This window comes from Rhamphochromis sp. 'chilingali', assembly GCF_963969265.1.
Source record: "Rhamphochromis sp. 'chilingali' genome assembly, chromosome: 2".
NCBI lineage: Eukaryota > Metazoa > Chordata > Actinopteri > Cichliformes > Cichlidae > Rhamphochromis > Rhamphochromis sp. 'chilingali'.
In genome coordinates, this window is record NC_137930.1 from 50,057,041 (window position 1) to 50,129,129 (window position 72,089).

At 38.1% G+C, this 72,089-nt stretch overlaps 5 protein-coding genes across 5 annotated transcripts; all 5 read left to right on the forward strand.

Annotated features, from left to right (window-relative positions):
- Positions 1-2,459: 2,459 nt before the first annotated feature.
- On the forward strand, positions 2,460-15,430 carry LOC308384484 (uncharacterized protein; the record flags this gene model as incomplete). The annotated part of the gene is made up of 9 exons (XM_080863027.1): positions 2,460-2,589; positions 4,210-4,314; positions 5,728-5,793; positions 6,620-6,991; positions 7,117-7,160; positions 13,646-13,844; positions 13,981-14,037; positions 14,229-14,294; positions 14,746-15,430. 9 exons carry the CDS (start codon positions 2,460-2,462, stop codon positions 15,126-15,128), a joined length of 1,422 nt encoding a protein of 473 aa, XP_080719153.1. The 3' UTR covers positions 15,129-15,430.
- A 1,466-nt stretch (positions 15,431-16,896) lies between these two features.
- LOC308392303 (mannose-binding protein C-like) lies at positions 16,897-19,453 on the forward strand. The gene is made up of 5 exons (XM_080875275.1): positions 16,897-16,938; positions 17,190-17,379; positions 17,543-17,596; positions 18,369-18,434; positions 18,687-19,453. The coding sequence occupies exons 2-5, from the start codon at positions 17,205-17,207 to the stop codon at positions 19,067-19,069; spliced, it is 678 nt and encodes a 225-aa protein (XP_080731401.1). The 5' UTR covers positions 16,897-16,938; positions 17,190-17,204; the 3' UTR covers positions 19,070-19,453.
- Positions 19,454-20,942: 1,489 nt separating this feature from the next.
- On the forward strand, positions 20,943-23,177 carry LOC308392497 (mannose-binding protein C-like). The gene is made up of 5 exons (XM_080875567.1): positions 20,943-20,984; positions 21,236-21,425; positions 21,589-21,642; positions 22,415-22,480; positions 22,738-23,177. Exons 2-5 carry the CDS (start codon positions 21,251-21,253, stop codon positions 23,118-23,120), a joined length of 678 nt encoding a protein of 225 aa, XP_080731693.1. The 5' UTR covers positions 20,943-20,984; positions 21,236-21,250; the 3' UTR covers positions 23,121-23,177.
- A 9,727-nt stretch (positions 23,178-32,904) lies between these two features.
- LOC308392483 (interferon-induced transmembrane protein 5-like) lies at positions 32,905-37,626 on the forward strand. Its single transcript, XM_080875555.1, has 2 exons — positions 32,905-33,190; positions 34,872-37,626. The coding sequence occupies exons 1-2, from the start codon at positions 32,984-32,986 to the stop codon at positions 35,091-35,093; spliced, it is 429 nt and encodes a 142-aa protein (XP_080731681.1). The 5' UTR covers positions 32,905-32,983; the 3' UTR covers positions 35,094-37,626.
- Positions 37,627-40,780: 3,154 nt separating this feature from the next.
- LOC308392984 (putative oxidoreductase YjmC) lies at positions 40,781-48,128 on the forward strand. The gene is made up of 11 exons (XM_080876402.1): positions 40,781-40,877; positions 43,441-43,589; positions 43,775-43,963; positions 44,724-44,785; positions 45,025-45,078; positions 45,200-45,298; positions 45,451-45,586; positions 45,862-45,980; positions 46,471-46,566; positions 46,759-46,869; positions 47,990-48,128. Exons 1-11 carry the CDS (start codon positions 40,870-40,872, stop codon positions 48,053-48,055), a joined length of 1,089 nt encoding a protein of 362 aa, XP_080732528.1. The 5' UTR covers positions 40,781-40,869; the 3' UTR covers positions 48,056-48,128.
- The last annotated feature ends 23,961 nt before the right edge of the window (positions 48,129-72,089 follow it).

Below are 72,089 nucleotides of genomic sequence, written 5' to 3' on the forward strand. Positions count from 1 at the left end.
TCTGGGTGAAAAGTCATGATGATGTTGATCTGATCTATGTATAAAATGTACCGGTGACGCATGAAGGGGCGTCAGTAAACAAACCCTGATGCTATAAAATATCTGTTCATGCTTTGATTAAGTCGAGGACTACTGGCTGTCTGCGTATAGAGTGTCTTCCCACACGTGTGTTCATTAAAATCATTGTTTGACCAAAGACCTTCTGGACCATGGGTGGTGTGTACTCTCCTTCCTCAACTTTGAACCTTAACAGTAGCGACGCAGTTTCTGAGTTTTACCAGTATTCCACCCCGTTTCCCTCGCCTTCTGTAGGATTTCTTCCTGAGGGGAAGGCTAGGTGGATAACGGCAGAGAAACAGTGGTACGGTTTCTACCACAGGTGGGACTCGGTAATCCTCACCTCCTGGGGCCATATGATACTGCCCATCAACAGTGGCTCGGATGGTTAATAGCGATTGGAAATCATACACCAAAAGAGTAAAGACATTGTTGAGAAAAACAGATATAAGCAGGGTTAGTAGAATCAAAACAGGTAACAGCTGATGGCAAGCCACACACACAGACACCATCTTGAATCCCCACTGGGATCTACTTAATCACCCAGTGGTATCTCGCTCTCCAGTCTTTTCATTTCAAGGTGGTCATGGCTGATTTCCTCTCCCTCTCGTGGGTGGTAGGGTCGCCCGGATGGCTCTCTGGCCTTAGTTGGGTGCTGGAGGTATGTGGCAGGGGTGTGGTCTGCAGCTCTGCTGCAAAGGACTGGTAGGGCAGTGTGTCCGGTGAGCAGTGCCAGAAGGGTGGCAGACCAGCTGGGACTGGTTGGTGTGATCAGTCGTGCTATTTCAGTTACCAGCTGCGACAGGAGAGAAAAAGGCTGCACCATGAACATGTCAGCTGAAAGCTGATCAGAATTATTTAAAAAGTTGCAAATAAAATGTAACCAGCCTGTTAACAGTGTGTACTTCCGGGTCCTTTGTGTCACAGACACCAACTGTCTATCATCTATAATCCAGTTTTGAGATCCCTTCTCAGGTGCCTTAATGCCCACTCACATCTTGTGTCAGTTGATCTCAGTAAGTCACATGATAGGGTGAGGCAAGGTTTCACAGTGGTTTCAACTGAAAACTCTGGTAATAATGACCCACACTCTTTTTCAAACCTTGGCACACGTGATGAGGAACATGATCAATAATGGCTCAACAACCTTCTTGAAGGAAAACTCCCACTAGTGCTTAAAATCCTGGGAGTCTCCACCATTTGGTCTCAGACTTAATGAAGCTTCTTGGATGAGAGACAAAATGTCTTCAAGAAATTTAAAACAGTCGTATGGTTTTTCTTTCCAAGCTCCTCAGATTACCATGACCTGAACCTATACAGTTATGTAAAATACATGTTTCATCAAAGATAAGTCTGTGTTCTTTGTGGTTTAATATAATAAAATAGTAAAGTTTGAACTACAATTTGTTTTATGATACACATATTTGTCTTTCTCAGAGTGTTTTAGCTAAAAAGAGGCAGGCTTTGGGCCTCATGCTCCCCCTCTTTTCTGTGTCCAACACAGAATACACACAAAATACTCACCTGGTTTTTATTTCCTCTCCAAAGAGTGTCAGATATTTTTGACTTTGGGTTCTGAAATTGTTTTAAAGCTGTACATGAAGCAGCACAACTAGACAATAACTACTTACGTATAATGGTGAGTTTCTATTTTATTTTCATTTTAATACAATTTGACACTAACATAACTGAATAACTTTGCAATTTACATTTATAAAAATTCAGTTTAAAAAAATTACATCATCTGCATCTGGCTATCCTTTCTAATAACTGTGAAATTACTGCTTGATCATATTTACTAAATGTCAATTGGAATTATGATCAGAACACTAACATAAACTGTAAATAAGAAAATCTTTCACCAATACCGAACCAACATTACTGATCAGATTCTATTTATCTTTAATCTAAACCCTGCTATATTTCAGCTCTAGGAATGCAGGCCTTTTGATTATTCATGTTTGACTGATCACAGTGGTTTGCCTTTTGTGAGTGGAAGGAAAAGCTTTTAAAAGGCATCGGTTGTAAGTGAACTCTCGATTATGACACCAGAGGCAGACTCTGTTTTTTTTCACCTGTCTCTCATTATAGCTGGGCTGGATGTCTTATATATCTGACTTTGACTTTTTTCTTTGCCACTTCTGTTTGGAAGCTGCAAAGAAGGATCACATCCATATCATTCGTCATTTAAACTGTGAGTATTTGTCTCTAAAAAGTACAGTTTTTTCTATTCAGCTGACAACCTGCAACCAAACAAACTGTTATTTTTCTTTGATTTCATTTATTTAAATTATCATAAAAATTGAAGAAGATTTTCATTAGAAAATAATTTCCAATATGTCACATTTCAGAGTTGCATAAAGAAGATGAAGCCATTTGTTTTTGTCATAACCTTCTGCCTCATGGCTCCTGTGGGCTACAGTCAGCTTTTTGGTCCTCCTGGTCCTAAAGGCCCACCTGGGTCACCTGGAGAACCCGGGGCATATGGAGAACCTGGAAAACAAGGACAGAAAGGCTTGAAAGGAGAACCTGGTGAGTGTGATAAACATCCCCCCAAATACACTCTCAGGGAGGGTTATTTTTAACCCCATAATGCCAAGTGTATTGTACAGGACTTTTTATAGGTTTTTAAAAATTTTACATTATCAGTATGATTCTTTTCCACCAAAAAACCTAAATAAACTGCACAATACATTTTCAAGCAATGATCTGGGTTTTTTTTTTTGTTTTTTTTTTTAAATTCCAAATGCAGTAAGTTGCGGTAAGCAGTAGTTCAACAAATACTTCAATTAAAAAACAAACAGATTTTCCTGGAAATTACTTCATGGTCTAACATATTTGTGCCTCACATGGTTCTGGGTATTTGACCCAGTGCTTTTTTGATTTTGGACTGTTGAATGTTGTTTTGAGGTTTATGTGATTTCTTTATAGTTCTACATTGTTTAGTCTTTTGTGTCTAGTATTTCCCAGTGCTTCCTATTTTAATTATTTATGCGTTTAGTTCTTAGTTCTTTGTTCGCTTTTGAGCCCAGGTTTTCTTAGTCTAGCATCTGTGTGTCTTCCCTAGTGTCCCGTGTATGTTGTCGGTCTTGCTTCCATGTTTATTCACCTTCTTTCTCCACAGTTGAGTGCCCGTGTCTCTTTGGTCCCTCTGTGCCCTGTCTCTGTAGTTTGCCTTGTTTACCCTGTCAGTCATGTCTCCATGTAATTTTCCCTTGTCTACGTCAAGTTTGTGTGTCTCAGTCTCCATGTCAGTGTTAGTTTCCTAGTTTATTGCTATAGTCACTTGTGTTGTGTATGTTATGTATGTAGGTTTCTTTCAGTTAGATTCTGTTGTCATGTGTGCCCCAGGTGTGTTCGAACTGGAGATAAGATAATGTGGACTCAAACGCAGACACAGATGCAAGAGAACTTTTAAACTGAAAGCCAGCCTTTATTAGAGGCTCTACAAAAGACTGCAAAACAACTAATGAAGGGAAGAACTAAAAATGCTATAAAAACCTAAACTGGGTGAAGCTAAATATAATAACATGGGAAGCCTCAAAAACATTACAAAAAACAGACTTCTAATAATAAACAACACAAAACACTGGGTCACCGAGCCAGGACCGTGACAGTAAGTGGTGATGTGTTCGGATTTGAATTTGGCCCACGTTCTGGATCAATATATCTACAATATATTTGGGAAAAAGTAAGCCCTCATAACTTCCTTAGCGTAAGAGCTACACTGGTTTGAAAAAGTGTTTGCCGCGTTCCTGATTTCATATTTTTTTTGTATGTTTGTCACACTTAAATGTTCCTGATCATCAAACAAATTTGAATATTAGACAAAGATAAAACAAGTAAATACAAAATGCAGTTTCTTAATAAAGGGGTTTATTATTAAGGGGGAAAAAATCCTTGTAACGTTTGATCACATAGTTTGAATCAAGACTTACAAATTTAAGTACAATATTGGCAACATTTAACAATTTGACTCCAACATGGATTTTTTCACATTGTTGTGTTGTGTACATGATCATTTTCCCCACCTTATATGGACGACATTTATAAACAACAACAGGGTAAAGTTTTTTTCTCTGGAAAACCAGAAACTGGAAACATTGGTATGAACTTCACATCTTATTTGATGTGTTTATATCTTCACTTTAGGGGCTAGAGGGCCTCTAGGACCACGTGGATTTCCAGGATCTAATGGACCAAGGGGAAAACCTGGACTGCCTGGCCTACCTGGAACTATTATAATGTGTGGACGAGGTTAGAACATAAGAATAACTTTATTGATCCCAGAGGGAACTTCACAGACACACACTTTAATAGTGGCTCTATGGTGTTGTGGTTTATACATTTACCTAACAAGTCATATCTGAATTCAATCCTGTGAAACTTAAAACCCTTTGGGGTTGTGTCAGGGAGGGTATCTAAGGCAAAAACATGCAGGGCTACCTACTGTGTTGACAACTTGTGAATAAGGGAACAACTAATAGCAGTTTAACCATAAATATACAACACACGAAAACTACATTCCCATAAAATATGCTCTTTTAAGTTTCTAGTGAAAACCAAAAATCTTAAAAACAAAGAAGGTTGGTGGTGTTTGTCTTGACTCCATTTTGAGACCATTTTTTCTCCTTATATTTGATCTTTCTTTTGTTTTAGTTTTAATTTTACTTTCTCAGTTTTTCTCTAGGTTTGGTCTCTAAACTTAATTGGTTAGGTTTCTGAAAGGATAATGGTTTTGGGAGTTGAATCACAATTCACTATGGTTTAGCTTATTAGGGAAGTCAAGGTCCCATCTAATACAAAGTATGTCTGGTAAACCTGTCAGGGCTGCAGCTCCCACACATCCCACAAAGAGGACTCAAAATGCAGGCACTTACTGAGTTGTGAGGGAGGTTTATTGCAAAAGGCAAACACAAAGACGGCATTACAAAAACAGAACTAAGGGTAATCTAAGTGTGAAGTGCCAGTGTGTGAATGTGTGGATGAATGACTGAATGTAGTGTGAAGCGCTTTGGGGTCCTTAGGGACTAGAAAAGCACTATACAAATGCAGGCCATTTACCATAAACTGGGAGAAACGTAATTTAACAGCAATCCTGAACACGAAGGGGGACAGCAGGGAGAGGACACAGTGGATTCACAGACAGTTTTCCAGGAGACGAACACAGACGGACCAGTCATGAGTACATGAGTTTACACAACATAAAAACACACAGAGGGACACTGGGAAATCACACATACACAGGTGGGAGACACAGCTGGACCTGATTAACCTGACGAGACAGAGGAAAGACTAACACCAGGGACCAACAGAGGGAGCACCAACCCAGAATCCCAGCACCAGAACACAAATAATCCCAAAGCTAGAACATCACTAATAATAATAATAATAATAATAATAATAATAATAATAATAATAATAATAATAATAATAATAATACACCAAACCCAAAATCACTGAGTCCCGGGACTCCATGACAAAACCTTTATGCAGACAAAACTTTTAGTATATACTGAACCAGGTTTAGCACCAGATGCATTGTATTGTGAGATGTCCCTTATGTTTTCATAATTATTTTACAGTTTTGAGAGACGTGGAAAAAGACAGATAACTAAATATGCAAATGAATAAATACACACTTTGTTAACTCTAATGTGTTTTGTCCAGATCCTATTGGCTCTTTTCAAAGCGACACTGAAAAGCTAATGAAGAGAATTGCCAAGTTTAAACTTGGTAAGTATCTTATCCATATTCATTTGTTTCAAATACATAACTGCTATTTTATAGCATAACAGACAGCTGTTATTTCTTTCTGCTGTATTTTAAATTTGATGGTATATCTCTGTTCTGGGGAGTTTGGCATCACTATTACATACACAGGACTCTTCAATGGAGAAAACTGTATTAAGACCACCCCCACCTACAATTTAAAGCAAACCAGACATAAGTAACAATAGTCAAGATGTTGTTGTCAGCCACAGAAGGGACTGGTGTGGTAGTGGGTTGCAAAGTAGCTTGCAGATGACCAGCAGCTGTAGTCAGGACTCAAATTGATGCCTATTTGTATTATTTTGTTCAGATTAACGCAAAGATTTGCTGTCACTGAATGAAGCTAAGAGGTCACATCACTATTGTAATCAATAATAGTATAATAAACAGCATTCTTTAAATTGATAAAGAAAAGACTACATAGTCAGTTTTTAATTTTATTTTATTAAAATACCACCAGTTTGCAACAATAATAACCTGAAGTCAACACTGTAAAAACTATATTGATAAACAGTAACAAAATAATTTTCCAATGCCAATGCAGTAGCTGTAAAGAACATATTATTGATTAACATTAATAAAATTCTCATATTTAGAGGTTTTACTTCAAAATCCAAGTTTCTTTTTTGAGACAATTCATGGTATATTAGTAAAATAAAATTTTACTGAATAAGAATCTTTAGATAAGCTTTAGAAAAGGCAACAATTATTTTGCCAGAAAACATATCCTTAAGATTGCCTACAAGTAAATGTCTTTTTTCTAATTTTACTTTTCTGTGCTTTTTTTCAGCTGTAAACTATGATTTTGTCCAAATAGTTGATCAAAAATACTTTGTCTCCAACAAGCACAGAGGCAGTTTCTCAGAGGCTGTAGTGTTTTGCAGCCAACGTGGTTTAGAGCTGGCGTTGCCACAGAACGCGGAGGAGAACAACGCACTGACTCAAGTTCATGGCAAATTCAGAGCCAAAGCCTGGATCAATGTGAACAATAAAAAAGCTGAGGGGGAGTTTAAAACTGACATGAAAAATCAACCTTTGACCTTTAAAAATTGGGGAGAAGGGCAGCCAGACAAATCCATTGAGGATACAGGCTGCACAATGCTGTCAGAAAACGGTTCCTGGCAAGTGACACATGAATGTTCTCTCAATGTCCACATCATTTGTCAGTTATAGAAATGTCTCATGAGAAGAACTGCAAAAAACTCCCAAAACAAACAAACACAAATCCCACATTTATGTGTATATGTGTATTTTCAGCTTTGCATGCTTAATCTAACTCTGTTTCAGCCTTCTTGTGTGTGATGGCAACTAAAGATTATGTAATGCCAAAAGTGAGAAAGCAATGAAAAAAGATCAAAATGATCCTTATGTTCCTTATTCAGACATGATACCTTTTATGTTTAATTTACATCAGTTCATCTAAATCATCTGTTAATTACGGAAGAGGATTAGGGCCACTGGAAAAAAAAAAAATTCTGACTTTAATCTCAGAATTCTGAGATTAAAGTCAGAATTCTGAGAAAAAAGTCAGAATTCTGAGATTAAAGTCAGAATTCTGAGAAAAAAGTCAGAATTCTGAGATTAAAGTCAGAATTCTGACTTTTTTCTCAGAATTCTGACTTTAATCTCAGAATTCTGACTTTTTTTTTTTCTGAGATTAAAGTCAGAATTCTGACTTTAATCTCAGAATTCTGACTTTAATCTCAGAATTCTGACTTTTTTCTCAGAATTCTGAAAAAAGTCAGAATTCTGACTTTAATCTCAGAATTCTGACTTTTTTTTCAGAATTCTGACTTTAAAGTCAGAATTCTTTCCTTTTTTTTTTCCAGTGGCCCTAATCCTCTTCCGTAGTTAATGCAGGGTGTCTTTACATTAGAAAAACTACTTCATGGGCTAAATTTTTCAGCTTTTGTTTTACAAAATATTTCCTTTTGCCTAAGCATATTCATAAATACACTACATTGCTAAAAGTATTCCCTCACCCATCCAAATCACTGGATCAATCACTTCCATGGCAACAAGTGTATAAAGTCAGACAGCTAGGCTGTAGACTGCTTATACAAACAATTATGAAAGAATGGGTTGCTCTCAGGAGCTCAGTGACTTCCGGTGAGGTATCATGATAGAATATTACCTAACTAAATATTCCACAGTCAACTGTTAATGTTATTGTAACAATGAAGAAGTATTTGCAATGACAGCAACTCAGAGTCAATTGCTACAGACCTCCAAACTTCATGTGGCCTTCAGATTAGCTCAAGATCAGTATGTAGAGAGCTTCATGGAATGGGTTTCCATGGCTGAGCAGCGCATCCTTACATCACCAAGCACAATGCAAAGTGTCGGATGCTGTTGTGTAAAGCCTGCTGCTACTGGACTGTAGAGCAGTGGAGACATTTTCTCTAGAGTGACAAATCATGCTTCTCCATCTGATGGGTGGGAGAGTCTGGGTTTGGCAGATGCCAAGACAATGGCATTTGTCTGACTGCATTGTGCAAAGTGGAAATTTGGTGGAGGAGGGATTACAGTGCAAGGTCGTTTTTTAGGAGATGTACTCGGACCCATGGGTATGCCCAATGACAGAATGCAACTTTTACAGGGAGTGCAGAATTATTAGGCAAGTTGTATTTTTGAGGAATGATTTTATTATTGAACAACAACCATGTTCTCAATAAACCCAAAAAACTCATTAATATCAAAGCTGAATGTTTTTGGAAGTAGTTTTCAGTTTGTTTTTAGTTTGAACTATTTTAGGGGGATATCTGTGTGTGCAGGTGACTATTACTGTGCATAATTCTTAGGCAACTTAACAAAAAACAAATATATACCCATTTCAATTATTTATTTTTACCAGTGAAACCAATATAACATCTCCACATTCACAAATATACATTTCTGACATTCAAAAACAAAACAAAAACAAATCAGCGACCAATATAGCCACCTTTCTTTGCAAGGACACTCAAAAGCCTGCCATCCATGGATTCTGTCAGTGTTTTGATCTGTTCACCATCAACATTGCGTGCAGCAGCAACCACAGCCTCCCAGACACTGTTCAGAGAGGTGTACTGTTTTCCCTCCTTGTAAATCTCACATTTGATGATGGACCACAGGTTCTCAATGGGGTTCAGATCAGGTGAACAAGGTGGCCATGTCATTAGTTTTTCTTCTTTTATACCCTTTCTTGCCAGCCACACTGTGGAGTACTTGGACGCGTGTGATGGAGCATTGTCCTGCATGAAAATCATGTTTTTCTTGAAGGATGCAGACTTCTTCCTGTACCACTGCTTGAAGAAGGTGTCTTCCAGAAACTGGCAGTAGGACTGGGAGTTGAGCTTGACTCCATCCTCAACCCGAAAAGGCCCCACAAGCTCATCTTTGATAATACCAGCCCAAACCAGTACTCCACCTCCACCTTGCTGGCGTCTGAGTCGGACTGGAGCTCTCTGCCCTTTACCAATCCAGCCACGGGCCCATCCATCTGGCCCATCAAGACTCACTCTCATTTCATCAGTCCATAAAACCTTAGAAAAACCAGTCTTGAGATATTTCTTGGCCCAGTCTTGACGTTTCAGCTTGTGTGTCTTGTTCAGTGGTGGTCGTCTTTCAGCCTTTCTTACCTTGGCCATGTCTCTGAGTATTGCACACCTTGTGCTTTTGGGCACTCCAGTGATGTTGCAGCTCTGAAATATGGCCAAACTGGTGGCAAGTGGCATCTTGGCAGCTGCACGCTTGACTTTTCTCAGTTCATGGGCAGTTATTTTGCGCCTTGGTTTTTCCACACGCTTCTTGCGACCCTGTTGACTATTTTGAATGAAACGCTTGATTGTTCGATGATCACGCTTCAGAAGCTTTGCAGTTTTGAGACTGCTGCATCCCTCTGCAAGATATCTCACTATTTTTGACCTTTCTGAGCCTGTCAAGTCCTTCTTTTGACCCATTTTGCCAAAGGAAAAGAAGTTGCTTAATAATTATGCACACCTGATATAGGGTGTTGATGTCATTAGACCACACCCCTTCTCATTACAGAGATGCACATCACCTAATATGATTAATTGGTAGTAGGCTTTCAAGCCTATACAGCTTGGAGTAAGACAACATGCATGAAGAGGATGATGTGGACAAAATACTCATTTGCCTAATAATTCTGCACTCCCTGTATATATTTTTGTGTCATGCTGTTTTTTTCCTTCGACTTTACTATGTTTATGCCACCACTTTGAAATGGTCCATATTATTTTCACTTTTGACTCAAGAAACTTTACACAGAACTCAGAGGAACATATACAGTTTGTTTTTTGGTATATGGGAGCAAGTCACCAAGACCACTATTTAAGCTATGAAGTAGCCACATTCACATAAGTGAATGTGGCTGCTCCCTTGGTCACATAAAAGGGTAATTTCAGGCGCCATGTGACTTTTCTTCCGCACAATATGTTTTGTCCACTGTTAGGGATGAAAAAGATTAAATAAAGCAGTTTTTACAAACACGTCACAGAGCTGACTTTGCACAAGAATGAGGAAGAGAACACCATACTAAATCAAGTTTTTGGATATATTTACAAAAAGGCCTGGATCAACTTGAGAAACAAAAAAGTGTCTGTTCGTGTGTGTGAGTCTAAAAAATGACAAATGCACAGAAATGATAAATTTGCTTAATAAATTGTTCTTAAATTTGGTTCATTGTTTGATTTCTTTTTTCTTCAGCTACAAGCTACAAGTTTGTCCAAAGAGTTGGTCAGAAATACTCTTGCAAGGATAGAGTTTCCTTCGCCTTGTAGTCCAGAAATAAGAACTCTGCATGCATCAACACTTGAGCTGGCTGTGTCCCAGAGTGAGCAGGAGAACAGCGCATTGACCAAAGGGTGTGGGGGATGTTTGCACAGCAGCTTAAATCAATGTCAGAAATAACATTACAGAAGGGAATTTTGAGGTTAACATGAAAAACCAACCTCTGACCTTTGCCAAATGGGGAGATACAGGCTGCACCATGCTGTCAGAAAATAGCACCTGGCAAGTTACACTGAAATGCCTCCTTGAGTGCATTTGTCAGTTATAGCAGAGATATTATTATTATTGTTATTGCAGGGAAGCTAACTGTGAGACACCAATTAATTTCCTCTTTCATAAAGTGGAAAACACTTCTGCATCATATCTGCACCTTGCTCTTTAAAACACAAGCTGCAGAAAACTAATTAGTAGATGTTTATAGTTTTACAAATACTGACATCCCATTAGTTCGTTATTTTTTGCTTTTAACACAAACACTTAATCATTCAGTCATCAATATATAAAGATGGAGACAGTGATTACAATGGAGATTTATAATCCACTCAGAATAAAATCTATAGCCTCCATTTTTCTAACTGGAAATTAAGTTGTCAGACTGTCAGTCAGTCAGACTTTTCAGCACACTAATCAATAATCACCCATTTGTCCTGTTGTAATTTGTCACACTGATAGAAAAAATGTCTCCTAAAGTTGGATCTTGGAGATGATGTTAATAGTTGTTCACAGATTGACATTTAGTCACATAATAATGTCAAAGATTCTGTGAGGTACAATGTCTGAAGTTGAAATTCTAAACCCTAACATATTTGGAACCAAATACTCTTATGAATAGCCGTGTGAAGCAGGCAGGGATAGACCCAAATGGAGACTCATTTGGGTGAAAAGGAAGTCAAAAAAGGCAGCTGAACTAAACTAAACAATACAAAAACCAAACTGAGAAATGTGTGACCTAAGCAAGTGTGTGGAACACATGGTGGGGAATGAGGGCGATCACAAGAACGGACGGAGGTAAACAGAGGATTTAAATACACATTTATTATTAAAATAGACATAACATAAAAAAAAAATAAAATTCATGTCCGAAGCACCATATCATCCCGTTATCAGACAGAACTATCACATGATCAAACAGAAGCTGTCAGTTCAGCTGTAAAGTGGTCAATCATAATAAAGCTGTTCATTATAAATTGTAGATTCAAGCTGCTCTTTTGGCCACCAGATGTCACCAAAGATAACTGTGTTGAAAAGCTTTGAGTAATGAACCGTTTTGCAGTACTTCAATGCTTCAGAAAGCTTAATTTGCCCATCCCTAGGAAGTGATACTCTACCGCAGAGAGCACGGACACACATAGGAGTGCTTGTGTAAATCACCCTTTTGCCATTTTTATCCTGACTCAACAGGTCTGTTTAGCAAGTAGTCAGATCAGATTGATTTTAGCGAGCAGAATTCAGCTTTGAGATCAGAACTAACTGTGACAGCATGAATCAGCTGGAGCGCTGTTGGACACTTTCAAAGAATTTAATTGTGCAAGTGGGAATGAATGCCTGTGCCAGTGAAATTAAATTTTAGTGATGATGTTTTCTCTCATATGCCACTTTTAACCAATATATAATTCCGTACTCAAGTCATTATTAAAAGATTCCAATGGAATCGGAAGCAACCCTGCTTCCCAAGAGAATAGCCAGCTGTGACCATAAGTTAGCAGTAATTTAAAAGGTGTTGCAAACATGCAATGAGACAAAAGTGTAATTTTAAAGAATGTCAAAGAATAGTCTGGACACACAAAAAAAGGCTATAAGTAGAAGACTTTTGGACTCCAGAAGCAACAAAATTTTGACTCTAACGGGGTCTCAAAAACAGTTACTTAACCAAAGATATTTTCAAAACTTCAATAAAGCAATAATTATTACTAACAGTTAAATGGATGCATTAAGAGCTGCTTTTTTCTGCCTCTTGTGCCTGTCACAAATTTTGACACAAGTAAAGATTTTACTGTTTATCTGGATTCATAATGTCTCCCTGTGCATAATTACTATACATGGATTTGGATTTGCTGTCTGTGCAACAATTCTCAGGGACCACCTTGGAGATGCAATTCACTTTAGAAACATATTATCGTAGACATTTTTCATGCACTGATAAAGAAATTATGAAACAAATGAGCAATTAAAACACAACAATCCTATTTGTCTTAACAACGAGTTAAGTTAATTGTTCGCAACAAGTTGACGACTGTTGCATTGTTTCCAAAACTGGAAATCTGAAGCTCATTTAGTAATCTTTATCATCAACTTGGCCCCATATGTCTCTGTCAATGTCTTTGCTACACTAAGTTCAACATGTTTGAAGTTTTAAATGTTCAAAACAGACCCAAGCCAAGTATTTATACTTTTCAGAAACATACATTTTGTGAGTGTGGTATTTCTATTGCATGAAAACTATGCTCTGTGTCACCATACTTTGTTTCACACTGAAGTTCGTCTGTGCACAAATACCTGAAGACAGACTGTTTTTTGTCTTAAACCATGCTTTATTTGTGGTGGGGAAATAAAGAGTGCTGAAAAAATATCAATCTGGAAAGTAGGTTGTGCTTCAGCACAAGAGGGAGGATTCTACATTCTGACATTTTTTTCTATCCCAAATGGGATTTTGTAGCTGTTGTTTACTTTGGAGAGAACGATCCATCTTACATTAGTTCTACCTAATATCTCAGTTATTTTGTTGGGACATTAGCAGTGAGGCAGTACACCCAACAGACTGCTCTTCATTTATATTGTAAGTACTTTCCTGCTTACTGCTTTATTCTACTAAATTTAATGTTATCATGCGAGTTACATATTGTTTGAAGTATTGCTTGACATTCTAAACATATACCTAGAAAATCCCTCGGAGCTACAATCACAATATTTAATACAATCTCTGTTTTGAAAGATCAGATTTCATTTTTGTTACACATTGAATCAGTTAAACCAAGGTAAATCTGGGAAAAACGTACATTACATATATTTTTAATTATCATTTCAGTTCTTCACTGAGAAGATGAGCCCACTTCTTTTTTTGTGCATCTTGTGCCTGTCGGCCCGCATCACCTACACTCAGTTTCCAGGTCCTCCTGGTCTTAAAGGTGAGAAAGGAGATCCAGGAGTTTCTGGGACACAAGGAGTGCCTGGACTACGTGGGCGAACTGGAATTCCTGGACTGCCTGGACTGCGTGGACATCCTGGTGAAAAAAGTCAAAAATATTATGAGTTCACCACAAGAATGTTGTAAAGAATATAACTTCTTATCATCGTTTGATTTTGACACATATTTATGTACTTTGACTTTAGAAGGTTTTATGTCTGTTTCTTTGCTTTCAGGGGATGTAGGAATATATGGGCTTCCTGGGCACCCTGGAGAAACAGTGTGCACTGAAGGTAAAGATAAGATACAATAAGATGAGAAGATCCCATGTAGCATACTGATATTAGTCCAATCTGTGTCAGACAGCACAAGATCAGTTTGATGACAGATTGCACAGTGAATTAGTTGATGCTCTGTAATTTAAAAGAAAAATAGACCACACAGCTCCTTTCATTCCTGTTGTACGCTCACAATTTAATTTCAGCTACAGTTGAATCCAGTTGCCCAGATGTTGAAACCTTAAAAAGCAGACTTGCTGAGTTAGAACTGGGTAAGTATCATCATCAAGGCATTATTAATTATGTTTATTTAAAACTCTTTCAAAGACCATCCGTTAATAATTTGTTGTTGCAATTTACAATAAATCCAGTGTTTTTGCCTGATGTTACAACTTGATCAACATTAAAAAAGTTAGTTGATTAACAGTTAGCAGCAATAAAAAAACAGCTGATCAGAACATCAAAGCTAAAAACATTTGAAGATGACTGATGAATTGGCATATTCATTTAGAAGCCTCCAGAGATTTTGGGTATGGTGTGTGATCTTGTTCCTACAAGCTCTGTGTTTTTAAAATTTGATTTTACTTGCCTTTCTTGTATCTAACTATGACAAATGCACCATGTAGATGAAGCTTTTTTCATTGTTTCCTAATTGCTTATTTACCTTTGTTGATAATGATTTATGAGTCACAGTTTGTTCCCTGACATTTTTCTGTTCTCTAGCCATTAACTATCATTTTGTCCGGAGAGTTGGTCAGAAATACTTTGTGTCCAACAAGGAGAGAGGCTCTTTCTCCAGGGCTGTCGAATTCTGCTCCCAACAACACATAGAGTTGGCTCTGCCCCAGAACGAGGAGGAGAACAACGCACTGACTCAAGTGTTTGGCGATGTTTACAAGGCAGCTTGGATCAGTGTCAACAACAAAAAGGCAGAGGGAAATTTTGAGGTGGATATGAAAAACCAACGTCTGACATTTACCAAGTGGGGAGAAGGTCAGCCAGACAAATCCATCCAAGATACAGGCTGCACCATGCTGTCAGAAAACGGCATCTGGCAAGTTACACCAGAATGTTCCATGAACGCTTACATCATTTGTCAGTTATAGAAAAATCCCGGTTCCTTGCGAATCTTGCTTTTGGCAATTTCCCCCCACTATCATGTTTATCTCAACATTTTTATTGCATTTTTATTTCTTATATTACATGTAGAGAAATGTTCTCATTTACCCCAATGGAAGAAAAAATCTAAGCTTGCAGTTGTTTATGAATTATGGGTAAAGCATCGGGGCTGCATTTTGTAGAAGAAAGAAAACTTTGTAGTATTAAAAATGAGACCAACAATTCTCAGTTGACCAACTGAAGTGAAACTCCCAATGGCAATGAATTCATGAATGCATTGTAATAGGAATAACTATTATCTCACAGACCTAAGTTTAAGTCAGTTATTCTGATGCTTGACTGATGTATTGTCAATAAATCATTTAAGCTAACTCTTCATGGTTTCAAATAAATGCTTTTGCATCACTATTGTGCTTTCTGCTATATGTCAGTGTCTTTATGTTAGACAAAAGCCTTTTTCTGTCTCCATCTTCATAATTCTATAAATATAATAATAAATGTATAAAGAATTAAACATTGAACTGCAATAGAAACAAATTTTGTAAGTGTGGCATTCTAATCATGAACTAGTGAAAGTAGGTATTAAAGTATTATTCACATGGTTATAATGCAGTCCCAGACAATGCCATTTGAAGATATTGTTTAATTTTTTCCAAAGGGTGCTTTGAACACTTATGTAGTGTTTTCCTATAAAAACATCACATATTGTGCATTTCTACATAAAAGCCTTTTCAGCTGATTGGTGTTTGCTTTTTGCGAACGCAATACTGTACTTGTGGCTGAAAAACTGGAAAGAAATATTAGCACACACACACACACACACACACACACACACACACACACACACACACTAATCCAACTCCCAGTTCCCATATGAGAGTATGCAGCTGTTGTTTATATGGAGGTCTGTCTAATATCTCAGCGATTTTTCTGTGGAATGAGCAAAAAGGAGGTCCACCCAACATAGCAATGCTTATTTGTATTTTGACTTCTTCCCTAGAGTCTTTTAAGCACATCCCTAATGCTTCCATGGGAGTTGAGAGGACAAGTAGCAGCCATATGCTGCTAATCAAATGTACCAAAATTCCTCTACAATTATGAGAGAGCCTGATGAAATCATACAGAGGATGCTTTGTTCAAATTATTGCTGCTAAAGGTGATTCTGCAAAAGTCTGATTCACAGTGTTTGTAGTTTTTCACTAAGAAGTGAACGTAATGAAATATTTACATTGCACACAACCTCTGCAACATCTCAGTGTACTATTTTAAACATTAAACTACTGTTAAATTTCCTTTAAATATGTGTTTCAAACAATTCAGCGTCAACTGATTTATTAATCTTAAATGTTGAACTTCGTCTTTTTAAGTCTGTCAATTTTAAGAGAGCTTTAAAACAATAATGCACTCATGTTTTAATCTTATAGTGATGATTGTGTGGTCAAAATGTGCACAATTCTTTTTGAAATTGAGTTTTGTACAGGGAGTTGCCTTTTATGTTAAGTGGCAGAAACTGTTTGTGCCTCATAAAGTCAAACGTTATCATTTCTGCATTCACCCATAACTACGTCAAATCCGTATTCTCATGTTTAGATTCATAGAGTCTTTAAGGTATCACAACACAGTGGCCTTTTTTTGGTTTGAAAGGAGGGAGGTTAATGGACAATCCCTAATGAGATGTTCCAGCTGCTTACTGTGGACTGAATCCCTCCCACATTACTTCTAGCAAATATCTCAGTTCTTTTTCTGTGGAAGCAGCAAAGAAGCAGTATGCCCAGCACATCACTTCTCGTTGGTGGGGTGAGTTCTCTCCTGTTTATCTCTGTATTGTACTAAATTTTGTGCTACCAAATGGTTTTAACTCTTGAAAACACTTTAAAACAACAAAGATAAAGAAGTACAACACACTAGCTAGAAAAAATTAATTAAATTTAGCAATTTCTGCATAAAGAATGTCTATAATTGGAAAATTTATCATTCTTCCATTTGAGGGTTAGGGCTACATGGCTTTTATATGGAAAACTTAATACTATATTTAACCAAAATTTCAGTTCTGAACTACGAAGATGAGACTGCTTCTTTTATTCTCCGTCATCTGCTTGATGGCCACTGTCAGCTTCAGTCAGCCTCCTGGTCCTCCAGGTCAAAAAGGTGAAAAAGGAGATCCCGGATATCCTGGGTTTGCTGGGATGATAGGACCACCTGGACGAGATGGTGTTCCTGGATTACTGGGGATTAAAGGTCAAAATAACCGATGTTATTACTTCATTCCAGCAGTATTTTAAAGGATGTAATTTCGAACTAAATTTAGGTCATTTATTTTTTATTTGGACAGACAAATATATTTGATTTTGAAGCCACAAGCACCTTTAGCTGGCTCACTACCTGTTTATCTATTCTGCAGGGGACCGAGGATTTCCTGGGATACCTGGATATCCTGGCGTTCGTGGAACATGCTGTAAAGTTTACACTTAAACACCTTTTTTTTGCAATGATTGCTTTAGATCATGTACACCTCAGTTATCTGGCATGTTTTCTAAAGATAAAGGCTATGTGTCCCCTGATGTGCCTTGAAATCTATGCATATGGTGACACAATTAGGCAGGCGCAGGATTAGAAATAAGTCTACTGTATTTATAGTCTGTAAAGTCTAAAGGGAAGCTTGACTGTAGACTGTCGTTCTCTCTGTAACATTTGTAGTCACACAAATTTCTCACAAGGCCTCAGTTGTTTTGGTTGGTTACATTTACTCAAAGCTGGAGTATATAAAACAATTTATGCCTGCACGCATTTTGTATTTTCTCATGTTATCTTCTGATTTGTTGATCATAAGTGCCCACAACATAATTCACATGGGGGTAATTTGATCACTGTCTAAATTTACATGCTGGTTAGCAGCATGTCAACGATGATGGATGAGCTAGAAAAACAGTTTACAAATGGTAACCACTTGTTTTTTCCATATTTCTCTCATGACTGAACAAAACATCCTGAAACAGTTTAAAGAGCCCGTAAGCTTAACAGAGTGATTATCTAATCATTTCAGAAATCAGAAAAACAACAACAATTCCTTCCATGTCATAAATAAATAAAAGTTTGGAAAAGAAAATCTGTCAGTGGTTAAAAGTGAGGCATAAAACGAAGAAACTTTAAATGGCCATTTGTAGGTACAGCAGAGCTGTAAGTGTGGCCTCTGTGTAAAGTTCACTAACTTGATCTGTTTGATCCAGCTGCTACTGAGACGAGCTGCCCAGACCTCAGAGCTTTGAAGGACAGACTTGCCAAGCTAGAGCTCGGTAAGTGTCACAATCATGAGTTTTTAATTCAAATTCAAACACAACTCAGTTACAAAGAACTGTTTTTGTCAAATACACAGGACATCTAAAAAATGCAACTTTAAGTCTAATTTTCAGACATGATTGATAAGTCATCATATTCATCATCATATTTCTGTGTGACAGTTTTCCATGTCTCTACAACATTAGATTGATTTTAAATAAAAAGCCTAAGAGTAACAGTTTGCTTTATTACATTTTTCTGTTCTCTAGCCATTAACTATCATTTTGTCCGGAGAGTTGGTCAGAAATACTTTGTGTCCAACAAGGAGAGAGGCTCTTTCTCCAGGGCTGTCGAATTCTGCTCCCAACAACACATAGAGTTGGCTCTGCCCCAGAACGAGGAGGAGAACAACGCACTGACTCAAGTGTTTGGCGATGTTTACAAGGCAGCTTGGATCAGTGTCAACAACAAAAAGGCAGAGGGAAATTTTGAGGTGGATATGAAAAACCAACGTCTGACATTTACCAAGTGGGGAGAAGGTCAGCCAGACAAATCCATCCAAGATACAGGCTGCACCATGCTGTCAGAAAACGGCATCTGGCAAGTTACACCAGAATGTTCCATGAACGCTTACATCATTTGTCAGTTATAGAAAAATCCCGGTTCCTTGCGAATCTTGCTTTTGGCAATTTCCCCCCACTATCATGTTTATCTCAACATTTTTATTGCATTTTTATTTCTTATATTACATGTAGAGAAATGTTCTCATTTACCCCAATGGAAGAAAAAATCTAAGCTTGCAGTTGTTTATGAATTATGGGTAAAGCATCGGGGCTGCATTTTGTAGAAGAAAGAAAACTTTGTAGTATTAAAAATGAGACCAACGATTCTCAGTTGACCAACTGAAGTGAAACTCCCAATGGCAATGAATTCATGAATGCATTGTAATAGGAATAACTATTATCTCACAGACCTAAGTTTAAGTCAGTTATTCTGATGCTTGACTGATGTATTGTCAATAAATCATTTAAGCTAACTCTTCATGGTTTCAAATAAATGCTTTTGCATCACTATTGTGCTTTCTGCTATATGTCAGTGTCTTTATGTTAGACAAAAGCCTTTTTCTGTCTCCATCTTCATAATTCTATAAATATAATAATAAATGTATAAAGAATTAAACATTGAACTGCAATAGAAACAAATTTTGTAAGTGTGGCATTCTAATCATGAACTAGTGAAAGTAGGTATTAAAGTATTATTCACATGGTTATAATGCAGTCCCAGACAATGCCATTTGAAGATATTGTTTAATTTTTTCCAAAGGGTGCTTTGAACACTTATGTAGTGTTTTCCTATAAAAACATCACATATTGTGCATTTCTACATAAAAGCCTTTTCAGCTGATTGGTGTTTGCTTTTTGCGAACGCAATACTGTACTTGTGGCTGAAAAACTGGAAAGAAATATTAACATACTTAGGAATAAAATTGAGGTGTCATCATAACTTCATAATATCAGAGATCAAAAAAGAGGTTGTGAAATCTTTATATAAATAAAGGTATGTGCTGTTATATTTGTTGTTAAAAATCCCCCCCCCCACACACACACACACACACACACACTAATCCAACTCCCAGTTCCCATATGAGAGTATGCAGCTGTTGTTTATATGGAGGTCTGTCTAATATCTCAGCGATTTTTCTGTGGAATGAGCAAAAAGGAGGTCCACCCAACATAGCAATGCTTATTTGTATTTTGACTTCTTCCCTAGAGTCTTTTAAGCACATCCCTAATGCTTCCATGGGAGTTGAGAGGACAAGTAGCAGCCATATGCTGCTAATCAAATGTACCAAAATTCCTCTACAATTATGAGAGAGCCTGATGAAATCATACAGAGGATGCTTTGTTCAAATTATTGCTGCTAAAGGTGATTCTGCAAAAGTCTGATTCACAGTGTTTGTAGTTTTTCACTAAGAAGTGAACGTAATGAAATATTTACATTGCACACAACCTCTGCAACATCTCAGTGTACTATTTTAAACATTAAACTACTGTTAAATTTCCTTTAAATATGTGTTTCAAACAATTCAGCGTCAACTGATTTATTAATCTTAAATGTTGAACTTCGTCTTTTTAAGTCTGTCAATTTTAAGAGAGCTTTAAAACAATAATGCACTCATGTTTTAATCTTATAGTGATGATTGTGTGGTCAAAATGTGCACAATTCTTTTTGAAATTGAGTTTTGTACAGGGAGTTGCCTTTTATGTTAAGTGGCAGAAACTGTTTGTGCCTCATAAAGTCAAACGTTATCATTTCTGCATTCACCCATAACTACGTCAAATCCGTATTCTCATGTTTAGATTCATAGAGTCTTTAAGGTATCACAACACAGTGGCCTTTTTTTGGTTTGAAAGGAGGGAGGTTAATGGACAATCCCTAATGAGATGTTCCAGCTGCTTACTGTGGACTGAATCCCTCCCACATTACTTCTAGCAAATATCTCAGTTCTTTTTCTGTGGAAGCAGCAAAGAAGCAGTATGCCCAGCACATCACTTCTCGTTGGTGGGGTGAGTTCTCTCCTGTTTATCTCTGTATTGTACTAAATTTTGTGCTACCAAATGGTTTTAACTCTTGAAAACACTTTAAAACAACAAAGATAAAGAAGTACAACACACTAGCTAGAAAAAATTAATTAAATTTAGCAATTTCTGCATAAAGAATGTCTATAATTGGAAAATTTATCATTCTTCCATTTGAGGGTTAGGGCTACATGGCTTTTATATGGAAAACTTAATACTATATTTAACCAAAATTTCAGTTCTGAACTACGAAGATGAGACTGCTTCTTTTATTCTCCGTCATCTGCTTTATGGCCACTGTCAGCTTCAGTCAGCCTCCTGGTCCTCCAGGTCAAAAAGGTGAAAAAGGAGATCCCGGATATCCTGGGTTTGCTGGGATGATAGGACCACCTGGACGAGATGGTGTTCCTGGATTACCGGGGATTCAAGGTCAAAATAACCGATGTTATTACTTCATTCCAGCAGTATTTTAAAGGATGTAATTTCGAACTAAATTTAGGTCATTTATTTTTTATTTGGACAGACAAATATATTTGATTTTGAAGCCACAAGCACCTTTAGCTGGCTCACTACCTGTTTATCTATTCTGCAGGGGACCGAGGATTTCCTGGGATACCTGGATATCCTGGCGTTCGTGGAACATGCTGTAAAGTTTACACTTAAACACCTTTTTTTTGCAATGATTGCTTTAGATCATGTACACCTCAGTTATCTGGCATGTTTTCTAAAGATAAAGGCTATGTGTCCCCTGATGTGCCTTGAAATCTATGCATATGGTGACACAATTAGGCAGGCGCAGGATTAGAAATAAGTCTACTGTATTTATAGTCTGTAAAGTCTAAAGGGAAGCTTGACTGTAGACTGTCGTTCTCTCTGTAACATTTGTAGTCACACAAATTTCTCACAAGGCCTCAGTTGTTTTGGTTGGTTACATTTACTCAAAGCTGGAGTATATAAAACAATTTATGCCTGCACGCATTTTGTATTTTCTCATGTTATCTTCTGATTTGTTGATCATAAGTGCCCACAACATAATTCACATGGGGGTAATTTGATCACTGTCTAAATTTACATGCTGGTTAGCAGCATGTCAACGATGATGGGTGAGCTAGAAAAACAGTTTACAAATGGTAACCACTTGTTTTTTCCATATTTCTCTCATGACTGAACAAAACATCCTGAAACAGTTTAAAGAGCCCATAAGCTTAACAGAGTGATTATCTAATCATTTCAGAAATCAGAAAAACAACAACAATTCCTTCCATGTCATAAATAAATAAAAGTTTGGAAAAGAAAATCTATCAGTGGTTAAAAGTGAGGCATAAAACGAAGAAACTTTAAATGGCCATTTGTAGGTACAGCAGAGCTGTAAGTGTGGCCTCTGTGTAAAGTTCACTAACTTGATCTGTTTGATCCAGCTGCTACTGAGACGAGCTGCCCAGACCTCAGAGCTTTGAAGGACAGACTTGCCAAGCTAGAGCTCGGTAAGTGTCACAATCATGAGTTGTGTTTTTAATTCAAATTCAAACACAACTCAGTTACAAAGAACTGTTTTTGTCAAATACACAGGACATCTAAAAAATGCAACTTTAAGTCTAATTTTCAGACATGATTGATAAGTCATCATATTCATCATCATATTTCTGTGTGACAGTTTTCCATGTCTCTACAACATTAGATTGATTTTAAATAAAAAGCCTAAGAGTAACAGTTTGCTTTATTACATTTTTCTGTTCTCTAGCCATTAACTATCATTTTGTCCGGAGAGTTGGTCAGAAATACTTTGTGTCCAACAAGGAGAGAGGCTCTTTCTCCAGGGCTGTCGAATTCTGCTCCCAACAACACATAGAGTTGGCTTTGCCCCAGAACGAGGAGGAGAACAACGCACTGACTCAAGTGTTTGGCGATGTTTACAAGGCAGCTTGGATCAGTGTCAACAACAAAAAGGCAGAGGGAAATTTTGAGGTGGATATGAAAAACCAACGTCTGACATTTACCAAGTGGGGAGAAGGTCAGCCAGACAAATCCATCCAAGATACAGGCTGCACCATGCTGTCAGAAAACGGCATCTGGCAAGTTACACCAGAATGCTTCCTGAACGCTTACATCATTTGTCAGTTATAGAAAGTTCACAGTTCCTTGCAAATCTCACTTTGGGGGATTTTCTTTCCCCATGTCATGTTTATCTCAACTTTTCATGAAGGGAATTAACACATAACTTTCTTAAACAATGATAAATTACATTCTACCCCATGTGGGGTTTTTTAACAGTTTATTATTTTTCTTTTACCTGTATTATAATATCTGATTTTAAAAAAATTACTACTGCAAACGAAACATATTTAGAGTATTCATCTCTCTTTTATATAAATGCCAGATGGTATTCTTAATGTGTACATGCTTTAAATATAAAAATTATACAATAAAAACAACACTGCAGAAGTGTGGGATTTTACTTTTACTTTTTAATTTTTACCTTTTACTAAAGTGAAAAAACGCAACTTTAATTGCTGTTTTCATTAATTGGTTTGACTTTGTAAACTGATATTAATGAGGCACCATATAGTTTTCTGCTCTTTTTATTAAACGCAGACAGTAATTTTGTTTGTCTCTAAACATTTTAGAAAGTAATTACATAACAAAGAGAGTGAGAATTTCAGAACAAAGATAGTGTTGTAGATATAAACTGTATATAGGCATAAAGTTACTGTGGTTTGATTAGATGTTAATACTAAAATAAACATTTATTCCAAATGAATGTAATTACACGATTTAATGTAACATTATGTTACATATCTTGTAAGATTAGTTAATTTAAAAAAAAGAAAAGAAAAAACATACATAGCAGAGGATGGTTTCGATCCATCGACCTCTGGGTTATGGGCCCAGCACGCTTCCGCTGCGCCACTCTGCTGCGCTGAGTTAGCGGCACGGGACACTATCAATTGGAGCTCTGCATACGCCCCTCCCACTGTTGTCTTTCGCGGAAGTGACGACGATAACGCATTTTACACCACATTTTACACCACATTTTGAGACGAAATACTTCGTAGATAATACGCAGCTTAAACCTACCTATCACACTACTGCAACAGTCTATGAGAACAACAGCTACCTGCTCCACGGTCACATAAAACATCACGAGGGACTTTTTTTGGTTGTTCCGCCTTTGTTGTAAAGCACAGTTATAGGCGGCAGAGGGCGTTGTTGCTCATTTTGTTTCAACATTTGAAACAACAGCGTTCAAAAGCAAAGAGACACGTTTAAAAATCTAGATGATTCAATTCATTAAGTTTTATTTGTTTTTTTATTCAGCCATACTTTGAACTCACAGCTCACTATAGTGGTCATAAGATTTCACAGTACTCATTTCTCTACTTAGCGCATTATCATGTCCGAGTTTATCATCAAAGTCGGTTTTCATTGTGTCATTGGCTCAAAGTTGACTCATTTTTATCACGTTTAAATAGCATCAGAATCATTTTACTGGTGTTCGGAAATCAAACGAAGAAATTGTGCCTCTAACAATGTTTTTCATAAGCTCTACAATACAATGACAGTTATTGTTTTGCTGAAATAAATCTTTTGAAAAATTGGAAATAATTTATAAATTAAATAACCTGTGTGTACTGTAATATTTTGATTATGCATATTTGATTGATTGATTGAATCTTTATTTTGAACATGTTGAAAAAGTATAAAAAAAAATAGAATTAAAAGAGACAAATGAACAAAGCAAACAAAAGGAAAACGAGCAACCACAACTCCAAATAACGTCCATGTTCAAAAAGGAGCAGGAAGAAGCATAAGCTTATTTAATCCCACCCCTTTTCCACTATCTAGTATCAATAGACTACAGAAATACCTCCTTGTAATTACATTATATATTATGTGTAATTTTTTTTTTTTTTTTAATATATACACATATATGTTTCTATCTATCCATACCTACGTATATACACACATACGCACATATACACATTTTCAATAACCCCATTAACACCTGAAGGATACACAACCTACAATTTATATATATATATATATATATATATATATATATATATATATATATATATATATATATATATATATATATATATATATATTATATATATATATATATATACATATATATATTATATATATATACATACATACATATATACATATATACATATATACATATATATATATATATATATATATATATATATACATATATATATACATACACACATACATACACACACATATACACATATATATATACACATATACATATACACATATATACATATATACATATATACATATACATATACACATATATATACATACATACATACATATACACATACATATATACCCATACCAACAAACCAGTGCATGCGCACACACATGAAAATATTAGACAAGAACACCCTATCAAATCTCTACCTTTTCCCTGTACCCTGTAAAAACCATATCCTTAAACCGCTTTTTAATCTGCGCCATGCTTGGACATTGCTTCATATCTTTACTTAGTCTGTTCCACAGCTTCACTCCACACACAGAGATGCAAAAACTTTTTAATGTTGTACGGATACGAGGATGTTTTAAATTTAATTCCCCCCTCAAATTGTATCCCCGTTCCCTTTTAGAAAACATTTTTAGAATATTGTCAGGAAGCAGGTTATTTATTGCTTTATATATAATTTGTGCTGTGAGAAAATGAACCAGATCTGTGAATTTTAGAATTTTTGATTTTAAGAATAGTGGATTTGTATGATCTCTGTAACCAGTTTTATGGATTATCCTTATGGCCCTTTTTTGTAATATAAAGATTGATGATAGCGAACATTTGTAAGTATTGCCCCAAACCTCTGCACAGTAATTCAAATACGGTGCAATCAGGGAACAATAGAGAATGTGGAGTGATTTGTGGTCCAGAATGTGTTTTACTTTACTCAAGATTGAGACACTTCTTGAAATTTTGTTATGTATATGATTTATATGAGACTTCCAGTTTAATTTATCATCTATAATCACACCAAGAAACTTATGTTCAAGTACTCTTTCAATTTCCACACCATCTACATGAATCTGCACTTGTGCATTTCTAAGGGAATTCCCAAATAAGATAATTTTAGTTTTACTTAGATTTAGCGATAGTTTGTTCCTGTTAAACCATTTTTTAATTTTGCACATTTCTGAAGTAATTGTATCCAGCAGCTCCTTTAGATTCCCCCCAGAACAAAAAATATTTGTGTCATCTGCAAATAATACTAATTTTAATATATCAGATGCCTTACAAATATCATTTATATAAATAATAAATAATTTTGGACCCAGTACAGAGCCTTGTGGAACACCACAAGCAATGTCCAAGCATGATGAGGAATGGACACCCAGCTTCACAAATTGTTTCCGGTCACTTAAATAATTTTTCACCCATTGCAGTACAACCCCCCTAATCCCATACCGTTCCAGTTTATTAATTAATATGTCATGATTGATTGTGTCGAATGCTTTCTTGAGATCCAGAAATACTCCAGCTGCATACTGTTTCTGATCTATAGCATTCGTAATCTCCTCAATTGATTCGATTAATGCCAGAGATGTTGATCTTTTTGATCTGAATCCATATTGACTGTCAGAGAGTAATTTATATTTATCTAAGAATTTGTCTAATCGTTTATTAAACAGGTTTTCTAGGATTTTGGAGAATTGTGGTAGTAAAGAAACGGGCCTGTAATTTGTGAAGTGGCGTCTATCCCCGGTTTTATACAGCGGCACAACTTTAGCTATTTTCATTTTGTTTGGCACTTTTCCCGTCTGAAATGATAAGTTGCAAATATATGTTAGAGGTCCTACAATTCCTTCAATGACCTTCTTGACGATTTTCATGTCAATATCATTACAATCAGTGGATGTTTTATATTTACACATGTGTACAATGTCAATTATTTCTTTTTCCTCCACTGATGTGAGGAACATTGAGTTAGGGTTCCTATCAGTCAGGTTTTCACTACATTCTACTCATGGCAGTGACTCAGGAATTTGTTCTGCCAGTTTTGGTCCAATATTTACAAAATAATGATTAAAGCTGTTGACCTTATCAGCAGTGTTTTCCATAATATTGCCATTATCGATAAAGTATTGTGGATAACTTTGTTGTCCAGAATTATTTTTAATGATACCGTTTAAAACATCCCATATTCCTTTCATATTATGTTTATTGTTGTTCAATATTTTACTATAATACTCCTTTCTACATACACGTATAATATTGGTCAACTTATTTTTGTATTTTTTATATTTATTTTCAGCTTCTTTTGTTCTTTGTTTTAGGTATTCCCTATAGAGTGTATTTTTCTTTTTACATGCATTTTGTAAACCCTTAGTGAGCCATGGTCTATCTGAATATTTGTGCTTTCTGTTGTATTTTATTGTTGGACAGTTTTTATCGTACAACTCCATGAATATTCTTAAAAATATGCCATATGCAATATCGATATCAGCTTCTTTGTACACCTTGTCCCAGTCCTGATTTAATAGATCGTTCTTAAATGCAGTCATAGTTTCTTCTGTCCTTACACGTCTGTATCTCAGTTGTTCTTCATGCTGATTTTTCTTATAATTAGTGTCATAAACTGCAAAAACTGGTAGGTGATCACTGATGTCATTAATTAATATTCCGCTCACAATGTTGTTTTCCATATTGTTAGTGAAAATATTGTCAAGTAAGGTGGCACAATGTGGTGTAATTCTGCTAGGCCTGGTTATTTTAGGATGTAAACTCAAACTGTACATAGTGTTTAGGAATTCGTCGGTCATTTTATGCTTTTTTGGATTCAACAGGTCAATATTAAAATCACCACAGATAAACATAACTTTTTGATTTGTTTTAGAGAATATTTCCTCTATGAAGTCATTAAATACTTGAATACTAGAGCCAGGTGTTCTATATATACAGCTAATTATTACATTTTTTTCTTTTTCCTTATAAATTTCAATTGTTATACATTCTAGTAAATTATCAATTACAGTTGTCATACTTTCTACCACCTTGTAGTTTAGGTTTTTATCCACATACACAGCTACTCCCCCTCCACTCTTGTTCCTTCTATTTACAAAATTCACTTCATATCCCTCCAGTCCAAAGTCCATTCCTTTCTCCGCATTGATCCATGTTTCAGAAATGGCAATAATTCCAAATGGATTTGTCAACTCATTTAGATATTCCTTTATATTGTTGAAGTTGGCATACAGACTTCTGCTATTAAAATGGATTATTGATAATTTATTTGTTGATGGTGTGCTTAAACTGTTCATCAGTGAAGTAGCAGCAGTTACAGCTGATGTTGTAGAAGAAATTATTTTCCGGGTCTATATCCTTTTCTAAGTCTAGAACATTATGGTCTGTGTATCGAAATGTTCTCAGTTCCAGATTATCATAAAGAGAATTCCAATGAGTCATGTTGATATTGTTGCCGGATGCAGATGAAGTTCTTTTGGACTGTGCCATGTGTTGTGTTGTGTGTCACGTCACATGTGTATTCATACCTCCAGAGTAAGTTGACCTCAGTATTTGTCCAGCTCTTCCATATTTCTGATGACCAACACTTTGGCTTGTTCCGGTGTTCCATTGAGTTTAATGAATACTTTGCAGTTGGTGGTCCATGTATTTTGAATTTTTCCCTGTTTCTTCAAGTAACGTGCTTTCCTGGCAATGTCCGCATTTCTTTTTATCAGATGTTCATTCATGAAGACATCGGATCCTTTCAGTTTCCTTCCTATTTAATGGCACCATTTGATTTGAATTAATGCCACATGTCATTGACACAAAATTGACACAAAATATCACAATATTGTCATCTCTGATCACCCCCCTGTCACATTAACCTTAAACATCCAAATGCAACTAGACTGCAGCAACCCTCTACTGTTAGGTGCGAAGGATTTTCATGAATATTTGGAAACACTGATCTCTCTGTATTTTGTGGTAAATGAAAACTCAGAAACTAAGCCTGCTACACTTTGGGAGTATTTAAGGGGTACTATTATCTCTTTTAAATCAGCCAGAAGGAAGAGAAACCGGGCTAAGCTCCTTGACTTGGACAAACAAATTAAAGATCTGGATAAAGAGAATGCCCAAACGCCATCCACAATGCTACCTAAGAAAATACTGTCTTTAAAATATGAATATAATAATCTACTCTCAGCAAAAATCAGTAAAGCCTTTTTGTGCACCAAGCAGAAATACTCTGAGCTTGGTGACAAATCGCATAAAATACTAGCAAGAAAACTTAGGAAACAAGAACAAGACAGTACAATTCATAAAATTAAAAATAATGCAGTTAAGGCTTTAATGGACCCCGGAGACATTAACAATCACTATTTCCAATTTTATCAAAGTTTATATGCTAAACAAAATATAGATTGTGACTCTACGAAAAAGTTCTTGGATAGCTGCACTTTTCCAAACCTAGGGGAGGATGAACTCACATGCTTAAACTCAGAAATAACAGTAGAGGGGATCAAGAAGGCAATTAGTAAAACCAATAAGGCTCTTGGACCAGATGGCATCCCCAGCAAATTTTATAAGAAATTTAGTGAGATTTTGTGCCCATACCTGCATAAAACATTCACTCAAGCTCTAGCAGATAAAGTCCTCCCTCCCACCCTTACAGAGGCAATTATAACTGTTATTTATAAAAAAAAAAAAAAGGTAGGAATGCTGAGAATGCAGGTTCTTATCGTCCCATCACCTTGCTAAATCTGGATGGGAAACTATTGTCTAAAGTATTTGCCAGTAGATTAAGCCCCTTTTAACACAGTTAGTACACCCTGATAAAACTGGATTTATACCCCAGAGAAATTCTTTTTTTTAATCTCAGGTGACTATTCGACATTATTTACTCCACTGCCAGACCTAAAGAAGAGTTGGCAGTTTTGGCACTCGACGCTGAGAAGGCATTTGACCAGACTGAATGGCCCTATTTGTTCGAAATATTGGAAAGATTTAAATTGGGCAAGAAATTTATTTCAGTGGTAAGTTTTCTTTATGGCAATCCTCATGCACGCATTCTTACCAACCAGAATCTATCACTATCCTTTGGCTTATATAGAGCGACAAAACAGGGATCTATTTTTAAAAAAAATACTGATACAACTACTAATAAAATCTCACTCTATGCGAATGATGTGTTATTATATATCACCCAGCCAGGAAAGACTATTCCTGCCATATTAGACAAAATTAAGTTATTTGGGTCTTTCTCTGGATACAGGATAAATCTGAATAAAAGTGAACTAATACATGTGAGTAACCCATCATGGCTGCAAAACCTCCCATTCAGTATAGCTTATGAGAAGCTCACTTATCTGGGTATTCAGGTTACAAAATGCTATTCCTCTCTATTAAAATCTAACTTCTCTCCCTTAATATCTGAGCTTCAGTCAAGTGTACAATTCACTTCCTATATCACTCATTGGTAGAGTTAATCCTATAAAAATTATAATTTTGATTGTGGTTGTACTTATTTCAACATCTCTCTGTATTCCTTCCTAAAACATTTTTTAAAAACCTGAATTCACTCCTCTTACCTTTTTTATGGGGCAATAAAACACATAGAATTGCTAGGAAACAGCTTTGCAAGTCTAAAACGGAGGGAGGGTTAGCGCTTCTGAATTTCTTGTTCTATTACTGGGCTTTGCATATAAAATTTATGACATACTGGTTAGCAGACAACGGCAATCCCCTCACATGGTCGCAACTGGAGCAGGAAGCTTGTCAGCTTTACTATATAGCTATACTGCCCATTGATAAGTCTATGTATGATGGCAATGTGGTAATACATAGCACCCTATGTATTTTTAAGCAGATTAAACTATGTTTTAATTTGAAGTCTCTATCCCCTATTACACCCATTGTAGGCAATCCATCTTTTAAACCATCTATTCTAGACAATGCATTAAAACAGGTAGGACTTTTCTCAGTCAGTCATCTATATTGGGACAGTGTCTTTGCCTCTTTCAATCAGTTACAAGAGATATACAAGCTATCAGGAAGAGACTTTTTTAGATACCTGCCAGACTCTGTCAGGAAATATACAGGTCTTTGAGAGTCTCAACATTTCCGGTCTTGATAAGTGTCTCCAACTTTCACCTTGTAGTGAGAAATTTATCTCTTGCACCTTTCAGAATTTAATGTTAGTAAACCCTGCAAGCTCATCCTTTATCAAATCTAAATGGGAAGAAGAATTAGGTATCATAATCACAGACACTCAATGGGAAAAAGGTTTGCAGAATATCCATAAATGCTCCTATAATGCAAAACACTTCTTGATTCAGTTTAAAGCTTCATCTACACTTTACTAGAGAAAGGTTAAATAAAATATACCCTGAGGTCTCTCCTATATGTGAGAAATGCTCCGTAGCTGAAGATACATAAGCCACAGTTTTGTTTTTTGTCCCGAGGTTAAAAAATATTGGGCCGACATCTTTGATTCAATGTCTGAAATTCTTCATGTGTAGCTGAACCCTGATCCACTAATAATTATTATGTGCATCTTTGATGATACTGTGGGAATAGACAGTGCAAAGTGATGTTTGATTTCCTATTGTATTATTAACGCAAAGAAACGTTTATTATTATCATAACAATAAATCAGATGCGCGGATGTCGAGCCAGAGCAAACGCACAGTCACCATGGGGACTTCAGCCGAGATCTAGGTTGCATCAGAAGTAGTTGAGTGGCAGATCTAAGTGTTCTAGCAGGAGTATGTGGTTTGAGAAGTTCACTAAGATAACTCGGCGCTAATTTACTAATAGTTTTGAATGTAAGGAGTAATATTTTAAATTGAATACGGTACTTTATGGGCAGCCAATGCAAGCTAGCTAAAACAGGAGTAATAGGGCAAAATTTCCTTGTACCAGTCAAGTGGCGGGCTGCTGCATTTTGGACTGTTTGCAGTCTAAGAAGAAGAGAAGAGGGAAGACCGTAGTACAAGGAGTTACAATAATCCAACCTGGAGGTCACAAAAGCGTGAATAAGCTTCTCCAGGTCCTCATGCGGAACATAATGCCTAGCCTTAGAGATAAGGCGCAGTTGGTGGAAGCTAGATCTCACTACTTGGCTCATTGGTCTTTTAAAACATAGTCTGTTGAGTCTGTTTAATTCCCTTTCAAATGTATATAATCCTTGTGTTTATATCAAAATAATTTTCAAAAAAAAAGAAAACAATGAAAAGGACAAGCACTTGATTATAAAGCGTATCCTCTTACCCTGGTTAACCCTATTGTCCAGCATAAATTGGTCAGTGGCCATCTACTGTGGGATCTTCAATGTATGCAACTGTTACAATTTGTTACAAATATTACAATTTGTTTGGCTTCAGCTTAAAAAATAATGTTCAGGTTGGGTAATTTACTTTATTTTATGTAAGAAACTGTGACCGTTCACATGAAAACCAAATGAAATGAACTGAACTAATAGTTCTTATATGTTTTAGAAATGTGTCCTGTTGGTTGTGTTAACCCACTCTGTTCCCACCAAGATACAGATGCCTGCCTCAAGACCTCTGGCAGACTCTTCATCAGACATATCAAGGCTTTTCAACATCATTCAAATGGCCTTCACCTTCACCCAAATCACCACGCACCACCTTCAAATCTCTAGGAAAATTATTGTTTGGATACTTTTCTCAGCTACAGTTTATATATTTGGTCTTTCTCTCAGAGAACTGTTTCCCTGTCTTCTTCTCTCTATCTCTATTTCAGTCTCACAGGCTTGACCACATAATGACAGACCTGCAGTGCATTAAAGGACCCTGCCCATGGATGCTCTCCCTGCCACCTCCCTCTTTATGGGCCTTTTTAAGCCTCTCGCATAGAGGGGTGGGGGGAGTACTCTCAAGACGAGGACCAAGCATCTGGAAGGATAACAAGCTCACAAAGTTGTCTATCCACTTACAGCTAGGATTCCCCTCTCTGAACGCTAACAATGGACAACCATTCCTACAACTTCCCTTCCGACTGCACCCCTCTTACCAACTGCAAATCTGCTCGCAAGCCTGTTGGATCCACTGTAGTGAACATGGGGAACACTGGCAAGAATCCTCCCCGAGACTATCTAGTCTGGTCGCTGTGCAACACCTTGTATGTTAACTTCTGCTGCCTGGGTTTCATGGCGCTTATCTACTCCATCAAGGTGAGGCCTTGTGCTCTTTTTCTTTCTTTGCTTTTGAAAATGTTTTATAATCAATTTACAGACATCTAACAAAGAAGGGTCTACATTGTTAACTCAGTCCCAATTAAAACAAATCTTTCTATTAATGTATTTATTTTTAAATAAAGTAGCCTTCATTGTTGTCTCCAGTTATTTAAACTCTTTATTAAAACATTTTGAAAACAACAAAGGCAGAAACACTTGGATACACTTGATGAAAAAAAATGGAAGAATTTCTATGCAGTGTAATACTAGACTTTTGTCAGTCTTGAACAGCTTAATGCTAACAAGAACATTGTGTTACTATAATTGCCTCAGCCTTCTGCAATGAAACTTGGCAGCAAAAGCAAAAGTTGTGCAAAGTTGGCAAGGATACTTATGAAACAATGGGCAAAAGTCAAGCACCAATGAGTGGCTGCACCTACAATAACATTTCTAAAAGAAGCAGCGGGAACCAGCAATTACATTTTTGACAAAAAGAAGAAAATTGTTTTCTTTTAACCATGTGTAAGTGAGGGTATAAACTGTAAAAAGAGGGGAAAAAACCCTGCATACCCTATGATTTTTAAGGTGTTAAAAAAAATTCTTATAAAATGAATATGGAAGCATTCTTCATTTAAAAATTGTACATTTTACTTTATTTTTTTTACAGATTTTTTATGTGTAAAAAGCAGAACAACTTCTAGCTTTTCCTCTGTGTAAAAGTTCTGTTGCAAAATCTTTGAGTTTGATTAAACACAGTAAGATTCTGAAGCATGTAAAGACTTATTATTGTCTCTGGTCGAATGTCTCACACAGTAGAAAGCAGGAGCGCCCTTTACCACAGGAATGGAGCTGCAGAGAAACATAAAACAAAACAAAAAACTTAACACATTTTAAAAAGTTAAGAAGTCCTGGAAAATTGCATTTTCAAATCTTGTTTGGAAACATCGCATGACTACCTGGAAATAAAAGTTCCCGAAAATCTCACCACAAAAGGGTGTGTATACCCTTTATTTAATTTTTTTTCTGCATGCACGCGGTGCAGCTCAGAATCACAGGGCCACTGGCTCAGCACTCAGATTAAAGACAGTCACTGGTTCCTTGTCTGGGGAGTTAAAAATGGCATAATTGGTATCTTTCTAATGGGCAAGTACTCATGGGAAATTAGAGAGTTGTATGGAAGGCCCTGGCTGGGTTCTTTCCACAATAAATGGATACACTTAGAAGCTATTCAGTCTGCCCTGGGTCAGCACTGAACCAGATCTGTGGGACAAGCTGTCTATAAACAAAAAGATGATCTGTGTTTTACCTTCTTTATTTACAGTGAATTCATATTATCTTTTTTATGTAGTGCAGATGAAGCTTTAATGTCTCTAGATGTCCCACAAGACTTATGAGACTGAGGAGCAGGGGCGTAATTTCCAGGGGGGGTTATGACCCCCCCCCCCCCCCCCCCCCCCCCAATAATCAGACCCAACCAATATATAAATAGGCTGTTCATTTTCTTTACTCATTTCAGTTATTACCAGCAAAATAGTTGCATGTTTAATCATCTGGGAATTTACCCAGACTTTCAGCACAAAGTTACGTTGATGCTGAGGAGTCTTCATATTTAAATTACCAGTTAAAACTGACTACACCAGATGTCTTAATATGAATTTGTCTTCCTGCATCTTTGCAGGCCAGGGACCAAAAGACTCAGGGCAACCTGCAGCTGGCTCAGGAGTGTTCGGACAAGGCCAAATGGTACAACATCCTGGCAGCCGGCTGGAACCTTCTCATTCCACTCCTGGCCATCGTCCTGCTTGTCCTCCTGCTCGTCCACTTGGGCTCGTCTCAGGGCTCTTTCGACTTCCTTGGAGAAGATGGACTCCAAAACTTCCTGAAACTTTTCAGCTGGTAGATGAAGGCAAGAGATAAGAGTGATATATGAAGAAGGCATTTGATTTAAATCAAGAATATGAAGGCTGACATGAGAATTTATTACACTCCTAACCTAAATGGGAGTCTGGACTTGGGCTGGCCTCTCTACCCCCTAATCAGCGCCAAAATACCATTTTAACTCAAAGGAAATCATGTCAGTGCATTATGAGATGGTCTCAAAAATGCGGAAAAGTAAACTTAAACTTAAAAAAAAATAAAAATTAAGAACAAACACATTAAGAAAAAGCATAACAGAAATTTCACACATGGGATCTGAAACACTAATATTAAAATTTCCCCATTTTAATGTCAGCCTTACTAGTATTGGTCAGTAGAGATGTGAAGCTGACCAAAGACTGAATAAGTATTAGTATTGTATTGAGACTGGGAGCTGAATCAAGTTGAGAGACTGAGCAAGCAGCTACTCTGCATCGTTTTTGTTATTTATTGTATTTATGAGTGAATTTGAATGATCTTTTGTCAGGTTAGAGAAAGAGAGAGAGAGGGAGAGAGAGGAATAGCAGAGAGAACAGGGGGCTGTGGAGCTGATGTCTGAATACCACGAGGATGAGAAACCACTTCACAAAAGGACAATCAACATTCATCTTGCATTGACAGTCAAATATATTTTATCTCTCAGCAGGCTTTAAATGTTATTAGTCACGACACACATTTATTTTTTATCACTATTCCTGTGATTTTATAAGTATTTTGAATTTCTCTTGCTGTCTTATAAATGAGTTAAATAAACCAGTTACTGTTAACACTTTTAGCACAAAACTTTTATTCTTTTGTTTAAAAAAACTTTTGCTCAATTCATCAAAGATCTACAAATGCTTTTCAGGTCTTTCAGGAACATAGAGGCAAAGAGGCGCTCCATTATATTGCGGTTTTGCACCTACACCCAACTTTAAAGGTATCATTTTGGGCCTCATATGTAAGCCTGTAGGGTGGTTCTAAGGCAACGGGAAAAGCATGGTTGTTTTCATAGCAGCTGTGAGCCTGCTGTTTTGCCAATTATATACAGCACATCCTATTTCTGGAAGCTGCACAAATGTGCCCTGCAGTTTTGAGGCAGTGCCGACCACTACAGAGGAGTCAGCACCAATGTGGAGGCCTGCAGTGAAGGGGCAACATGGCTCATTTCCACTCAATCTGCTCTTTGCTCAGGCATTATTACAGACTGAATGGGTGTTGCTCCCTGTTTAGCACTCTGAGACTTCAGAGTCAACATGTTTTTGTTAGTTTACTCGTCTACTGCAGATGGACTCATTAGAACAGCCTTAAAACACCAGTTTTAAACAAATTATTACTTGTTCTAATAATTGGTAATATATCTGACAACATTCTTTAATTTGTTCTAGCGTTGCTTATATTTTAAGGAGTGAAGATTGTAGATACAGATAGAGCAGTATACCATATGGTTCAATTACATTTTATTTACATAGCATCAAATCACAACATTGGTCACCTTAGGATGCCTTATATTATTAGGTAAAGACCATAGAAAAACAAAGATAACGCCCCAAGAATCAAATGACCTATGACCAAGCACTTGACGACAGTGGGAAAGAAAAATACCTTTTAATAGGAAGAAACCTCCAGCAGACGCTGGCTCAGGGAGGGGCAGCCATCTGCACTGACCAGCTGGGGGTTAGGGGAAGGAGACAGGATAAAAGACACACTGTGGCAGAGAACCAGAGATTAATAACAACTAATGATTAAATGATTGTGGTGTATAAGCACATTAAACACACCCCTCAGCAGCCCTGATCAAGCCCTGACTATAATGACATGCGTTTGCAACAGCTGTCCCAAAATGACTTACCCTTCCAAGTGTTTTCATGTTCAGCTAAGCCCTGGTTACCATGTGCAACCCATAAAAAGAGAAATCATTTAGAAATGTACGCTCCATGTATGTTTTTTTTTTAGCCACACATGCAATGAATCAAACTTGTACTTACATATGTAAAATATACACCCACGAATACCTCATGAGCAAATCAGAAACTAACCTTTCATATAATTCTTCAGAGGCTCTGTTTGCCCTCCTGCAACTCATTTCCACTCTTTGATGATTTGGGTGTCCTGCTCCTACTAACCTCCCACCTTCTGGACTCCCATCACATTAGCAGCTTTTCCTTTGCTAGCAACTTTATTTATACACACCCAAATCACAGCCTGTAGCTTCCAACTTTCTATTTTCCTCTTGTGGTCTGAGAGAAATGCTTACAGATGTCTGACCCATGGAGAATTACAGGATAGGAGGCGGCACTGCATAGGGAGGTGGTGCTAACTTCTCCATACTCTTTCTCGAGTCGCAGCTGAGGCCTGTGGGAGTAAAGACGTGCAGGAGGACTGCTTAAACTCGTGCTATCAAGTCAGTCAGGAGACGGAAAAACTTCTTAGCAATGAACTTCAGTTGTTTTTTTTTTATAGTTGTGTGAAGGTAACTCACACAGTACGAATTTCATTGCTCAGTGTAACCAATGTATTTTGTGGTGTATATGACAATAAACTTCTTGAATCTTGAATCTCTAACATTTACACTAACCTAAACTCAATCATTAGTTTTCCAATATTGGTTTGTTAGTGTTTTATGTCAAAACCAAACCATAAAGCTACCGGTTTATGGCACTGTAACAAAAGTACTTTTACTCAAATTACAACAAGATAAACAACTAAACACTTTTTCAAGACATTTTCTATGAATTAATAAAAACCGTATCATTACTGGACAGTCTTGGCCAATGAACTATCAAATAGTTGAGAGTTGATATCTGCTATCAACTTTTTGCTGTAATTTTACACATTTATATTTTTATTTAGGACACAGACATATTTCTTTGCAACAGCAGCTTTTTCTGTCACGGAGAAAAACTGACACATAGTCTTAAAATTATTATTCTTTTTCATACATAAAGATACATTATTACATTGCCACCTGAAGCAAACATTTTCTGGTTCAACATCTGGGCTACAAGGGTACTAACCAGGTGTAGAAATTGTGAAGATGCTGTGCTTTTGTGTTGTATTTAGTCTCACTCTGGCTTATCACTTATTTGAGTCTAACCAAAATTGGTGTTCTACAATGTGCTCCAAGATGTATATGATTATGAATATGATTTCTACACATGACACTGTGGAGAAAAATGTGCTTCAAGTCATTCATAAAGGGTCACATAGTTTCAATGATGTCAGCATTGTCTGTAGGACATGTATCAACGTCACAGCAATCAGGAGTGGTTTATGGAATCCATCGCTGGAGTACAATGACTCAAAATTTTCCTACAATATAGTACGGTTGCTACGGTACAATCCTCAAAAGTCCAGTACTGGTCATTACAATTCATCATTTACACAGAAGTCAAACTGATTCCCAGATCATTTCTTCTTGTAGCACGGTCCAGGTTTTAAGAGCAAGTAAAGACTAAATTTTGTTTCGTAACACTCGATAAGCTTTCTTGCCACACCACAGCTACATGTTTTCCCTTTTATGGATAGCCTAGATAGCTGGGCTGTTGTTGTATTGAAGCAGGACAATGGTCATGTTGTTTTGAACAGTGTTTACATTAAACTGCAGCGCTACAGGAGGGTTAAATATCTCATTGTCTCCTTATTAGCACCAGAATGACCTAACTGAAGTGTAGCACTACGAACATTTACACATAGGGCCAGAATGTAGGTTTGCAAGAGCGGTTTATGCCTAGGAACAGCTCCTTTTGGTGAGTTGATCCAGCAGAAACAGAAGCGTAATGTGAAAAGCTAATTTCTCTTGTGGGTTGGCTCAAATATAATTCATGTTAGGTTAATGTGCTAAAAACAAGCAAAAATTATAGCAACTTTTGGTAAGTTACTTGTACAGGATCACTATGGTCTAAGATACATCATGTTTTCTTTGCTTATTTTCTTTGTAAATATCCATCCATCTCTCTCTCTCTCTCTCTCTCTCTCTCTCTCTCTCTCTCTCTCTCTATATATATATATATATATATATATATATATATATATATATATGTATGTATATAAAGTTGTATGTATGTATGTATATAGATTTAAAGTTGTTTGCTGCAGCATATTCTATGTTTCTGCATCCCAGCATTCAGTGATTGCCTGACCCCTTGTGGACAGAAAGCTTTCAAAGAAAGAGACTGGCATCTAATTCACTGATGCAAGACATTCCTTGGCCTTTTCAAAATAAAAATTTAAAATATAAGAAAAACCTTGGTTTACATCACATCACTGTGAGAGGAAAAAGACTAAAGGTTTATTCATTAACTATGAAGAGATATAATCTATTATCCATATGAAATGTTTCCAAGCAGCTTTCATACATCTATCAAAAAAGTCTCATTAGCTCAAAGAAGTATTCAAGATTATGTCTCTGTTTTGTAATTCTGTTTCAACTTCAGCTGGTTCACTCATTCTCAGTCTAGACCTTGATATGTTTGGAGGAAGTCAGGGGAGAGGTACAGCAGTGAGTGTCTACAGCCATCTGTAAGACAGGGTGGAGGCTCTGTCATAGTTTGGGGCTCCATTTGTTGTTGTTGTTGTTTGTTGTTGCTGTTGTTGGGGGAAACCTCTCAAAACTTGCTTATTAGTCAAAGTGATTCCGACATCATCTGTTCTTGCGAAGTAAAGACAATATTTTGCAATATCTGGCACTCAATAAGGGCTCTTCCTGGACCTGATCACACCTTGGCCTAAAGCGGATCACATTTTTCTAAGAAACTGTGGCTGAATAAAAAGGACATGACTATAAATAAAGCTTTATTCACGGGTTTTAAGTAAACATTTTCATTCCATGCTTTTTTTCCTGCATGTACCATCAGCATTAAGATGCATTTATTTAAAAGGTAATGATTTTTTTTTTTTTTGCACTTTTGCTCTTGAAAAGCACCCTGTGTATGAAAGCATTGCGAAAAATAACGAACTGACCCGCAATATTTCCTGTTAAATAGCAATATATGTTGTTTTATTATTTAAATAAGTTGTATAAAGATTACATTTTTCTTTAAGACCGTGATTGGGGAGTTGCTGGTGCAGGACAGCAGTTTTCAGCGGTACCGGGTGGGTGCAGTGTAGTCAAAGTTGTGATCCTCCGCTCTCGATTAAGATTATGAAAAATGCATCAGAGAGAAATTTCTCAGTCTTCCCGCAAATGTAAAAGGAGTTGCTGAGGTATAATGATGCAGCTCTTAAGGGCTTTTCTTGTCCATTCTTAACCTGTGTATTACCAGCAATTGTGTTTTTAAGCAGAAAAATTATGTGTATACCTACATGTCTGTATAAGCTCTGTATTAGGGACGCAAGGTGCGACGTTTACGAGGTGGTCTTTGAGACAGAAATCAGAAAGTAGAGCGCGATTAAAACAGCAGGAAAACGGAAAGCGCCAGGTGTGCCAAAAAGTGATTCCACTCTGCTGCCCTCTTTGGCCAGATCTCTCTTGAAAAATACATTTTATTGCCAATGACACTTATTTGCCAAACTCATTGACTTGTACTTGTGATCAGAATGTGCTTTCTGGGTTAAATTGACACGATATAATGGAAATACCGAAAGCAGCAGGTTCACGACCTTGCCAAATCACAAAGCTTCTCCCCGGGCAGAGACACCTGACAGATAGTTTTGACACACGGGGCGTTTCCTAACATTGAGGCACTTGAAGAGGAAAGTTGCCAGGTCATCGGATTTACCCCCAACACATCTGATCCAGGATCGACAGACCATCATAGTGAAAGGACAGCAAAGTCAGCATGAACAGGTAGGAGCGTGGTTAGAAGTGTGGTCAAAGGACACCTGTAGATTCAGTCAATGAATTAAAAACCTGTGCGCCAAGACGAGTTAGCAACTCATCCAAGAGTTTTTTCATTGTGATTAACATAATCGCATAACTTGCGACAAAAAGTGCTTTTGTGATGCAGTAGCTTATTATTTATTATGTGTAAAGACGTTTACCTCTACCGTGTTTTAGTATTTCTATCGTCTCCATCTTTATTAATATTCTACCATCTCACTACATTTCGTAATTGCTAGATTTTAGAGAAAAAACCGTAAACGTCAGCTTACAGCGGTGCTGTGCCATCCTACATTTTTTGGTGTCGAGCCACCAAATCATTAGCATTTGTCCATTACTGGTAATACCAATACTTTTAACCTATAAAGCTAATGTAGGGAAGAGCAGTGTGCTACGACTTCATTTGATGAATCATAAATAATGTGCGAATTCTGGACACATTTTAATGACCCCTAAATTACTGTGAGTTTTACTTTCCACAATAATTAGTTAATACAACAAAACACACCTTTCAACATTTCATGTTTTTTGAAACTGAAAAGCTGAAAGGCATTTTTCATTTCCAATACTACTACTACTACTAATGATAATAATGATAATAATGATAATATCATAATTATTTAACTGGCTGGCAACCTGGAAACGCAGTATTGATACTATTGTGCTAGAACCTAAGCAATACCAATACCAGCATTGGTATCAATACTATCAATATTTGAATTGTCCATGCACCTCTAGTTTTGAGTGCAATGCCCAAAATCTGGCCAAAAATAAAGAATGGTAAATTGCTCCTTACATCAAAGTAATAATAATGCATTAAATAACAATAATGACATTATACACAATTATGTTAAACTTTCATTAACTTGTCTTACTTTTATTGTTTTTTTTCTTTTGGGTAATTCTTGGAATGTGAAAATATCTTGCTGGAAATTAATTTTACAAAAGAAAAGGAAATGTTTTTTTGTTTTGTTTTTTATCACAAATAGTCTCAGGGTAAATTATTTCTATGTCTATTTTTATTGATTCTGAAAGAAGCAAAAAGGAGGATGAGAATGACGACAGGATGAAAAGCATTACATTTTCACCATTAAACACTCAGAACGTATCATTAGTTGTTCAAACTTGTTTTATTACAGGAAGGAAAGAAAGGTTTGATAACCAACTGATAACCACTAATCATGATACACATCATGACTGACTGGGCTTTTAGGTTTTGTCAAGCCAGTTAATGTAAGAAAGCCAGGCCATGTTGAAGTTCACAATATACTCCTCAGGTGTTCTCTTGAAGGCAGTCCTACCACAAGTATATCATCAGTGTGGTTACAGGTTTTGCAATCACTTCAAAAATGGAAATTTGAATTAGCACAGGGCAGGAAACAAATCCCCATGGTGGAACTGTTGTGTAGAGTATGGGGGAGCTTTGCAGTTTACTTTATTTATGTCCTGTTCTTGATTCCAGTCTTTGAATGAGAGCTAGACCATCAGGCAGAAAACTCCTGTGGTAGTTTAACTGACTGCCATGGTCATGTGCACTGATTTTTAATTAGATGCAGTGAGCCAAAACAATTATTTACGCAGGGCTCAAAGGTGAACACAAAATATGTATGATGTAATCAGCTCAGCTCACACAGATGCAGATGTGTTACACAGAAACATTTAATTAAGCTCATCAAGGAGACAATTGTAATACAACTAGACAGGCTGACAGCCTAGTCATGTGTGTTACACATTCATATCCACGTGTCAAAAGTGAAAGAACAAAGAAGGTATGCTAGCTATGCTTTCCAAATAAACAACTTCTGGTGCTAATAAAATGAAAATGAATGAACCTGTAGTAAAAAATACATACAATAATAGATGTTAGGTGTGTTTTATTTTGTCCTATTTGGCATTTAGTTGTAATTACACAGGCAGCAGGGCAAGCCCAACCACTTTCAGATGCTCCAGTGTGGTGATGAGCCACTGGATGTAGTGCATGGACAAACCAGGTAAAGAAAATATGATACACCCAAGCCTTGTGAAAATAAATAATAAATAAATGTTTTTATGGTTAAGTATTGATAAGATTTGCAGAGTGTGGTGTGTGAACTTTTTGTGGCTTTCTAAATGTCTGTCTTTCACTGCACAAAAGTGACACAGCATTTAATACACTTATATAAATGAAGTACCACTGCACCATTCTAATAAAATTAGCTAGCCACCCCTTTCATCCAAATATACTCAGGTCAAGAAGCCAAGATGGTGATGGTTATTTAACCTTACAAAATAAAAGCAATACATTTCATATAATTATATGATATAATTCAAATTTTTAGGTAAGATAAACTGCAATTTAAGGAAAATCAGCAGTTCATGTTAGAGTAAATAACTGGACTGTCGACCGTTGAATTTGATATGACTGATAAAAAAGTAATATGTGTAATGTGTTTTTAGTACATGCAATATCTAAACAAGCAGTATGATCACATCATCATCTTTACTCTACTTTTTCAAATGTTTCTTATTAAATATCACGTTCCCCATGCAGATGTTTGATCAGCGAGGTGGAGGTCAAAGGCTTCATTGAGAGGTGCATGACAGCAGTGGGTACCAAGCAGCATCATGCTCGCAGTCTAGCTGAAGTGTTGGTGGAAGGAGACCACAGGGGCCACTACAGCCATGGACTCAACAGGATGGGTCAGCCTCCTTCAAAACTGTGTTTTCATCATTGTTGCTTCATTGTTTGATCCTCACTGTACATATCATTGTGTCTTATTTGCACAAAAACTAAGCATCTTTCCTCACTGATGCTGGAGACATCAGCAGTAATTTTAAATTTAAGTCTGTGTGTCGTTTATGTGTACTCACTATATTTTTAACAGACATGTATGTGAAGGACATTCAAACTGGCATCTGTGCCAAGGATGGTGAGCCAGTGGTAGAAAAGGAGAGTGAAGCGACAGCACTGGTGGATGGGAAGAATCTCTTAGGCCCGGTGGTGGGAAACTTTTGTATGAATCTGGCCATAAAAAAGGCCAACGACGTTGGCATTGGCTGGGTGGTGGCACACAGTGAGTCCCATTTCAAGGAAATGTTATAGTGGCGACACAGTTAAACAGGTTTCCAGATCATTTATTATTGAACTGTTTGCATTTTACTTCCAGTAAGAACCAAAATATAGTGCACTATGTTAGACATAACTGGTCTTATACTAAACAAGCAATATATGTCTGTCATTTGTTGCCCTGTTTAAAAACCTGTTCATTTTACATAGATATTTACTAAAGTATTTGATTATACAAAATCTTGCCTTTATAAGTGCATGATTCCTGTTCAGCAACTAGTTGACTGTTTGGTTTGTTTAACACTCAGTGAGGTATATAAGACTCAGTTAGACTTTATTAACCCTCTGAAGTCATAAGTCACTATTGGTAATAATAACCCTACCCTTAACTTCTATTTTGGAGAAATAAATCTTTAAGTAGTTTTTAAGAGTGTAAATTAGAATTATTGCTTTCCTTGTTGCCTGACTGCCAAAACTTAAGATAACAATTAAAAACAACAAAGAAACCTACATAATTAGATTGCACAGGGTTTGATTAGGATTGGGGCCCATGATGATTTAGCTCTTAGAGGTTTAAGAAACTTTCATTTAAGGGGAACAAGTGCTCTGATCTCATCAATAAAATCTTGAGTTTTTAAATATAATTATTATATTTCAACACTTATTTATAGTGGAGAGATAGTTCTCAAAATGACGACTAAAACAATGACAGTGCATTACCACTGCTGTTCAGCTATTAAATTTATATGTGACCTTTTTCTTTTTAGACTCCAACCATTATGGCATTGCTGGATACTATGCAATGCAGGCGCTGAAAGAAAACATGATTGTGAGTGAAATGTTTGTCTGTTGATCTTTTTTCCCCCTTTTCAGTTGATTTTTTCCCCCAGAAAGAATACATTTTTCAATTATAGGCCCAGATTTAGTATGTTTTAGTATAGCTTTGTATTTCCTTCCAGGATGATAGATGTCAATGACTTTGTTTCTCAGCTGCTTCTTTAGATCATAGCATGATCAGTTGCTTTTGCTTTTTGTTTAACTTTCTAAGAAAAAATCTAAACTCCACAGGGGATGTCATTTACCAACACATCACCACTGGTGGTTCCCACACGTGCTAAAGAGGTATATGTATTAACTATTTTAGAAAAGAATCCATAGTTAATGCAATATACGACATTTTAATTAAGATATTTATGAATTTGATCATAAAATCTTCATTATTCAAACTCTGTGAACTCTGCAGTGTACTTTGGGCACCAACCCCATCAGTGTTGCAGCTCCTGCTAAAGATGGAGACAGCTTTGTTTTAGACATGGCCACTTCAGCAGTAGCCATTGGAAAGGTAAGATCAACATCTCTACTGCTGCATATTTGTTTATTGCACATGTAAGCTGCTAACAAATTAAATGCAAGCGAGCAGTGATTGACCACTGAAACAACAACATTTTTAATGTGGAAACATTCTTCTCTTGTACTGTATATAAATGTGCATAGGTGGAGCTTCATGAGCGGCGTGGAGACCCCATTCCTGAGGGCTGGGGCTGTGACCCTCTGGGAAAAATTACAACAGACCCCAAGAGAGTGCTGACTGGAGGAGGACTGGTGCCTGTTGGTGGCAGTGAAGCCACAGGTCAGAAGCAACAGATCTTGTCAAGAATGTTTTCATTCTTCATGTGTGAAATATGTGTTTGTTTGCTTGCTTTTTTAAGTCTATATAATTGAACCACAATCCTAACTGGCTGATTTGTGCTTCATCTATACCAAGATACACAGATCTGAGAAACTCATATAGGAGATTAATTGGAAACCAGTTATCAGAACTGGTGGAATTACATGCCATTGATGGCTAGGATCAGTATAATACATTTATTCCATGCATATGTTTTTCTGTGTTTTTATCTTCAGGAGGGTACAAAGGCTATGGTCTGGGAATGATGGTGGAGGTGTTCTGTGGCATCTTGGCTGGTGCCCAGTACAGCAAATACATCCGCACTTGGAAAGTAACAGACCGTGTTGCAAACCTGGTACATCTTGTTTTGCCTAGTTGTGAAATACAAAGGACACACTGGTTCTATTTTAACATGTCCCTGATGTAACTTGTGACAAAACTGATAACAAAGTGTTCTAAAAGTCATGTTGTTGTTTTATCTGTGAAATGAAACAGACTGAGAAACAAGTTGAAACTGTTGTATCACCTTTTTATTAAGAATAATTCAAACACCCCCCCCTTGCTCCCACAGCAATGATAAAATACAGTTTTTGAGTAGCTAGAATAGATAATACACTGCAGATAATGTGGTGCTGATTATTAGATCTGGGGCAAAGTTCATAAAGTAATCAGCCATCATGTACCAGCAGAAGAGAAATCAGCATGACACAAGTCTGAAGTGTTTGACTGCTGTTATCTAAAACAGAGGCCCAGCTAGTGACTCTGATATAGGTCATCTGACGTCAAGGCTCTGTTTGATGTTCATGTTTGATGAGCTCACAGTGTCACCTGTTTCGTATTTTCAGGGTCAGTGTTTTGTGGCAATCAATCCAGAGAACTTTGCTCCCGGGTTCAGTGACAGGATGTCAGATCTGCTGTCCATCCATAGAAACCTGAATCCTGTGAGTTGATCCCAGTGATGGAATATTAAATGCTAAAAAAGATTAATCAAAAATGCAGTTGATATCCAGTAGTTACAGTTTCTTTGTTTTATGAAATCAAGTAGGGACAAACATTTGCAGATTAAAAGTGAATTTCTTGCTCTATACTTTCTTTTTTTTCTTTGTTCCTTTTTTGTGGCTTATCTGCTTCAGGCTGACCTAGACACTCCTGTTTTGGCTGCCGGAGATCCAGAGAGGATGAACATGAAGAAATGTGAGGATATGGGTGGGATCCCTTACCACATCAACGTCGTCAAATACATGGTAAAAGCTAAGAAGTGGGGATGTTCTCATGCTAGTCTAAACTGCAGTGGCTAAAGGTTGTCCTTTTTCACATAGAGCTCCCAACATGAAATGCTTTTCTTCAGACCTGTTGCTTTTACTGGAAATACTCCATTTGATTTGAGTGAGAGTGCTTCTTTGGTGGAGCCAGGAAAAAAAAAAGTGTTAATTAAATAGCTCCTGCTCTGTTTTCAGTTACACTCACACATTTTGCTCTAGAGAAAAGCTGATAGAGTCCCAGATATTTAACCTCTAGTGTTGCATGAGCTATGTTAAATGGTATTGGTAAATGGACTGGTTCTTATATAGCATTTTTCTACCCAGTCAAAGCAATTTATACAACATGCCTTATTCCCTCATTCAGACTCATTTATACAAGCACTTTTTCCCACACCCAAGTGCTTTCTATCTAACATTCGTATTCAGATGAATGCATCAGAGAGTAACATGGCGTTCAGTATGTTGCCCAAGGTATTTTAGGTATGCTGAACGGAGCAGCCAAGGATCCACCGCCAACCTTCAAATTAGTTGATGACCTGGCATCACATATGAGTAAAGCTGTGACTTATTTGTGAGAAACTGCCCCTCCCTGGGCCATCAAGGTCACACAGCCAAAGTGTGAGTGAGGGATGAAATGCCTGGGAAGGGATTTCAAGCCTGTGTTGCAGGTAACTGATAGCTATTGTCATAGGCTACTGTATTCATTGATTCAAGGTAGATATAGAAATCTAGCCTCTTTTACTCCTCTCAACCAGTCTATCTTCCATGTCCAAAATGAGAACATTTCTAACCAACGTAGAGGTTAAATACTGGGAACTCCCCATCAGCTGTTAGAACTCAAGAAGCCTTTCAGATGAAAGGTGAAATATTTTCAAATCCAGTTCAACTCACATGCTTGAAGACTACCATAACCTGGATGACTGAGAACCTACACAGACTACAGGAAGATTTAGAGGTCCTGTTTTAGCTTGGCATTAACACAAGTTTATGTTTTTAACTAGAAAGTAAATGAGAGTATTTTTACCTAAATACAATCTGACTTTATTTAAAACCTCTTTAAGCATGATGCTAACTTCATTAGCATTTTGTATTTTTCCTGCAGAATGAATGCGCCAAGAAAATCGGTGTCAACCCACTGTTGCCATGTGACAAGATCGTCTCGGGTTAAGTTTATCCAAACAGGATTCTCAGCTGTGGAAATCAGCCACTAATGCTCAACTTGAAGTGCAATTCTGTTAATACACCTTATACATTTTAACAGTAATATTTTATTCATGATTATACATGTGACATGTACTGTTATTTTTTTTTTTTACTTTACTAAAAAAAAAAAAATGATGTTGTTGCAGATGCTTTTGAAGTTTCATCATACGTAAAGACACAGTGCTTTATCATCTACAATTAAATATATCATTCCTTGTTGCTGATGAAAGACAGTACTGTTGCTGCACAGCAATCACAAAAGTATTATACTCACTTCTAATTGAAAATAAGAATTTTCTGCTTCTTTGCTACTGATGTGAAAATTGTATTTTTACTGTGAGATCATCTTAAAAACATAATTCTTTTATTCCCAGATCAATAAATGCCATACTATTTGGAATGTAATGTGTGTTTTTTTATGCATTAATGCAATCCTGTTTTTAATAGACATACTTTAGTGACCTCTTGATCTACCAATAGATGAGGATGTAAGCTTCTCTCACTCAATCTCATCTGTCAGGGTTCATAGCCTAAACAAGTAGTTCAAATAATTCTCGATAACTTTAGTTTATAAATGCATGAAATGCACGAGAACTAGCACAGAAATATATCTGATCTTCCAAAAGCCTAAAATTTCATTTTTACTAAATGTCATCAATATTTTTTGTTGCAGTTAAACTCTACTACATTCTAAAACCATGCAAAATTCAGCCATGTCCTTCTTTCAGTTTGAGCTTGTGAAACTGTCAAACGCTTTGGGTTTACATTCTCCTCCAGTTTTTTGCTCATGTAAAAACCTTAAACACTAACACAAAGAATGAGTTGTGTAAAATAATCTCTCAACTTTCGAATCAAATTCAACTCTACTGACTTGAAAATCTGATATCACAACACTAGATGGAGACATAGACTCATTAAGTCCTGGGTCACTATTTGCTAATGCTATAACCTGACAGTTGTATGATATAGTCCAGGGGTCCCCAATCCTAGTCCACGAGGGCCGGTGTCCCTGCAGGTTTTAGATCTCACATTGGGTCAGCACACCTGAATCACATGATTAGTTCATTACCAGGCCTCTGGGGAACTTCAAGACATGTTGAGAAGTTAATTTATCCATTTAAATCAGCTGTGATGGATCAAGGACACATCTAAAACCTGCAGGGACACCGGCCCTCGAGGCCTGGGTTCAGACCCCTGATATAGTCAGTTCAATTCAATGCAGTTATATTTATGTAAATCGGAAATTTATTTAAACTGCACATCACAACAACAGATGTCTCAAGGTGCTTTATAATGTGAGGTAAAGACCCAACAATGATACAGAAAAAACAGACAAAACCCCAACAATCAGATGACCCCCTATGAGCAGGCATATAGGTGTAGGTGGCATATAGTTTTCTAATGTTTTTCTTTTGTTTTGGGGTTTTTTACCATACATTAGATAATTTTAATGTAATATCACATAATTTGGTGGTAATTTCCTTGTTACACAATTCTTCCATCACTTATAAAGGACATAACCTAAGGACTGATTTGCAAACTACACTGCCACAGTTTAGACAACCTTAGCTATACACACAGATGTGTGTTTGTACTACATCGTGGTATAAGTACAATGAACTGCCCACACAGGATTACAGATGTATTTGTTAACACAGTGCACCACCAGCATTAGAAATCAATCAACTTCATTTATTGCCCAACTGCTTTCAGACATGTGGCTTTATTTGTAAACTGCCTCTATGCTCTATTTGAATCGGGGAGTTTTCTTTTTTCTCAGGGGGTCTTCAGCTTGAACAGCTAATTAACACTGAAAATAACTCAAGAAAAGGCCCCTCTCCAAACGGCAAAGAAAAAGCAGTACTGGACATTGACAGATGCCCAGATTAGGACCTTAATCTCCCATGCCAAAAGTCCTGTCACTGCGCTCTGGACTCTGGATGTCCCGTTAACACTCGGCCGACTGCAGACAAAAGGGGAGAAATCAACAAATCAATGGGCTTTCAGTCCCACCAGGGGAGGGAAAGGAGGTGGCGGCAGAGTGGGAAAGGAGGTGGGGGCAGAGTGGGGTAGTGGTTGGGTGGGGTCAGAGTGGTGAGTGCTGGGCTGTGTCAGATTTGTGAGTGGGTATGGAAAAGATGCATAAATATTAAGTCTGGGCAGAGGGGGAAGGTGGCTGTGTGCTCGGGTGGAAGGCTCCACTGAGTCCAAGGATTAAGAGGCCAATTCAAACACTTGCTATAGGGGCCAGACTCAGAGGTGTGTGTTCATGGATGGATAAATTGATGGTGGGGGTCTAATCTGCCCTGGCCTTGGCCCGGAGCCCTTGTGTGGATTAGACCAGGCCCCAGAAAGCACAGAGAGAGCAGGGCCGCTGGCTAGGATTAAGCAGATTCTAACAGGTGTGTTCTTTTGTAGGGGGAGGGAGTCGTCACTTACTGAACGAGCAAATCATGAAGTAACTGTTTATTACTCATTGACGCCAATGATGCCAAAAGATGTGGATTTGTGCCTGCTAAAAAACATGCTTGGTGATGAGTGTGTGGTGGTGCAAGGTGACATGCAGGAAACTAGTCAAATGAGGCAAAATGGAAAAAGATAAATAAAGAGGTAATAAACTCTCAGATTACTCCCACAAACACTTCGTCATCCCAGCAGATCGGTTGTTGTCATAGCTGGACTGGCCATCGGGCATACCGGGCATTTGCCCGGTGGGCCACTGGCGATTTTTTGTTTTTATGGGCCGATGGATTTTTTTAAATTTTTTTTTTTTTTTTTTAGGAAGGGTATATATAATGAAAGGTGTTGGATTGGCCAATTGGTCATGATCGACTTTGGGCTGGACCAATTACAGCCGAGGAGGCCGAATGCACCCGCCCCCTTGTTTAGCAATCACGTGATTTTCGCGCATTGCATGCCGTGAACTCGTGGCAAAACAATCCAAGTACCGCATCAAATGCAAGCATTTGCAGCACCGCAAAACGTTCATTCTCCGGTTCCAATACCTTCTTGATTTTTCTTTGCCGCACAAAAAAGGAATGTACAAAACAAAAGGAGAACAATGCTGGTCCGTACAAAGACAGACTTGATGAAAAGTCAAAGAAAAGATACGAGGAAAAAAATCAAAGGTGTGAAAGTGTCAGACCCTTACGAGCACACAGAGGGACAAAAGACGTTAGCGTGCTGCCCAACTTTCACCACGCTCATATTTATAATTACACGGTTCTTGGAGTGAGTGCATACACTCATGAAGTTTAGTAACTTCAGGTCACTGCAACAAGCCCAGGTACAGTTTACCGACGGATGGGTGCAGGACCTTGAAATGCACCGTGTAGAACGAAAGACCATCGTACGAACAAAGGTAAGTTTACCAGTCTCACAAATCGTCTTCATAAATACACATTCGTTAACCGTTTATTAATATAACCTTTGAGCTCAGCGGTAATTAATTAGTAGTGGAAATAATTTCTGGTTCTTTACAGAAATGTAGCAGTGACAATAATATTGTATGCTGTAATCGCACTGGACAATTAGTGATACAAAACAACTGTTTTATCCTGTGAATAAAAGTATATGTTTTTGTCAATGTACCATAATAACAGAAGCGAAACGCAATATTGTGTCAGGACAATTTACTATTTATGCACAATAAATAAAAGGAGCATAGCGCGACAATTTCTGTTCAGCGCCAGACTTGCTTGTAACCTATATCACCAATTATGTTAAGAAAAATGACGTATTAACGACTAAAAAACTCTGACCTTTGTGGGAATGCTTGGAGCAGACTAACATGTGAGCTGGAGTGTTCTGAGACGTTATATTTGGTAGGGGAGACCGGGGATAGTTGTAACGTGGGTCAGTTGTAACACTTCCAATTTCTCCAATCAGGGCTAAGTTTCAAATGATGTGACTCATCCTGTGCATGCCCAATTCAGTTCTGCTATCACATGTGAAAAATCAGCACATTTTGTCAAAAACAGACAATTTAACACCAAAAAAAGTAATTTGTATGCCAAAAAGTAAGTTTTTCTACTTTATTTCAATTTATAATAGCATTATCTGCTTTGCAGTTAAAGTCATCAAACTTAAATTATGTTATTTGTATGTCTATGGGGATATATTCTGTGTAGGTCTTTAGTGTTAATGTTTTAGCCGTTGGCTGTAATGTTAGCTAGTTCATGGCTATAGGAGTCTGGGTCAGTTGTAACAATAATGCAGATGTTACAACTTACCACACTATTACTTTAACTTATATTAAACAAGTTGGGGCAACGGCATCAGCAGAGAGGGGTTCACTGGTCACTTTTGTATATGCGGTTAATGCCATTGGCAACACAATTCCTCCACTGTTTGTGTTCCCACACATACACTATGCACACCACTGTGTCAGAGATGGACCAGTAGGAAGTACTGGTAGTGGAAATAAATCAGGATGGGTGCAAGAAACAGATTTCCTCATCTTTCTGAAGCACTTTGCAAACCACACCAAGGTAAGCCATGATAAAAAGTAATGGAATTGCGATGCTGGTGAACAACTACATTTTTTCAGCTTCATTGTTATGTTCAAAATTGGTGCAAGAGTTGTAGGTTATAATGCCCACTGAGCCAATGAGGCCAAACTCAAGGAAGACCAACCAAAATTAATGAAATATTCAGTTGCAGAAAATTCCATAATTTGTCTTTTTGGGGGGGTTGGAATATGTTCAAAAGCTAGATTTCTGCATTCTGTCACACACACACAGCTACATAAATGGCTCTAAGTGCATTCATGTGTTGAATAAACAAAGATTACATGTTAATGTTTTGTTAGTACCCTTATTGAAATAAGGGTACTATGTTGCAACTAACCTACACTATGGGGTCAATTGTAACATTTCACTATTTGTGTTTGAGGCCATACCATGCAATGGGTAATTGTGCTGCAGAGAAAATAGCTGCACTATTTAATAGCCGAGACATGTAAATACTTTGCATTACATTTTGAATCCACTACCTTGAAAGAGCTCCAATTTACAGACAGAAATGTCAAAAATGTTACAACTATCCCCGGTCTCCCCTATATCCAGACCATCCGTCGGCTCTTACTTCGGAAACATGGCTTAAAACATTTCTCTTCAACGACGTAATCCGATTAAAAAAAAAAAAAAACGATCGGCTTCCCATGGCTGTCATGCGACCAGCTGTTGCAGTTAATAATACAACAGCTTCTTGCCATTTTTTGTGTTTCTTTTTATCCTGTGTAACTGAGTTCAATTGAAAGCCTGCGTGCGCTAGTACCTCTTGCCACAAGTTCCCAGAATCCTTTGCGGTTTTACCCCTGAATGACGTCACATTTTCAATCTTTATCCTGGTGGGCCGGTCTCTAGTCAAAATGCCCGGGCCGATTTTTTGTCCCAGTCCAGCCTTGGTTGTTGTACCTGTGAAACAGCAGCTCCGCTATGGAGGAGAGGGAGAGAGCACTTTCACACTTGTAAGAGGATCAGCTGTGAGGAGCTTAGAAGCTCAATGACCACGTTAGAAATAGAAACAGACTTGGGGGATAGTTTATTGCACTGATGGGAAAGGTTTAGGAATAGGTGCCATGTTTAATTGGACTTATAACCATCAGTGGTGGGGAAAGGCATATGCACAAGTGTGTATTGGCCAGTAGGCGGGAGGAGGAGTAGAGTGATCATGAGAACGGGGTGAGCTAGGAAAGCTCTGCTGCTCTCATGCTGAGTCTTTAATGAAGTGAAACGACTTCCTGGTCTGTTCCTCCCAGCTGTTGTCCCTGCAGAGCCAAGATATTTGGCCTTGGCTCTTTGTCCTTCTCTGCCTACCATACCTCCAAATGTCCGCGCGAACACAGGAAAAAATAAAAGCAAAGCATCTGTTGTGTTGTTCACTCCAACTGCTCGGGAATGCAAATACGTCTCCATCTGTTGTCTCTCTTATTCGGATTTGAGCTCGGTGTTGATTGGTGCCACGGACTTTCTTAAGTGCCAAGAAGATGCTGGATACTGAACTCGAGGCTGGAATATTGGAATGATTTGCATAAAACACCATCCAGCACCTTCCCTCCCTCTGCTGGGACGATCTTCTTAATACTAAACACACCATCTAGAACAGTAGTGTCAAACACAAAGCAAATACTTCAATCTGGCCCATCCGACGGGTTTGGAAAATATGAATCTCCAACTGCCATTCAATGGATAAACAATGAAATCACAGAAAAGTTCCTGTTTTTTCACTGTCTGCTGTAGAAAGGACTGTTTTCTTTACAGCCAGTCCAAAATGTGTTTGTTATAATTTACAATTTCATAACTACAAAACAGTCTGGAAGATGAACTACCAGAACGTTTTCTGTAATTTCACAAAATGATCATGTAGTTTCTCTGGGCTATATGTGGCCCATGATGTCAAATGAGTTTGACGCCCCTGATCTAGAGCATTTTGACATTAATAAATATGTCTTAATATATTTTTTAATGCTTTATTTCTTGAGTTGAAGTCATGTCACATATAAAAACAGATACCAAAAACACAAAAAGCAAGCCCCAGCATTCTCACTTCAACAATGAAACTATGCACACACACACACACACACACACACACACACACACACACACACACACACACACACACACACACACACACATTAAGTGAGATTAGATAATGTTCATGAGAAACTACAGAGTTTGAAGTAAATCTAAATAAAAGTCAACATTTCCTTCCCCAAAAAACTCTTATTGCACTGGTAACTGAATAGTGCAACAAGAGTTTGCTGGTATCTCAGACATGTGAGTATGAGAAAGTTGCCACTCTGTGCAAAAGGTGTACAAGATTTCTACATTTTACCACCAAGCAAAACCAATCACAGGATGCCCTGAGGTCTGCTCCACTGATAAATTTGTTGACGGTCGCTTTAAGCTCAATTTATTCCAGTTTTAGAATCTTAATGATTTTAGCACACTCATCTTCACTCATATATTTACATTATCTCCAACATCAATATGAGTCACTGCAATATAATAACTGACTAATGATTTACCAGAGTTTCACATGTTTGAACACTCACACAGGTTACTTTTACCTAAATAGTGATTTCTACAACAAATATTTCACAAAATGCTGACAGCTGCTTTACAGACCACAAAGTCACAACATGAGAAAGATGTATACATTTTGTTCTGAGCTGATAATAAAGCCACAGTGTCTACTGATGGCAGACTGATTGTAAAAGCTTCTTCAGTGTTTGTAAAGACATTCATTTTAACAAGTTAGTATGCTCTGATATGAGATTTGCCAGTCACTAAATGAATGAGGAGTTTAAATGGAGCACCACAAACCTGCTTTCACAGTCTTTCTGAAACACACCCTTGGCGTGGTGCAAATAAAGTGTAAATAAACTGCTGGCAGATGTTCTTGTTTAGCATGAGAAAGTTGCACAAACCACAGGAAATTCATATAAAATAACAAAACAACCAGCCTCGTGCCTGTTCAACCTTAGCCACATCACCAAAATGCAGAACACCAACGACAAACGCAAAGTACATAAATAAGCATAAATAGCTGTAGTTACCCTTGTTTTTTTCTATAGTACACATACTACATACCGTACATTGTGAAAACACATACAGGGAGTGCAGAATTATTAGGCAAATGATTATTTTGTCCACATCATCCTCTTCATGCATGTTGTCTTACTCCAAGCTGTATAGGCTCGAAAGCCTACTACCAATTAAGCATATTAGGTGATGTGCATCTCTGTAATGAGAAGGGGTGTGGTCTAATGACATCAACACCCTATATCAGGTGTGCATAATTATTAGGCAACTTCCTTTCCTTTGGCAAAATGGGTCAAAATAAGGACTTGACAGGCTCAGAAAAGTCAAAAATAGTGAGATATCTTGCAGAGGGATGCAGCAGTCTCAAAATTGCAAAGTTTCTGAAGCGTGATCATCGAACAATCAAGCGTTTCATTCAAAATAGTCAACAGGGTCGCAAGAAGCGTGTGGAAAAACCAAGGAGCAAAATAACTGCCCATGAACTGAGAAAAGTCAAGCGTGCAGCTGCCAAGATGCCACTTGCCACCAGTTTGGCCATATTTCAGAGCTGCAACATCACTGGAGTGCCCAAAAGCACAAGGTGTGCAATACTCAGAGACATGGCCAAGGTAAGAAAGGCTGAAAGACGACCACCACTGAACAAGACACACAAGCTGAAACGTCAAGACTGGGCCAAGAAATATCTCAAGACTGATTTTTCTAAGGTTTTATGGACTGATGAAATGAGAGTGAGTCTTGATGGGCCAGATGGATGGGCCCGTGGCTGGATTGGTAAAGGGCAGAGAGCTCCAGTCCGACTCAGACGCCAGCAAGGTGGAGGTGGAGTACAGGTTTGGGCTGGTATCATCAAAGATGAGCTTGTGGGGCCTTTTCGGGTTGAGGATGGAGTCAAGCTCAACCCTCAGTCCTACTGCCAGTTTCTGGAAGACACCTTCTTCAAGCAGTGGTACAGGAAGAAGTCTGCATCCTTCAAGAAAAACATGATTTTCATGCAGGACAATGCTCCATCACACGCGTCCAAGTACTCCACAGCATTGCTGGCAAGAAAGGGTATAAAAGAAGAAAAACTAATGACATGGCCTCCTTGTTCACCTGATCTGAACCCCATTGAGAACCTGTGGTCCATCATCAAATGTGAGATTTATAAGGAGGGAAAACAGTACACCTCTCTGAACAGTGTCTGGGAGGCTGTGGTTGCTGCTGCATGCAATGTTGATGGTGAACAGATCAAAACACTGACAGAATCCATGGATGGCAGGCTTTTGAGTGTCCTTGCAAAGAAAGGTGGCTATAATGGTCGCTGATTTGTTTTTGTTTTGTTTTTGAATGTCAGAAATGTATATTTGTGAATGTGGAGATGTTATATTGGTTTCACTGGTAAAAATAAATAATTGAAATGGGTATATATTTGTTTTTTGTTAAGTTGCCTAATAATTATGCACAGTAATAGTCACCTGCACACACAGATATCCCCCTAAAATAGCTAAAACTAAAAACAAACTACAAACTACTTCCAAAATCATTCAGCTTTGATATTAATGAGTTTTTTGGGTTCATTGAGAACATGGTTGTTGTTCAATAATAAAATTATTCCTAAAAAATACAACTTGCCTAATAATTCTACACTCCCTGTATATGTCATATCAAAACAAGCCCACACCTGCAGTTGTTTCAGTTTTTCACTGGTGTTTCCTGTCAGCTGGTCAACCTCACTCAGGCGGACATCCATATCAGCCAACCAAACGACAAGTTCCTCCCTTTGTGCTTCAAATCCCTCCCACTCTGAGACAAGGAGCTGAAAGAGATAGAGAAAAGAGTCAATTATAAAGAAGAGAGAAAAGTGAAACCCTCCTCAGAAGGTCTGACTCGCATACGTGCAGTTGTGCAGTGATGGACTCCAGTTTGGCGTTCACGTCATCCCTCGTCGATGCCAACAGCCGAGTCTGCAGGGTGCCCTGGAAGAGCTGAGTTAATGTTAGACTCCTCCTGGTCAGGCTCTCCAGCTGGATGAGCCGAGGTCTCCCCTCTCGCCGCTGCCTCTGAACACAGAAACACAAATTGCATCTGAAGCAGGAGGTGCAGATTTTTTTTGCTATTCTTTTCTAAATGCAGGCTAGATCAAGTGGAGGTATTTGGAAAACTTTTTTGGCCAGCGGACGACTGTTGTCTTGCAGAAAGTCAAATCAAACATATGCGATACACAATCAATTCACAAGAACACATTATAAAAAATAAGTCCAGTTCTTGCCTGATTTCAAGTGAAATCTGCATCAAAACAGGGTGACAGAAGTAAAACGAGTGCACAAAGCCTCACTTTGTACAAGCCTGCTATTACAGTTCTCCTCTATGCAGACGACTTTCCGGTTTTCAAGGCACAACTTGGATCTGCTGTACGAATCTTATGGATACACACTAAATAAAACAATAGTGTGCATGACTCCAGATTCTGATCCCTCATCCTAATATGGTCCCAACATAGCAACAGCAATAAAGCAAATGTTGAGGCTTCAAAATACAAAGTCCATAAACCAATGGCTAACATGGGTTTTATCATAAGGGTGATAAATATACAGATTTCAGTCTGTCTTAGAGATTTGATGTTCATTTACCTGCAGATGCACTATACGTACCTGCTCCATGGTTTTTCACAACATTTTGCACATCACTATTTAATACAGGAAGTACGTGAACTAAAACAAGTCATCGTTCTTTGTGAGAGGACCATATTAATGAAACAAACCTCAATGACATCATAGGGATCCCTAAAGATGCTCCTGCTGCTTCTCTTCCTCCTCCTCCTAAGCTTCCTTCTCCTTGTCCTCGCCTTCCATCCAATTGTAATTCAACCTAATTGTGTTTCTCCCCCTCCTCTTCCTCATTTTGTTGGAGCTGTGAACACAATTAATGTGAATCTGGATTAATTTGTGCAAACAAGAAAAATCTACAGCTTTTTGGTCAGAGGTGCTCTTGTGATTTAAGCCGGGTAGAGTAGATTTATGTGTTGATGCTACCTGCTTCAGCTCTGGCTGCTGAGTGATATTTACTCCCTGGCTGGATTACAAACTTTAACCATGTGCTGAACTTTGGCCCGGCGTTGATACCTCTTGTTAGTATAACGACCTCTTCTTAGCTTGTATGTATGATGTATGATGGTGGATAAATGAAATATACAAAAAAATTAACTATATTACAAAAGAACATCTATCTTGGAAACATCAAATGACCGGAGCATAACTTGTCAACTAGTCCGAAACTAAGTTATGCAGGAACAGTCAAAGACACACCTTCTCATGTCACATTTCTATTCATTTATATATTATTTGATTAGACAATAAAGAGTTATTCATTCAAAACTCTTATGCATAGCTGTATTTTATACAGCTCATACAGAATTCAAAGTAGAGGTTCATGTGAGTATTTAATGTACGGCTCAGATCTACAGAATTTCAGAGTTTCTAGAGCAGACAGAGCTCACGCCACAACAGGCTTCAGGCGCCATTTTAGTGACTTTAACAATATATTAAATTTTAATTTCGGTCTAGCTGACATTAGGTTATGTACGCAGCACGCAATTGAACCACATATTTTAGAAGCCAAAGGTTCAAATTAGCTGGGAGCAGCTTCACTTAATTATAACAGTGGTTTTGTTAGGAAAACAGTTGGATACTAAATTGCGCTGACCTCAACGGCTAACGTATCTAGCTAATCGCTACTGTTAGCACAACATTAACAGCAAGCTACAATGACGAGTAACAAAAACAAAACAGTAATAAGGTTTCAATGAAAATGTTTTACCTTTTCCAACAGTCCCAGAATCCACAGCTTCACAGTTCAGCAGGTACTGAAGACTGTTATCCGTTTCGCTGTCACCGTCCGTGAGTTTTTTCCCCCGAAAGGTCACGGCCCGCCGCTCGCACACTCTGTCTGCGCATGCGCATCCCAACGACTGACCCCCTCCGTCCGCTCCCGGGAGGTTACAGTATGACGTGTTCTGACGTCACTCTCTCGCTCCCTGTCATTTATTTGGCTCGAAACACATATTAACAAATTGCTCAGTGATTAACAACTACTCAGATCATTTACCTAAGCAGTGCGCTTTGTCAAAACGAAGTGTGTGTTCATTACACTGACATTCTGTTCTGCAATTGTTATTTACTTGTATTTTATAATTTGACTTACATACTACTGGGTGGTTTGTAAAGTTTACAATAACTAGTATTATCATTATGCTATATTTTCAAAAATATATAATAATCTCAAAAGTAATGCATTGGAGTAGAAAATAGTAATGCTTTATTAAAATTTAAAACTAAAGTACAGTATTTGAATGTGTGTATTGTGTCTATTGTTAGCAAATATTTCTAACTTTTATTTGAATATTCAGTTTCCTACCATCTTCTCTTAAAGGGTAATTGCCAGGTATCCCGCCCTCCCCCTTCGCACACACATGCACACAAAGAAAACACACAGTATAATTCACAGCCTCATTATAGTGAATAAATATTTATGCCATTTACACCATCAAACTTAGATTGCTAAGGATGAAGAACCTTTTGTTCTTTAAAGAACCATTTGTAATAGCTGAAGAACCATCCACAAAATAAAAAGGTTCTTTGACGTATGATGGTTCTTTAAAGAACCATGAAGACATCTGAAGAACCATTGAAGAACCATAATTTTTCTGAGTGTGGATGGGGCGTGGCTGGATTGGTAAAGGGCAGAGAGCTCCAGTCCGACTCAGATGCCAGCAAGGTGGAGGTGGAGTACTGGTTTGGGCTGGTATCATCAAAGATGAGCTTGTGGGGCCTTTTCGGGTTGAGGATGGAGTCAAGCTCAACTCCCAGTCCTACTGCCAGTTTCTGGAAGACACCTTCTTCAAGCAGTGGTACAGGAAGAAGTCTGCATCCTTCAAGAAAAACATGATTTTCATGCAGGACAATGCTCCATCACACGCGTCCAAGTACTCCACAGCGTGGCTGGCAAGAAAGAGCATAAAAGAAGAAAAACTAATGACATGGCCTCCTTGTTCACCTGATCTGAACCCCATTGAGAACCTGTGGTCCATCATCAAATGTGAGATTTACAAGGAGGGAAAACAGTACACCTCTCTGAACAGTGTCTGGGAGGCTGTGGTTGCTGCTGCACGCAATGTTGATGGTGAACAGATCAAAACACTGACAGAATCCATGGATGGCAGGCTTTTGAGTGTCCTTGCAAAGAAAGGTGGCTATATTGGTCGCTGATTTGTTTTTGTTTTGTTTTTGAATGTCAGAAATGTATATTTGTGAATGTGGAGATGTTATATTGGTGTCACTGGTAAAAATAAATAATTGAAATGGGTATATATTTGTTTTTTGTTAAGTTGCCTAATAATTATGCACAGTAATAGTCACCTGCACACACAGATATCCCCCTAGAATAGCTAAAACTAAAAACAAACTAAAAACTACTTCCAAAAACATTCAGCTTTGATATTAATGAGTTTTTTGGGTTCATTGGGAACATGGTTGTTGTTCAATAATAAAATTATTCCTCAAAAATACAACTTGCCTAATAATTCTGCACTCCCTATATTTAGAGCTATTACTTTCTTTTCTTTTACTCTCCACTATTGCTCCCGAGTCACAGTTCCTCACTTCTAGGTATACAATTAGAGAAAACTGTATTTGCGATTTCTGATTTGCAGCTAACTTTCAGTAAAACAACAAACACTAGTAGGAAAACAGAAAAGACAAAACAGAGTCAAATGACCCCACCTACTTATTGTTACATAACAGCAAGAAAAAAAATAGCACCAGTAATCAAACCCATTACTGAGAATTTTTGGGGATATGGCCCAGAAGAGGATGTCTCTCTTTTGATCAAGCTAAGATTAGAGATGAGTAAATAAAACTTCTCATCGTCTCTTTTCTTGAATCACTTTGTGGTTTGCACACCTTTGGATATGGCCACCCCTGATGCCAGGTTCTTACACCCACATGTCAAGAGACAGCTGAGGTGCTGACCTGCTTTTGTCTATGTGTGAGGTCCTAATGGCAGTCTAACAGTTGTCCCCATGTGTTTTCCACTTAAGGTAATGCTGACTCTGTCACTTTCCCTTAATTTCCTGTTATCACCTTCATTATTTAGCTTTCACAAGGAATTCATTTAGGTTTGTTTGCACTGATGCTTTCTGTCATAAATCAATAAACACAGCAAAAATAATGTAGATTAATCTGTTGTTTTATTTCATTCTTGCTGTTTTTAGTGGTTATTTTTTTGTATTTCTTAGGCAATGAGAACTGAGAACTGTGTGTGATTTTGACATTCATCCTTTCTGTATAATTACTGCTAAACCAAGAAAATACACATTGCAAATGGTAAGAATTTGATTTATTTCATGAACATGTTTACCAGTATTAGATTGTCAGACTGATCTAAAAACAATCCCATCTGTTAGGCCTCATCAAATTCTTTCACAGACACTGTCTCAAACTGGTGTAATATAGCCGGAATAGTTAGATTGCTCAGCTGGCAGAGTCAGCTCCTGTGAGCAGTGAAGATTTTGTCACTTTTGTGTTGCTAATGCCAGCTTCAACCCCACCCCACAGTGCAAAAAGCACACCTCAAACAGATTCAGATTTCACTCTGCATACACTGATGTCCCTGAAGACCTTCAACAGGATCCTGCTGTGTCCTCTTATGAGGTGACAGGTATGACACAAGTCGACAAATAGTCACAATCTGACTTCTCTGACTGTAGTTCTCACCATCAGCAGCAGTCTTGACTGAGCTGCCAGTGGCAGCTCAGTGCTTCATTTGCTAACCAGCTGGTGACCTATTGTTTTTGCTCTGAGCTTAATAATCATTGCAATCAATACTTTGTTGTAAAGAAAATCACACATAATCTCAACTAATCTGCAAACAACAACTAGAGAGAGATATACAGACTTTATTTTCTATTTTACTTTGAGGCCATATAAATATGTGATATATATATATATCAAGTGGTGATTCAAGTGGACATTTAGTGTGCAGAGAGCCTCTCATGAAAGACGCATGGGGAATATGTATTTGGAGTGGGCTCCATGTTCAGTATATAAGTATACTGCTCAAAAAATTAAAGGAACACTTTTTTGCATCGTGACAATTAAACTGAGTTACTGATCTGTCAGATAAGTGGTGGTGGTGGTGGGGGGGTTCTAATCAGTTTCAGCTGCTTTGGTCTTCATAAAATTAACAACAGGTGCACTAGACAGTGAGGCAATCCACAAGACAGGAATTGTTTTACAGATGGAGGCCACAGACATTTGGCTAGGGTCAGTGTCACTACTGGTAGCATGAGGTGACACCTGGATCCTACAGAGGTTACACAGGTCCAGCTCCTCTAAAATGATACCTTCGTGCGTGCTATTCCCAGTAGGCTTGTGTGTCTCTCAGCACACAAATCAGGAGCATACAGGAGATTCCAGGAGACAGGCTTGGATAGCTGGACTGGGTCATAGAGGTCCTTAAACCATCAGCGGGAAGGGTATCTGAGGAACAGGATGACCACTACCAGAGCCACAAAGTGAGCTCCAGCAGGCCACTAGTGTCAATATCTCTGATAAAACAATCAGAAACAGACTTCATGAGGATGGCCTGTGGGGCTAATGTCCTCTGGTGAGCTCTGTTCTCACTGCCCAGCAACGTGTAGCCTGATTGGCATTTGCCATAGAATAACAGAATTGGTAGGTCTACCATTGGTGCTCTGTACTTTTCACAGATTTCACAGATTGGTTTGGTAGTGGGTCAATATATCCATGGAGAGAAGTAATTTTTTAAAATCTATAAATTGTCATCTGTTTGTTCAGTTTTGGTTTGATTTGGTTCTCTCCCTTGAGTTTTGATCAGCCCGTAACTGAAGAGGTCTGCTCGCTGCTTATAATATTTCCAGGCAATTAAATGAAATCAAAGAACAAATGACTCACCCGTTCTCAAGCTGTTATATAAACAAACAATGAGATAATTTCAAACCATGAAAGGCTTTTGATCATTCCCCTCCCTACTAAATGAAAGCTATTTTCTTGGTGCCCAGCAAACCTCATTCCCCCTTAGATAAGGTGTTCTGGTGCGAGATGTTTTTTTTTTCCTTTGGCAAAAGAGGCCTTGGTACACAGCAAAAGGACTTACAGAGCAACCTTTAACACACTCGCAAAGGCCACCCATCACACAGTCTGCTTCATTAGGCCAGCTGCTGCCCTGTTTTCTATAAGGAGTCAGAGGGCTGCTGACAATAACAGGTGACAGGTGATGGTGGGAGGGCCTGGGACAGCAGCTCACCCTTCTCTGTGGCCAGTCACTGTTGGTTTAGGGGCTCCCAGGCCAGTGCTTGGGCCTTGTGTGATGGATTGCTACAGCTGACATGGTGATGGTTGGGGGAAACTGATCCAACAACAACCTGACCCTGAGGACCCCAAAGCCTTTTCTGAGCTCCCTTTTTATTGTGCTCACTCACTGAAAAGCAGGATTAGAGAAATGTATCAGTTTGCTGGACAGTTTATGGTCTCTTTAGAGATGTTAGAGATGTGATTTCAGCTTGTGAGTGTTAAATAGCAGTAACAGAGGGTTTCTCATTCTGCACTACCTCAATGTGTTATTTATGATGATATACACTCACCAGTCACGTTATACCTTTGTGTTTCAGAGCTGCCTTAATTCTTAATGCCACAGAGTTAACAAGGTGCTGGAAACTTTCCTCAGAGAATTTGCTCTATATTGACATGATAGCATCAGACAATTGCTGCAGATTTATCAGCTGCATATCCATGATGCAAATGTCTGGTGTCTGTGGAGGCCATTTGAATACTCACTGGCATGTTCAAGAAACCAGTTTGAAATGATCGCATCTTTGTGGAGTAGGGCATTATCCACAAAGTACCCTTCAGAACATGGTTACAATGTGGATATGAAGACATAGGAGACTTTTTGTTAGTGCGCCAGTGCTCACTGCTTCACAAAAAAATAATGTTGCTCTTCACTAACACAAACATACAAATGCAAACTTCTTAAATTTAAAAGAAAAATATATATATTAAAATAACTAAAAACTAAAGAAATTGCATCAAGCCACAGCCTCTGTCCTTCCTTCCATCCTTTCAAACCATAAAGGGATGGAGGTGGTCAGCAACGATATGTCTGTGAAGGTTCTCAGTCATCCAGGTCATCGTAGTCAAAGGAGCTTGCAAAGAAAAGCGTCTGGACTTCTTTAAGTTGCTTGAAGACGTTTCACCTCTCATCCGAGAAGCTTCTTCAGTTCTAAGGTCAAATGGTGGAGAGTCCCAGATATAAACCTAGTGGGAGTGACCCCCCACAGAGGGACAAAAGGACCCCCTGATGACCCTCTAATCGCCTGAGCCAAGGTGGGAAACTGGGCGTGGGTCCCAATCAGCCAGAGTTTCGGGTGTGTCCATTGTGAAACCTGGCCCCACCTTATCATGCGAATTCCTGAGGTCAGATGGCCCAGGATGTGAGTGGGCGTTAAGGCGTCTGGGAAGGGATCTCAAAACTGGATTATAGATGGCAGAGAGTTGGTGTCGTAAACCCCCGCCTCTGTTCAAAGATGGTCGCTCACAGTGGACATAGATGGCTTCTTTTACTCCTCTTTCAAACCATCTGTCCTCTCTGTCCAAAATGTGAACATTGGCATCCTCGAAAGAGTGTCCTTTATCCTTAAGATGCAGATGGACTGCTGAGTCTTGTCCTGTGACAAGTTTCTCTGATACGCCGGCGTATCAGAGAAACTCAGGAGAGTTTTCTCCAAGCATGACATCCCAGTGTATTTCAGACCCAGCAACACGCTCAGACAGAAACTGGTTCACCCGAAAGACAAAACGCCAAAACACAAACTTAACAATGTGGTGTATGCTGTACAGTGCAGCGAGGACGCCACTCACATCCTGGGCCATCTGACCTCAGGAATTCGCATGATAAGGTGGGGCCAGGTTTCACAATGAACACACCCGAAACTCTGGCTGATTGGGACCCACGCCCAGTTTCCCACCTTGGCTCAGGCGATTAGAGGGTCAATCAGGGGTCCTTTTGTCCCTCTGTGGGGGGTCACTCCCACTAGGTTTATATCTGGGACTCTCCACCATTTGACCTTAGAACTGAAGAAGCTTCTCGGATGAGAGGTGAAACGTCTTCAAGCAACTTAAAGAAGTCCAGACGCTTTTCTTTGCAAGCTCCTTTGTCAGCAACGATACTTAGACTGTGGTGTTCATTTAGTACAAAGCAAAGGATCTAAAATGTGCCGAGAACACCAATACACCGTCACCAGCAGCCTGAAATAGTGATATAATTCATGATTGGTTGTTATGTCAAAGTCTGACCCTGCCATCCAAATGTTGCAGCAGAAGTTGAGACTCATCACAGCAGCTTTTCCAGGTGAGCCCATGTGAATTGTGGCCTCTATTTCCTGTTCTAATGTGAAATGACTGGCACTAAGCATGGTCTTCTGGTGCTCTAGCCCATCTAATTCGAGGTTCAACATGCTGAGCAGTCTTTGGACAGAATTGTTTTTGGACAATTCTATAAATCCTGAATGTGGTACAAAAAATCCCAGTAGATCAACACTTTCTGAAATACTCACACCAGCCTGTCTGGCACCAACATCCATATCTCGTTCAAAGTCACTGAAATCACTTTTTGTATGATTTTACTGTTCTGTTCTATTGATGCGCATGTTTTACACATGTGATGATGAGCTGACATAATGATTTCAGCTTCTGTATGTCACCAAACAGGCTCACAGAATTAGCTTGTTAAACTGTTATTTGAGACTAATTTTATGTTCAATTACATTACATCAAATTACACTGTAACTGAATTCAGTTTGTGCTCGGCTGACCATCGTGACGCCATCTCTAACCCAATAGTCTCCCATATGTGGTATGTTGTGGTACTCACGCCCATAAACATGTTTCCCATCCACCCTCCATATGGGCCCCCACACTGACCTTCATCTCTGTATTACACACATGCACACACACAGTCCTCCCTCCTTCCTTCCAACCACATGAAACAGACAATCAACAATAGCTGTTTCAACAAGGTAAAGAAAACTAATATGAGTGACTGATATTATCAGTAGATGTGATGTGAATAAGACACAATAATATATTAAATACCAAAACAATTACGCAAAAAGAATTTTCTTGCCTGAACAAACAGCTGCCAGATAAACATTTAAAGTCAGTGAGTATGTCTTCTTAAAGTTGCTATAAAACACTGAGAGAGCCTTTCTGAGTTGAATAAAAGTGAAAATAAATCAGGCAGTAAGATAAGGATCAGGTGTCTGCACACTGATGTATTTGTACTGAACCTTAAGGCTTGTTTATCCAGCTGTGCTAATAGACTCATTATGTGGAACACGTGTAGATTAGCCCATAGCCGAGGCCCGGCTGAGGAGCACTGTAGCTCCTTTTAGAGTCATAATGTACTTTCTCTGGCCAGTGTTCAGTTTTATTATGTCCTAAAATAGGAAATCCAAGGACAAGCACCATAATAAAGTGATCCAGTGGGGTCAAACTCATAATGTCTGCACTGGCAGACTAGTTTTTTTAATTATTAACCACTCATTAATTCAGCTGTTTCAGATGCAGCCTTTTACCGCTGATCTTAACTTATGTAACAGCTGTGCGTTTTCTGCTTTTCTGGGCTTAAGATATAAACATTGATGTACTCAGTTACTGTTTGCTTAACACTTTACTTTGCCTTCGTAGTAACTCACAGGATTAAAATGTACTTTATTTTTTTCCACTCAACTTGTGTCACAGTTGTGCCTTTTTTTAAAAAGAAACAGTTTCACTTATTTTTGAGTTGTCATAGTGTTCACTTCTAAACCTCACAGAGATCCTGCAACAAAACTGAGCTTTATTGTAATTCCACATTGCTAATAACGTACCTGTTGACTACTGGGGGAAAAAAGCTGTCTCTGCCAATCTGAACCTTTAGTCCCACAAACATTTCTTCATGGATCTGTTCCATTTGGCTCAGGTGAAAGGGTTCAGGTGAGAGCTGAGCTGACCTGTTACCTGCTTCTACAGCGGCCCTGAAAGGTCAGAATGCACTGCAACGTAAGTAAAACAAGAGCAAAACGAAAAATGCTGACAAAGTGCACAAAAAAACCTCCCCAAACATCCTTAACAAAACTCACAAAACAAAACCAAAGTGTGGCGTGACATGCTAACAGTAAACAGCTAGTAGCAAACATGTAGCTACAGTATTGCATGATGACTCATGTGATTAAACTGCACATTACCTTGCTTTTTTCTCTTCCTCACCACACTGATTAATACACTCTTTCTTTTAACCATCAGTGCAGTTCTTCACATGCGTTTGTAGTGCTTTTCTACTTGCTGGTGTTTTTATTAAGATGTAGCGTCTCGCAAGAGCTAGCCGATTAAAAACGTGTGTAGGACACTTCTGTTGTCACATACAGCTCAGTTCGGTAGTGATGGGTCGTTCGCGAACGAAATGGCTCTTAGAGACGGCTCTTTGACGTGAACGACGCGAGCCGGCTCCTTATCGCGAGCCGTCACGTGGGTTTTTTTTTTTTTCTTTTTCTCAGCCTCTCTCTCGCACTTTTTTTCCGCTTCACTCTGCACGCGAGCCTTGTGCTTTACGCTGGGCAGAGGGGGGAGGGGCGGTAGTTACACTCAGTAGCACAGGAACAGAGACAGAGAGAGAGAAAGAGAGGCAGGGACAACAACATAAGAAAGGTATAGTAATCATCCACAACTATTTTCGGTTGCAGATGATAAAGGATTCAGAAAGTTTATTCATGCAGGTCCATATGACAGAGAATGTGCATCTTCTGTTTGTTTTCATATTATAATTTATATTTAATTGTGTTGTGGTTTGCAGTGTTTTGTGTTCTTTTCACTTTAAATTTGTAAAAGGAAAAAGCTGAAAATTTAAATAGTTAAAACTTGAAATGTGAATAGTTGATTTTTGTATTATATGATTTATTTATTACATTTTATGTGGAGTGAATAAATAAAAGTATATTTACGGTGGCCCCTAGAGACAAAGCACATACAAACTTCAAATCACGTACGAACTCTGAAGCATGTACAAACTCCAAAACACGTAAAAACACGTACAAACTCCAAAACACGTACAAACTCCGAAGCACGTAAAAACTCAGAAGCATATAAAAACTCAAAACACGTACAAAAGACAACAGAAGTGCTCCAGGATGCTGGGCACAGTGTTGAGCCTTTGTTATCTTGTGGCTACACAAGCCAGCAAGTACCAACGACCGGATTTGGTGTGTGGTAATAACAGGTAAATGAACTTTTTTTAAAATTATTTGAATATATATGAGTGCCTGTGTATAAATACACAAACAATACACACATGCTTTCAATTGTGTAATTTAAGTGATCTAGTAGCTCTGCTTTGGAAGTTCAGTTCATGCTAGAAATGTGTTTTGGAGTTTGTACGTGTTTTGTCTCTAGGGGCCACCGCATATATTTATATATAAACATATATAAATAAAACCACTTTTTTTTACGTTAGTAATTCCTTTTGTGCATAATTTTATATTATTGTTAATAATAAATTAATTAAAGCAACAAAACAACCTGAAGAGCCGGTTCGGAGCCGAAAGAGCCGGCTCTTTCTAGTGAGCCGAACCGAAAGAGCCGGATCTCTAAAAAGAGCCGGAAATCCCATCACTACAGTTCGGTGATGTTAAGAAAGGTTTAAAGCTACCGTGTGAAAATAGCTTTAAAGTGAGGAATCACATTTTATGAGACCAGAAAACTGCTGGACACAGAATGTTAATGTTTTGGGGCAAATACTGTTTTTGAAAAAACAGCAACCTATCAGCAACAAATATCCAGTTGCCTGCTAGTTTATGGTGAGCATAAAACTATAACGTCATGTTTGTTATCATATCTATGGCCACACAAAACAGATGCAATTATGTTAGACATGTTCGACCAGCTTGTTGAACACCTTAGTTTGTTTGTAATTCTACATTTTTTACATTTGGAAATAACTAGTAATTGTTCCAGGTGTAATTATTCCACATATATGTAACTACTCCATATATGTGATTACAGTCATGTAACATAAAGGTTCAGATTTACTGTTCTGTATAACACAAATCTTTAATTGAACAGCTGTGTGAGTCAAATGGGATATATTGTGCATTTCCATGTGTGTTTTGTCTGGGATCGTTTAGGGGTGACAGTGTCAGCTGGTCCATACAGTGAGACGACACTACAGCACTTCCACTCCATTGACAGCGAGGAAGTCTCTGGTCTGTTTGGTGCGATCATCAGGACAGCTGGTGCCTCGGCAGCTGCACGGCTGCGGGGTGGCTGGGAAAGAGCCCGTCCTCGGCAAACCCAGTAGGGGCTACTTCATCTGCTCAGCTGTTACCCACCCACCCCCACCCTTCCTCCTTCATATCCTCCCAGCTCCCCTATTCTTCATCAGCTGAAAGCAGCAGGAGAGACAGCTGGCTGATGCTGCCAGAAAGAGGAGGGTGAGGTTGTGTGTGTATTTGCATGGAGCACGGGGTAGTCAAAACACCAGTGACATCACTGCCAAACTGAAGCATTTAAATTCACTCACAAATGTGTTGTTTTGCTCCTGGTTGCTTGTCTTATTGTCAACTTGCAGGCTTCTGTTTGTGAAGACTGAAGTGAGTTTTCAGCATTTAAGTGACATAATTAAAGTGAACCTGCCCATTTGCACTGGCTTTAACACTACATGCATTAATAAAGTAAACTGGACTTTTTTTTACTTTGTATAAAGCACGTATGCTGTACTTAGTGTTTTGTTTCAAATTGATGCTTTATGTGCCAGTACCAATAATATCCTATTTTGTTATATACACTAACCCTGTGAAGCCTGAACCGTGAGATAAATGAAGCTGGAGTGTTTATTTAACCTTTTGACAATTTTTCAAAAATAACAATTTGCATATATTTTAACATTTTTGCGGCATTTGGCATTTTTGGACAATTTATTGATTGATCTTAAACAAACAAAAGAAAAATTTCAGATAAATTCATGCATGGTCCTAAGTCCAGAACCCCCTGGGTGTCTGGTCATTTGCTCACATCTCTTCCATTTACTCGATTCAATATGTGTCCAACATGACCTCTGTTTTCTTCTTTTTTCCAGTCCCTTGTTTCATGATTTTATTAAATGCCTGAATGACTTGTATTTATTTTTGTATATATTTGCACTATCTGTTGAAGACTATGGTGTATCTTTTTGTTTTACCACTTTGTTTAAGTGTTAGACAAAAAAAAAATCAGGAATCCATCCAATACTGAGCATGCACTTTATAACCAGTGCAACACTGCAGGGTAAAAGTGCTTATTTTCATATCATTCTGAAGGATGTTACAATACAAAAATAACTGTGCCTGGCATGGATGTCCATTCATTGTGGAGGTTTTGTTGTTGATTATGACTTGGGGGGCGGGGCATCCTGGGGAGTTTAAATGAACAGAAGTCGAGTAGGGAGGAGGAATAAGAGGAGGAGGAGGGATGTGGCTGTACTAGAAAGCAGAGTTCCTTTGTCCTCAAAAAATCTGTCCATAGAGGGGTCAGGAGAAAACTTCAGTTCAAGAGGGGTGAAAACAGAAAGAGAAGCTGATGTCATACTGAGCACAGCTGCCTTGAGGTAACAGAAAGAGGTAAATCTGGATTACTTGAATGCAGTTATTAGGCGCAGTCAAACAGGATATCTAGCTTCTCCAAAGTATTTCCCCCTGGGTTACATGTTACTGTAATCATTATACCTTTGGATTGTTGATCAGAAAAAAAAACTTTATATTTATTTATATTTATTTATGTGAATTTAGGCAAACCAGCTTTTTTCCAAAATAATCTGCAGACTAATAACATGATGAAAATAATCTCGAGTTTTGGCTCCAGCAATATGCTTTTTTTTGTTATTTTAATATGGCCACACATTTTCACTTGCAATACATTAACGCCCATCTTTGATGAACCTGTAGGCTTAAATTCACTGCATGCCCAGGGGTTTAAAAAATAAACCCTTTGCTCTGGGCGGGGGGGAGGGTAGAACTGTGAATGCGAAGGATGGACAGGGTGGGGGCGGGGGAGGCTATACATATCCATCTGTCTGGGCAATAAAGCATGATCATTTCATCTCCACTGTCATCCTGTTACGGTTTCATCTAAGTGGTCACAGCCCATCTGCTGGTTGCTGGTGACAATTGATCCCTTATTGATTCATTGAAATGTTTAATGACAATCAAGGTCAATTAATTAACCATTTGCTTGGTGTTTCAATTACCCTGGGCTAATTTAAGTCCACTGATTAATTCTGGGTCCCCAATGGTGGAAATGAACCGCAATGTCAATGGCGGGATTAAGGGCACAACAATGGATGACAGATGACTGACAGAGCACTGAGTGGCTTTGGAAAGCTGTCCTGATG

Bases quoted from the DNA above. Each gene is read 5' to 3' on its own strand.
- LOC308392984 (XM_080876402.1), top strand. The intron at 43,590-43,774 runs GTCAGCCTCCTT...TATTTTTAACAG, and splicing joins CCATGGACTCAACAGGATGG to ACATGTATGTGAAGGACATT. The intron at 44,786-45,024 runs GTGAGTGAAATG...TAAACTCCACAG, and splicing joins CGCTGAAAGAAAACATGATT to GGGATGTCATTTACCAACAC.
- LOC308392497 (XM_080875567.1), top strand. From the start codon at position 21,251: ATGAGACTGCTTCTTTTATTCTCCGTCATCTGCTTTATGGCCACTGTC. The intron at 21,426-21,588 runs GTCAAAATAACC...TCTATTCTGCAG, and splicing joins TGGATTACCGGGGATTCAAG to GGGACCGAGGATTTCCTGGG. The intron at 22,481-22,737 runs GTAAGTGTCACA...TCTGTTCTCTAG, and splicing joins ACTTGCCAAGCTAGAGCTCG to CCATTAACTATCATTTTGTC.
- LOC308392303 (XM_080875275.1), top strand. From the start codon at position 17,205: ATGAGACTGCTTCTTTTATTCTCCGTCATCTGCTTGATGGCCACTGTC. The intron at 17,597-18,368 runs GTAAAGTTTACA...TGTTTGATCCAG, and splicing joins TGGCGTTCGTGGAACATGCT to CTGCTACTGAGACGAGCTGC. The intron at 18,435-18,686 runs GTAAGTGTCACA...TCTGTTCTCTAG, and splicing joins ACTTGCCAAGCTAGAGCTCG to CCATTAACTATCATTTTGTC.
- LOC308392483 (XM_080875555.1), top strand. From the start codon at position 32,984: ATGGACAACCATTCCTACAACTTCCCTTCCGACTGCACCCCTCTTACC. The intron at 33,191-34,871 runs GTGAGGCCTTGT...GCATCTTTGCAG, and splicing joins CGCTTATCTACTCCATCAAG to GCCAGGGACCAAAAGACTCA.